Here is a 72089-nt window from a genome sequence, read left to right on the forward strand (position 1 = left end):
TTAAATTTAGACTTTAAATAACATGAACAGGAAGATTCCCTTCAAACTGACAGTAGTTGACTTAAATAGGAAGACTTGCTGTAAAAATTACATTTACACTAATTTCTGCATTAGCGCCCCCTTACTGCAATGCTGAGAAAGCAAAACAAACTACAAACAGAACAGAAACACCCTAAAATCATGATAGTGATAGTTTCCACATGCAAACGTGACTAAAATTCTCTTGAGAAAATATAAAAATCTATTTTTAACAACATTTTGTTGTCAATGCTTTGAGTAAGAGATGTATCTAATGCTGAAAGCCTGAATCTTGCCTATGTGTACTGTCAGATATCTGACTGGGGCAAACATTGCACAAGAGTGCATAAAAGTTCTAAGTTATTGGTGGTCTGGTTTAGTGGGAGGGGTTTGGGGATTTTTAGCTCTCTTGTGGTTGTTTGTGACATTTTGTGAGCGTCAGTCCTGCAGGAAGATGCTCCTTCCACTGCTGTTATGGGCTACTTTGCTCTCTCACATCTCCGCCGACCAGGCTTCCTCTCAAAGACAGTGCGTTTATTATTTTATTAATAATGTGTAAATGTTGTCCTTTTCTTGACGAATTTGATTTTGTGTTTATTTTGTCAATTGAACAGCAAGAGGACAGTTTGGGGACCTAATATGCGGATACCGTATGTATCTTTTTTTTGTGTCGTGTATTTTGTGCTTCTGAGAGAATTTTGTGAAAAATGTTCATTAATATGAAATTCCCTGTATAGATTTTTGTTGTTTGAAATAGGGTTCATCTGTAACAGTGTGTTCTGTGTTGACAGTGATCCGGTTATTGATCCGTCTCCGACGTAAGTAGCTGTTCTCTGACCTCTGCCCTTACAGTTGGTTAACACACACATATAATACACTTCTTTTTTTTATTTTTATTTTTTTATTATTATAATGATTTCTTTTAGAATGTCAGGCTGTTCATAATGTTACCCCATAGAAGTTATGTGTGCTTTGATGTGTATGTTTTGGTTTAGGTTTTCTATTCTAGCTCCAGCAAAGATAAGGCCTGGAACAAAACAGAAAATCCTGCTAGAGGGTGAGAATCTGTCCCAGATACTAAAAGTCAATATCATGGTCTATAACTATCCAGTCTCCCAAACTGTCCTGTTGCGGGACTCTGTTATCCTCAAGTCAGACAACAACTACAGCGTCCTCAAGACCATTGAGGTAAATTCATGAATGTATTTGTCAAACTTGGTTGGTTAAAGTTCTCACTGGTATGAGACATTACTCATGTTGCTTTCTGAATCTAAATGTAATAAAATACAATCTTTTGTCAGATTGATCCAAATATGCTTCGTCCAGATGGAAAGAAGAAATATGTGAAGCTGGTTGTTCAGTTTGGCCGCTTCCATCGTGCAGAAAGAATAATAAGAGTGTCGTTCCACACTGGATACATCTTCATTCAGACTGATAAACCTGTCTACAACCCTGGAGATGCAGGTCAGCTCTCACATGATGTTGAGCACATTAATAATATCTATTATTCATGCATTGTTCAGTCTTTTTTTCCTTGATCACTCCGAAATTTTCCAGTGCGTTGCAGGGCTTTTGTATCCGATTCAGAATTCCGTGCTTCAGAGACAACCATATCTTTTGAGATCCAGGTGATTGGCATTGACATAAGTGTCATTACATTTAGCAAGGCAACTGTTTATTTTATGCAACAATGTTTTATGGCTCAATTGACTCATGTTTCAGAATCCAGATGGTATTGCAGTACATGGTATTTCCAGAGCCAAAGCAATCGATGGGATACTATCTGATACCTACCCCCTCTCCAATGTAGTCAAGTATGCATACAGAACTGTTCATTTATGGTTTACACAATTAGTATAGTTTGTTTGCTTAAATGTAATTATCTCTAAAATATTTTAAATTGCTATATACACGCATATACACAGATCAGGCATAACATTAGGACCATTGACAGGTGAATCAGTAATAACTGATTATCTCTTCATCACGGCACCTGTTAGTGGGTGGGATATATTAGGCAGCAAGTTAACATTTTTTCCTCAAAGTTGATGTGTTAGAAGCAGGAAAAATTAGCAAGTGTAAAGATTTGAGTGAGTTTGAAAAGGGCCAAATTGTGACCGCTTGATACCTGGGTCAGAGCATTTCCAAAACTGCAGCTCTTGTGGGGTGTTCCCATTCTGCAGTGGACAGTATCTATCATAAGTGGTCCAAGGGAAGGAACAGTGGTGAACCAGCAACAGGGTCATGATCATGGGTGGCCAAGGCTCATTGATGCATGTGGGGAGCGAAGGCTGGCCCGTGTGTTCTAATCAGCAGGACAAAAGGACAAAAAACATGAACTTTAACTATTGGCTTTTCATCATCAAGTCAGCTGTCACTTTACTTTGTGCAAGGCCCTGGGAAGGCGCGAGACCCTGTGTGGTCGCACACTTGGCACAGTTGGAATGGGAGATGCTTGCGACGGTACTGCGTATTGGGGCTGCATAGCCGCAGACCAGTCAGGGTGTCCATGCTGACCCTTGTCTGAAACAACAAGTCTGATCCATGGAGGTCCCACCTCGCAATTTACAGGACTTAAAGGATCTGCTGCTAATATCTTAGTGCCAGATACCACAGCACACCTTTAGGGGTCTAGTGGAGTCCATGCCTTGACGGGTCAGGGTTGTTTTGGCAGCAAAAGTGGGACCAACACAATATTAGGAAGGTGATCATAATGTGCATCAGTGTAATATGCATATGGATCCGGTCGCAAATGCTAGAAACAAAACTGTACGGGGAGAAACAGCAGACATGAACATCAAAATGATCTGACAAAAAACAAGAGCAAACACACCACATTTATGTTACGTTTACACAACAACGATGTGCTAAAAACTGAAAAGTAGTTTCTTCGTATCGATGACAATGTTATCAAAACGAACCCGTTCACACAGATCCAAGGAAACAACCAATAACACTGTATTATGCATGTAGTTGGCGATATCACTTTGTAAATAAAGACTACGTGCCTGCTCAAGTATTCTTTTACTATGCATATGCCTATAGACACAAATTACTAAAACTATAATTTTTTTGGTCCGATTTTCATTCTAAGGATGTTACTCTTGATAATACTGTATTATTACTTTGTCTGGGTAAATTTCATCTTTACAAAGCCAGAACCAGACTGCCACTGGACTAAGAATTTTAGTGACATGGGCCAATAAATTTGGGAGCAAGATTATTGAAAACGGAGTAATGAGGAATACTCTTGGAAGAAAGTGACCCTACGATGTAGACGGAAGGCTACATCGTACCAGTGGCAATCATCCTGAGCCTGTCTGGCTTTCCCCCAGGTGCGCAGGCACCTCTGGACAAAAGCAGAGGGGACAGGGCAGAGGGGACTGTGACTTTGGATTCCAGACTTGGAAAAAGTGGTCTCTGGTGTCGTGACAAAATCTAGCACAATGTGGGACCAGGGTCTCGAAGGGACTGACTGGGGCTGAAGGAGTCCAGCAGGCACAAACAAATGACTCAGTGGGTAGTCGGATGGAGGCGTTTCCTCTTGTAAGGCAGTGCAAACCATCAAATTGATCTCCCAAGTTACCATTGAGACTATGAATTTCTCTGGCAAAATGGACTCGGGAAAATACGGGCGCTCGGAATGATAAAAAACACAAGACAAGGCATGTGGTTTGATGTTCTTGGAACCCGGATGGTTAGAAGTGGAAAAATCAAAACGACCAAAAAAAGAGCCCACTGCCTAGGCTTTAAACCTTTAGCAGTCCTGATGTACTCAAGTTTTTTGTGATCAGTCCAGATGATGAAAGGCACCCCAAGCCTTCCAACCAATGGCAGCACTCCTCCAGGCAAGCTTGACGGCCAGCAACTCTCTATTACCAATGTGGTCATTGTGTTCAGCGGGAGACAAACAATAAGAAAAAAAAAACACACGCACAGATGCATATTGTCGTCTGCAAAAGAACGCTGGGAAAGAACCGCACCAACCCCCACCTCTCACGCATCGACCTCCACCACAAACGGATGAGATGAATCAGGGGCAATAAGAATGGAAGCGGAAACAAAGTAGCTCTTGAGGTTGGAAAAAGCAGCATCGGCTGCTTTAGACCACTTTAATGTCATCTTGGTGGAGGTCAAGGCTAGCTGGCCGTAATTGTGTATAAAACCACGGTAAAAAAGCAGATTCTATATCATCCTCTGAAGCAAATATCAATATGTCATACAGGTAGATATAAATGAACTGATCAATCATATCTCTCAGCACGTCATTGACGAGTGCCTGAAAGACTGGGGGAGCATTGGATAGCCCAAACGGCATAATCAGAAATTTTAAGTGCCCACTGGGGGTATTGAAAGCAGTCTTCCACTCATCCCCTCCCTGACGCAGACTAAATGATGGTGTTGCATTGTGAAAAAGGTAGCTCTTTGCAACCGCTCGAAGGCTGAAGACATCAATGGCGAAGGACAAGTATTCTTAACTGTAATGCTGTTCAAACTTTGATAGTAAGGGTGCAGGGAGCCATATTTCTTTTCCTCAAAGAAAAACCCAGCACTTGCAGGGGTAAGAGGAAGGGTGGATGAGTTTGGCTGCCAGATAATTAGAAATATATTTCTCCATGGCCTCCCTTTCTGGAGCAGAAAATGAATATAACCAGATCAAGGTACTCCTTGGGCATGTTTGACAGGCTCATCCTGTATCATAGAACAAGACACAGAAGAACACGCAGGCACCAGAGGCATGATCACACCAAGACAAGACACTGCTTTGATGCCAGTTGATGTGTGAGTTATGAATCATAAGCCAGGCATGTCCAAGGACTACTGGCATGAGGGGGGAGTCAATTAACATGAAATGGATCTCTTCAATGTGATTGCGGGTAACAAGGATTTCTTGAAGGATATTGCGCTGCGATATGTCCTGCAGCTCCACAGTAAAGACATAATCCCAATGTACTTCGACGATCCTTCTCCTCCCAGGAAAGTGAGTTCTGCCCACCTGCATGGGTTCCGGATCGAAAGTGGGGCTGACCGTAGCTTTGGAGATAGTCGAAGAGCGAGCCTCCCTCTCAAGTTTTCAAAGCTTTGCAGAGCACATTGATCATGATGTTGCAATCGATCATCTACTCTGATGAAACTCAATGAAACCATCCAAGTCAGTGGGTAAATCCAGCACAAATATCTCCTTTTGAATACGGTCAGCCAACCCATGCAGGAACATATCACACTACACCTCCTTGTTCCATTTGCATTCAGCAGCCAGTGTGCGAAACTCGATAGAATAATCTGTAACTGAGGGTACTCTGTACTTGTATATCTGCTGATTTTTTTTCTTTTTTCTAGAGAGGGCAAGTGGAAAGTTGTTGCAAAGTTTGATCAAGGAAAAGAGAACATTTACAGCAGAGAGTTTGAAGTAAAGAAATATGGTAAGCAATTCATATTACCTTCATATTCCTTCATATTAACCCTCTCTTGGTGGTTTAATGCCATTTCTTCTTGTTCCCAAGTGCTCCCAGCGTTCAATGTCACTTTGAGTCCAAAGACATCCCATCTCGGTCTAGATGCAGATAAGCTGGAAGTAGAAATAACAGCCAGGTGTGTGAATCAAACTACTCTGAATGATCTGAATGTATTTGGACGCTGAAGTAACACTTATACTATTGTTAAAAAAAGTTGGGGTCAGTAAGATTTAGTTTTGAATCATAGTAATAATATATAATATTTTGAATACAATTATATAAATATATATATATAAAATATATTCAAATATAAAAGTTAGTATAAATTGTTATAATATTTCACAATGTTTTACCATATTGTTTGTCGAATAAATGCAGCCTTCGTGAAGAGACTTCAAAAGCATTAAAATCTTATTGACCCCAAATTTTTTAACAGTAGTGTATTGAATTCATGCATTCATAAATTGTCAATGACCTTAAGGTCACAATATATATTTCTTCCAGGTATCTTTATGGTGAACCAGTGCAAGGTGTTGCATATGTGCTGTTTGGTATTGAAATGAACGGTGAGAAGAAGAGACTCACATCGATGAAGCAACTAAATGATGTAAGTGGTTAAAAAAACCTTCACTTAAAGTATCTTAAACATTAAATCAGCTTTGTAGAAAGATACTATTGTTATGTTGTCTTATAAATTGCAGCTGAATGGAGGAATTGTTAGTTTGAGTATGGAGGAGATAAAGAGGGTCTATCCTGACACAAACAGCCTAGTGGGGTCTTATGTGTACGTCAAAGCGTCAGTGATGACCAGCTCAGGTGGGGAAATCATTAAATAGGTGTTTTCCTCTTTATTAAGTTTCTTTTTTGAAAACACTTTTACATCTCAAGATTTTCTTCTCAGGTAGCGACCTTGTGGAAGCAGAGAAATCCGGCATTAAAGTAGTAATATCTCCCTATATGCTCTCCATCAGGGACACACCAAAGTATTTCAAACATGGCCTGCCATTAGGCATGATGGTAATTTAATCTATCAATCCAGTCCTGCTGCTGGCCGTCTTGATGCCCTAAGCGTAATTACTTTAGGCTGATGGCAAAATGGCAATTTTTGGGTGAACTATTCCTTTAATCTGATTTTATGATGATGGTTGATTTTAGCTCATGACAGTACACCCTTAAAATAAAGGTGCCAGGAAGAACCAAAAGGGTGTTTTCACCAAGTAGGGCTCGCTGCAGCCTGCGGTGGATATTTAACTCCGCCCACATCCAAGTGTGATGTCAAAAATCCCGCCCTGCAGCTAATTTTATTGGTTACAGTGACGGGTAGGTTTAGGGATCAGTGTTTGGTGTAGGCAACCAGTACTTAATTCGTTACAGTGACAGGTAGGTTTAGGGATCAGTGTTTGGTGTTGAAGCAGTCTGTACTGTGATTGACATGACCAATACAATCTTGAAAATCGGCTGCAGGGCGGCATTGGCCTGGCCTGTGACTTCACACTTGGATGTGGGCCGGGTTGGACGTCCACCGCAGGCTGCAGCGAGCCCTTCTCGTTTTCACGCCGATGCCATAGAAGAACAATTTTTGGTTCCCTGAAGAACCATTTTGTGAAAGGTTCTTTAAAGCACCATTTTTAACCTTTTTTGTTGTTGCTTAGGTTACAGTGAGTAACCATGACGGCTCTCCAGCCCCTAATATTCCTGTTAAAATCAGCTTTGTTGAAAGCCCAATCAGTGTTCACAGCGGGACCATCAAAGTCTACATCAACATGCCTAACCTGGCCAGCACATTTGGTAAATCACAGATACTGAAAGTAAGTAACTCGAAGAAAAAACATACACGCACAATAGAAACAATCCAAAATTGTATTTAACTGTATGAATATATATATATATATATATTAGGGCTGTCAATCGATTACATTTTTTAATCGTGATTAATCACACAAAAGTGTGATTAATCGCCATTAAAAATAATAATAATCAGTTGACCCGGGTATGCTGGGTGACGCGTTATGAGTTAATACTTATAACATTTTATCATGTAAGCTTTATGGAACACATCAAACAAGTAATTTATAGTGTTAATACTAATCAGCGAGTCCACAGATGGCTTGGGTATGCAGAGCATTGGCAGCTTATATGGACCGCACGCCACTGATATACATAAGGTAAGGGTAAGGATTTGAGCGAGTTTGACAAGGGCCAAATTGTGATGCTAGATGACTGGATAAGAGCATGTTCTGCTGGGAAACCTTGAGTCCTGCCATCCATGTGGATGTTACTTTGACTTGTACCACCTACCTAAGCATTGTTGCAGACCATGTACACCCTTTCATGGAAAAGGTATGCCCTGGTGACTGGGGCCTCTTTCAGTAGGATAATGCAGGGGTTTTCAAACTTTATAAGGCCAAGGACCCCCAAATATGACAAAGCTTTATGAGGAACCCCCTTCCTAAAATCCATCTATTTTTATGTACGAAAAAAACCTTTAAACTGTTAGATAAATAGTAAGTGTGACATTATAAATACAACATATTGTTTCCCAACTTAAATGGGCTATTAAAGTTGAATGTATAAACCTGAAGAAGAACCTTTTCAATTAAAAATTATTAAAAGTGCATCTACCCATCATATAACTGCTCCACACAGCTCCGAGGGGTTAGGGTTAGGCCTTCTGAAGCGAAGTGATGCGTTTTTGTAAGAAAAATATACATATTTAAAAATTTATAGACCAAAATAACTAGCTTCCGACGGATTTCTCGCAGAAGCGCAGAGGATAGAGCAAAACAAACAACCAGTCATGAATTAGAGTCTAAAACGAGAATTTTTAAAGAGAAATGGCGGAAGATTTCAATATAAGAGAAGAGGGGCGAAGAGTTTGTTGCTCAGCACTATCCGCGAGAGACGTCAAAGCTTAAAAATTATTTGTATAAGCAACTTTAACAATAAATGTATGCAAGCAGCGTACGTACAGTGTCAAGAAAACTGCCTTACAACCCCAGTGAGCAAGATAAAGCGGACTATAGTGAGAAAAACAAACTAAAGATACAAAGCAAACATATACAATTCTGGAATGTATATGGCAAGAAAAGAGAGAAACATTTAGAAATTAAACTGTTAGAATATTAGGTCGACTTTATCCATTTTTGCTTTGTCTTTTTATTTTCTGAAATTTTCTGGGGACCCCTTAGAACCTTCTGGAGGACCCCTGGGGGTCCCCGGACCCCAGTTTGAAAACCCCTGGGATAATGCGCCCTGCCACAAAGCAAAAATGGTTCAGGAATGGTTTGCGGAGCACAACAACGAGTTTGTGTTGACTTGGCCTCCAAATTCCCCAGATCTCAATCCAATCGAGCATCTGTGGGATGTGCTGAACAAACAAGTCTAATCCATGGAGGCCCCACCTCGCAACTTACAGGACTTAAAGGATGTGCTGCTAATACCTTCAGGGGTCTAGTGGAGTCCATAGCTGCGTTTCCACCGCAGGAACTTTCCCCCGGAACCAGGAACTTTGGGGGTGGAACTCGGTGTGTTTCGACCGCAGGAACCAGGGTCTAAATGAAGTTCCGGGTAAATATTTCCCCCTCCAAACGGCCCTGCTTGCGAGGTGGTACTTTTAAAAAGGTCGGGAACTTTCGGGGGTGGGACTTGGGCGTTGAACATGCTGATTGGTTGAGCTCTCGCAGCATTTTCTTCCCCACCGCCATTTTTACAAGTTTTTTGCGAGGTGGGTTCTGCGTTCAGTAAATATTTTCTTTGCAACAATGGAGTTCAACAAAAAAATTCGACCGACGACGAGGTTCAGGCTTTATTGAGCATATATGCGGAGGAGGACATCCAGCGGGAACTGGAAAGGCGACCCGCAATGAAAAGGTATAACGTTACCTGAAGTTATCGACTCGATTCCAGTCACACTGGAAAACAGTGCAGAGAGAAGTTAAAGAAATTAAGACAAGATTACAAGAAATTAAAGGATCATAACAACCGGAGCGGTTCCGACAGCGTATCAACAAGTGGCATGACCGCCTGGACGCGTTGTTGGGACAGACCGTCCTTTTCTAGGGCAGTGGTAACGAAAGACTCGGCTATTGCGTTGTTGGAAACCATCCCGGAATCCGAGTGGGTTGAAGGTAAATATCTCATCTTGGTATCATCTATTAAACTCGTTGCAGTGTAACGTTGCAGTAACTTTTTTCAACGTGCTTTTCCAGACGTAACGAGTGGCCCCAATGAATTGCAGGCAACGGAGACCAGCGTGTTTTCCCCCGCGGTCACCAGTACGTTAACCCCGTGTCTCCTGCCGAAACACACACACGCAGAGGTATAAAGCTGACAAAAATGTGTATATATTTAAAAACTGATGTGTAATCCTTAATGGTTTTGAGTAGTTTTGTTGTTTTTAATTGTAAACTTAAATTGCCAATGATAGAAATTGCACACTGGGCATTGTTCAAGCTGGGCAAGCAATTGTTCATTATTTGTAGTGAAAACACTGAATAATTAATTGATGGTTTCTATTGTTTCATGGTTGCCTTGTGTATTAATTTCCATGTGTTTCTGTGCAATTTTTCTACTTAGGGAAAAGGAAAAGGGACTGACTTTTCTTGATGCACTGAGGGACATGGAGGATGCTAACCGGGCCGTCCTGCAGCATGATTATATACAGTTGTCCAGTTGTTCAAGAAGTAGCCACAATGACCAGCCGCTTGAATGAAGCATTTGCACTACCACATTTGTACTTTATATATTGTACGTGTTGGCACAGCTCTTGGACAGGTTACTGAAAAATACACTTTTTTATATTGTTGTTTTCACATTTTATAATTTCATTTTATTGTTCTAGTAATTTATTTGTCTTTGCACACTTTTATTTTAATTTTGTAAGAACTAATCTGTCTAAAATAAAGTCAAATGTGTAAAATGTCACTGTGTCTTTTTAATTTCCACATTCTAACTATATAACCACTTTCTAATTGTAGTGTTGGAAGTAAATAAAAGGGCTGCTGCTCGCAAGTCTTTCTGAATATGCACATAAACATATCTAGAAAACCCAAATATTATATTTTTAAATGTATAACTATGTGAATGTAGTATAATAACTTATAACCACAACTTAAGTGAAGCCATACGTGTGGTCCTGCTTCATTTCAAATTTGAGGAAGAAGTCTCTAAAATTATGCATTTAATGAAGCATATTGTAATACTAGTCATGTGATTTTTTTTTTTTTTTGTGAATGCTAAGAGATGTTATTGTGATAAATAAATACTTGCAGTCTAGTACCTAATCTTTCAACCGCTTAATTCAGTCTATTGTTTTCATTCAATTAACTTTTCACACATCTGTCATGACTGAAACCTCATTATCCTTTTATAGAAAATATTTTGGAATTGAGCTATTACAACACATTCAGATTTTGGATTGCCCATCATCCCATTTTGAATTAAAATGGTCAAACCAGGTGAAAGTGCACGTTTCAATAAGCAGTGTTGGTAATGTGTGTACATAATCAGCGCTGCTTGCATCTCCTCGACTTGTTATTGTTGCAGACAGTATCGCGCAAAAGTGATTACTGTCCGTCGGTGACTGGGAGGAGCAGTCGCGCGCATTGCCACGTCACCGGACTAATTTGCCTAATCTCCCCAGTACTGTAGACCGCGGTGGAAACGCAGAAAGTAGCAGGTCTGGGGGAGAAAAAGTTCCTGGGAAAAAAGTTCCTGGTACAAATAGTTCCGGGTAATTTCGGTGGAAACGCGGCACATGCATTGACGGGTCAGGGCTGTTTTGGCAGCAAAAAGGGGACCAACACAATATTAGGTCATAATGTTATGCCTGATTGGTGTATATATATCATGAAACTCTAGAGGGTGCAGGCCGATAAGTCTTTTTTAAAAGGGGGCCAGATTCGATGTTATGGACACACCCGGGGGCCGGTTCCTTTTCTATTATACAGTGGGGAGAACAAGTATTTGATACACTGCTGATTTTGCAGGTTTGCCCACTTACAAAGTAATTTTTATCATAGGTACACTTCAACTGTGAGAGACGGAATCTAAAACAAAAATCAAAAAAATCACATTGTATGATTTTTAAATAATTATTTAGCATTTTATTGCATGACATAATTTGATCACCTACCAACCAATAAGAATTCCGGAAAACACACTCAATCAAACAGACTCCAACCTTTTGCTGCATCATGAAATAAATCAGGTATCTGGTATTGAGTTAAATAAGTGTGAATAAACACATTTATTAAGTATTTATAACATGTGAGTTAAAAATGGCTCACTATTTGGCAGGCATTGCCTTAAAGTCACCCTTTTTATTCATGCAGTTATAACTGCTTATTAACGATTTACAATACATTTGTAAATGAGTTATTAGTCCTTAACAAACACCTTTATAAATCCTTTACAAAGGGAACCTTAATCTAAAGTGTTACCCAAATATCTTGTCATTTAACTTATCTAGTAAATGCATCTTGATTTAAGAATTTTTAGATATATTTAGACTAGAAACAAGACTACAATACTAAATAAGAGCATTTTTTGCAGTGCACACATGGCAAAAAGTAAAAAAATATTTCTATATCTAGAATGGCTTTATGGTACTTAGTATATAAACATATACAAATGCACAAAACTGCAAGTTTACAAGTTTATGACGAAAATAGTTTGTAATTTTGCCTTTATTACTCATTTAATACATGTCTACATTAAAACTGTAATAAAATGAGATATTAATCTACATTTCTGACAAATTACCATGGTTACAGTTAGTGTTGCCACAGTAAATCCATGATGTTGGTGTTTGAAAAGTATTTTAACTGAATCGGCTCAGTGTTTCTCCTGATTTTCATGTTAGTGTTGTTGATTAAGTCACCGCAGTTTCAACTGGCTTTAAACTGAATCACAGAGAGATTTGCAGCTCATTCCAGAGACCTCTGCGCCGAACTCGAACGCTTCTCACGGGCTGTTTAGTGGTCGCGTGATCGAGACACTCAGCAAGTAAACACATTTGTTCAGAGTCAGAGCTCACGAGTTGCGCTGCGCAGAAGTAGCACAATTGTGTTCCGCTTTTGGCGTGTCAATATTTACCTGGCCTAAAGTCTAGTGATATTGATATTGTGAAACTACACGATTTATAAATTGTGTGGCGGGCCACATAATATATTTTAATAGACACGCTGTGGGCCGTTTTAAATTCATCCCCGGGCTGCATTTGGCTCGTGGGCTGGACTTTGGACACCCCTGCTCTAGAGTTTCATGATATATAGGCCTACACCGCAATATATACATGCATATTTATGCAATCTGCAAGCAATCACATAATTTCTGCAGCGCACTATCAGAGTTCCTCTGGAATCCTCCACCTCCCCCAGCTCCACCTGCCTAGATCTGCTACAGGATTTAAGCATGATTATTTATGCAGCAACAGCATATCTTATATGCTCACAGCAATGTGTCTGTCCATACTTGCTCAACAGCAGCAGCGTAGCAGATCTAGTCCAGCAAGACCAAATACATTAAAGGGTTAGTTCACCCAAAAATGAAAATTCTGTTATTAATTACTCACCCTCATGTCGTTGGACACCCGTAAGACCTCTGTTCATATTCGGAACACAAATGAAGATATTTTAGTTGAAAGCTGATGGCTGAGAAAGGCTTCAGATAGGCCTCCATTGGCATTCAGTACATTGCCACTTCCAAGATCCATGAAAGGCACTTAAAACGTCGTTACAAATCTCACCACAGTGGCTCTACAATAATTTTACGATGCGACGACAATAGTTTTTGTGCGCAAAAAAAAAATCAAAATAACACCTTTAACCAACTTGTTCTCGACTTCCGTGTATGCCTCCACGACGCATGCGCGAGAATATGACGCAGATCCGGCGTTCGGACATATGACCCAGAAGCGATTTGTTTACGAGCAGAGGAAGACGCGCGTGTCTAAGCTGTTGGATTCTACATTGATCGTGCTTTAGGTCTCGGCGTAGTTCTCAAAATGGGGTTAAAGTGTGTATTTCATGGATTCCCGAACGCCGGCGCTTCATCATATTCTCGCGCATGCGTCGTGGAGGCACACACGGAAGTCGAGAACAAGTTGGTTAAAGGTGTTATTTTGATTTTTTTTTGCGCACAAAAACTATTGTCGTCGCATCGTAAACTTATTGTAGAGCCACTGTGGTGAGATAGACTTTGTAACAACGTTTTAAGTGCCTTTCATGGATCTTGGAAGTGTCAATGTACTGAATGCCAATGGAGGCCTGTCTGAAGCCTTTCTCAGCCATCAGCTTTCAACTAAAATATCTTAATTTGTGTTCCGAATATGAACGGAGGTCTTACGGGTGTCCAACGACATGAGGGTGAGTAATTAATGACAGAATTTTCATTTTTGGGTGAACTAACCCTTTAACATTGCCATATTCATTAAGCTGCCAAAGCTACCCAGAGAGTTGTCATGATTGACGTATGCATGTGTAGGTGGAGACAGCAGATCCTTCACTGAAACCAGAACAGCAAGCTGTTGAAGAACTGCATGTGCAGCCATATGCCCCTTTTACCGGCTACAGGAACTTCCTGCACCTCTCAGTGGGTGCCAATCGAGTGGTAGTGGGCGACATGCTCAACGTCCAAGCGCACATCAAATCCCCACCAAAGCAAAAAAAGCTTGTGGAGAAGCTGACATATGCCGTGAGTGACAATTGGGGTATTTTGGAATGAAAATGATTGTAATCTTGGTATTGATTACACTTACAATTGTTTCTACAGGTGTTAAACAAGGGAAAAATAACCCATGCTGCTAGGATGAATGTCAAAGACCTGGATGTCATAAACATTCCTCTGCTGGTTACCGCAGAAATGCTACCTGCCTTTCGGATTGTGGCCTACTATATTTTGCCATGGAAATATAGGGCGGAAGTGGTGGCAGACTCTGTGTTTGTTGATGTGGAGGACCGGTGTGTAGGTTCGGTGAGTTCACGTTACGTCCAAAAATTGCATTATTCTAGCACTCATGCCTGTTCTTCAGTAGTGCAAGTAATTCTGATTCTGGTTTTTAAACCTCTTAAGGGGTTTCAAAAAATAGTTACTTTGTCCCAAAAAAAGTCTATATAAGTTTTAATGGCCTATTAGTTGCTTGCATTTGTTTTATGAAGGTATTGTTTCATTTTATATTGTTTGTATTTGTATTGTGAATGTATTAGCTCAGTGTAGGACCAGTGGAGGCAGAAAAACTCAATTCCTACTCACCAGGCAGCAGCTTTAAATTTGAAGTGAAAGGTGACCCGGGAGCAAAGGTCAGCCTGGTTGCTGTGGATAATGCCGTCTTTCTGTTGGGTAAAAACCGCCTGACGCAGAAGAAGGTGAGTGATGATGTAATTTTCACTGTAAGCCTACTCTCCAGAACCTTCTCCTCATTGATACTCATGACTCTTTCATTCAGGTGTGGGAGGTGGTGGGACAGGGTGATATGGGCTGCACCTCCGGAGGTGGCAGGAATAATATGGGTGTTTTCAGTGATGCGGGACTGATGTTTTATTCCAGCACAGGAGGTTCCACTGACTACAAAAAAGGTCCTTCACACACACAACATTAACATCTAATTAATTGTACTAATAAATGTCATTCCAATACCATTCAAAGATTTTAACATATTTAATGTTTTTGAAAGAATTCTCTTATGCGCATCACAGCTGCATTTATTTGATAAAAAATACAGTAAAAACATTAATAGTGTGAAATATTATTACAATTTAAATAACAAATACAATTATTATTTACAATTAAATAATTATAATTAAATTTGAATATATATATGTGTGTGTGTAATTTATATATAATGTAATTTATTCCTGTGATGGTAAAGCTGAATTTTCAGCATCTTCAGTGTCACATGATTCTTCAGATCCTTCATGATCATCATTCTAATATAATGATTTGATGCTCAGGAAAAATGTCTTAATATTATCAGTGCTGATTAATGTTTTTATGGAAACAAAAACAAAACAGCATTTATTTGAAATAGAAGTCTTTTGTAGCATTTCAAATTTATTTAGTCACTTTTGAGCGATTCTATTTATAAGTCCAAAGCTTCAGAATTAGGCAAAGATAATGAGGATAGCAACAACATTGTAACATACGGTCCACTGGAGGCAAATGTTCAGAACCCATGTGCAGCATTTATTTATCCAAACATAAATCCTAACATAACTCAAAACAACAAACTAAACTTGGCTTGACAATAAACTTGGCTTGATTAAACATAACAGACTTGAGAACACTCACCACCAACGGGTACAACGTTAATATCAGACAAAGACACATGGCAAACATGAGGGCTTAAATACACAGACTAATGACAAGACAAGTGACACCTGTGAACAGTGATGAGACAATGAACCAATGACATGACAACACATGAGGGCATGGGAATCACATGACAAGACCAGGAAGTGCATGACAAGACTGTGAACATGACAAACTCAAACATAACCTGATAAACAAAAACATAACCAAGAACGATGAATATGAACCATCACCAAAACACCCTGTGACAGATCCCCCCCCTCTATGGGCGGCCCCTGACGCCCAAACAACACCAAAACACCACTGGCCTAACCGAGAGTCTTAACAAAAAGTCTTGGGGGGCGGTCTTGGGGGAGGGATGGTGGGCCAGGCCCGTGCAGGGGCACCGGACCCAGACATGACCTGGACGGGCCTGGGAGCATGGGCGGACCTGGACCCTGAGGCGTGGGCGGACCTGGACCCTGTGGCGTGGGCGGACCTGGACCCTGTGGCGTGGGCGGACCTGGACCCTGTGGCGTGGGCGGACCTGGACCCTGTGGCGTGGGAGGACCTGGACCCTGTGGCGTGGGAGGACCTGGACCCTGTGGCGTGGGAGGACCTGGACCCTGTGGCGTGGGAGGACCTGGACCCTGTGGCGTGGGAGGACCTGGACCCTGTGGCGTGGGAGGACCTGGACCCTGTGGCGTGGGAGGACCTGGACCCTGTGGCGTGGGAGGACCTGGACCCTCAGGCGTGGGAGGACCTGGACCCTCAGGCGTGGGTGGCCATGGCGGCAACGGCAGTTCATCAGGCCATGGCGGCAACGGCAGTTCATCAGGCCATGGCGGTAACGGGAGTTCATCAGGCCATGGCGGTAACGGGAGTTCATCAGGCCATGGCGGTAACGGGAGTTCATCAGGCCATGGCGGTAACGGCAGTTCAGGGGGCCACAGAGGCGTGGCCTTCATGGCCTCCATGTACCCCTTGCCCCCCCCCGAAAATTTTCTTGGGCGGGACAGCGGGGCCGTGGGCTGGAGCCTGGACGGGGCCGTGGGCTGGAGCCTGGACGGGGCCTTGGGCTGGAGCCTGGACGGGGCCTTGGGCTGGAGCCTGGACGGGGACTTGGGCTGGAGCCTGGACGGGGACTTGGGCTGGAGCCTGGACGGGGACTTGGGCTGGAGCCTGGACGGGGACTTGGGCTGGAGCCTGGACGGGGACTTGGGCTGGAGCCTGGACGGGGACTTGGGCTGGAGCCTGGACGGGGACTTGGGCTGGAGCCTGGACGGGGACTTGGGCTGGAGCCTGGACGGGGACTTGGGCTGGAGCCTGGCCTTGGGCTGGAGCCTGGACTTGGGCTAGGGTGGAGAGTACTGTGGGACAGTGGAGCTCCTCATCCACTGTTCCCACAGTAAAGGCCGAGCCGCCCAACAAAAGGGCCTGGTCTATATATTGGGCCAGGGTAAAATGGATCTTCCCCCCTGGCATCTGTGCTTGGATGGGTTCATTAAGCCCAAATCTAAAAATGTCCTTGAGGGCTACATCATTAAAATCTACCTCACTGGAGAGTCCACAAAATTCTACAACATAGTCCTCAATGGATCGATGGCCTTGGCGTAGGCGAAGGATGGCAACTGCTGGGTTCATAATTTTGGTCTGTTATTCTGTAACATACGGTCCACTGGAGGCAAATGTTCAGAACCCATGTGCAGCATTTATTTATCCAAACATAAATCCTAACATAACTCAAAACTTGGCAAAACAACAAACAAAACTTGGCTTGACAATAAACTTGGCTTGATTAAACATAACAGACTTGAGAACACTCACCACCAACGGGTACAACGTTAATATCAGACAAAGACACATGGCAAACATGAGGGCTTAAATACACAGACTAATGACAAGACAAGTGACACCTGTGAACAGTGATGAGACAATGAACCAATGACATGACAACACATGAGGGCATGGGAATCACATGACAAGACCAGGAAGTGCATGACAAGACTGTGAACATGACAAACTCAAACATAACCTGATAAACAAAAACATAACCAAGAACGATGAATATGAACCATCACCAAAACACCCTGTGACAAACATAAAATTACACAAAAATGGCACACTTTTAATTTCTGAGCAAAATGTATAATCAAAAATGCAGGACAAATATATCCATTTGAGCATCATCTTCAGGCAACCGTTGTTAGGCAACCTTTCAGAAATCTTGTAATCTACATTACTTACACAGTAATTTATTTCTGGTTTATTCCTGGACTGTGCCAAGGGAAAGACATGGGCTTGCCGACAGGGAAGCTGTACTGTGGAAGAATGCACATTTGGGATAACCATAGGAATCACAGCTTATGGGCACCTAGCCTACCACAGGGGTCAACCACTGGGCATACTTACGAGTGTTTGGCCTGGCATCGGACGTCTCTGCCACATCTGACTGCTGAGGGGGTTGGAGAACTCAAAACAGGGTTTGCCAGATGGGGAACTCACCTGAGAGCAAGATTAATGCACGTATCCGGTCCTTAGGAGGGGAATGGCACAGCAAGCGAGACACAGAGCTCTACATATATCTGCCAGCAAGGCACTCCTGGTAGAGTGAGCTCTCAACCCAAGGGGACACGGCTTAACGATGGCATCCACTAGTGGGCCAACTTCTGCTTGGAGACAGCTTTTCCCTTCTACTGGCCATGCAACAGACAAAGAGCTGGTCTGAGGTCCTAAAGCTCTGCGTTCAGTCCATGTGCAAAGGCACAAAGCACAAACGGGGCAGAGCAAATCAAGGGCTGGGTCTGGCTCCTCCAGGGGCAAGTTCGCCACCTGGTCCCTGAAAGGAGTGGATGAGAATACTGTTCTCTCAGGAGAACAAGGGTTGCCTCTGTGACTTTTGTGAAGACACAAGGTGACGGACAGCCCAAAGGGGAGGACTTTGTACTGATATGCCTGCCCCTCGAACTCAAAGTGTAGGAATGGTCAGTGTTTAGGGAATCGAAAGCATTTAATATTTGACATGTCCTTGCCGCATTCTAATATGATAGCGAGTGTTAACGAATGCATCCCTTCAGAACCTTTCTCTCTCTACTAAAGCCGCGTTTCCACCGCAGGAACTTTCCCCAGGAACTAGGAACTTTGGGGTGGTACTCGGTGTGTTTCGACCGCAGGAACCAGGGTCTAAATGAAGTTCCAGGTAAATATTTCCCCCTCCAAACGGCCCTGCTCGCGAGGTAGTACTTTTTCAAAGTTCCGGAACTTTCGGGGGTGGGACTTGGGCGCTGAACATGCTGATCGGTTGAGCTCACACAGCATTTTATTTCAACCGGCATTTTTAAAAGTCTTGCGAGGTTCGTTCTGCGTTCAGTAAATATCAAAAGAGAAAACTCTAGGTCCATCAACTTCTCTAGAGTTTCTAGGCATTTTATTAGATTCAGTCAAAATGCAAGCTTCTCTACATAATGAGAAACTTCTGAGAATCAGATTTCTTTCATGGAGTCTTTTATCTCTTCACATTCCGTCTCTAAACACGATATGCTCTCTCTTCTTGTACACAAATTTTGCTATTATTCTGTAGTATTATTCCCCAAGGTAGAACATTTATATCCTGTCTGCTTACTCTAGCTCACTCAGTGGTTAACTTAAGCGATACTGTCATCTCACATGGTGGTAGTTCCCTTATATATCATTAGGATTATGTTGAGATGTTGAGAGCTTTCTTGGGTAAACTTTACATTCAGCATCCACATCCCATTCGCCATTTTTATTTCACAGTGATGCCATAGGAGAACCATTTGTATTTTCCCAAAGAATCTTGCAGTGAAAATTTCTTAAAACTTTTGTGGAATGGAAAAGTTCCATGGATGTTTCTTCATGGAACCATCGATTCCTATAAAGAACCTTTATTTTTAAGAGTGTTTTTTATTTTATTTAATAGATTGCTCCAGTAGATCTAGAAGACGACGTTCTGCTTCCAAACTGCAGCTCAGAGAGCAGCTGGGTGAGTCAGTGTCATCAGTGCATCCAAAATCTTTTAATAGTTTGGAATGTTACAGTTTGTTAGAGAAGCGTAAATATGAAAGCATTAGCAAATGCACTAGCAAAAATTAGTAAGGTCACCCTGCTTAAACACATTGTTTTCTCTCAGAGAATGTATATTCTGATGAGCTCCTGCAGAGATGTTGTGTGGACGGCATGAGGGAGATTCCCATGCCCTATTCGTGCTACCGTCGCTCCCTCTACATCACAGAAGACTGGATCTGCGTGTTAGCTTTCCTCCGTTGTTGCGCAGAGTACAGAGGGGAGGAGCTTGGTGTCGTTACCAGGCCTCCGACGACCACCCTCCCACCCACCACCACCCCTCCGCCCACCACCACCCGCCTAATTTTACTTCAAGGTGGACATGCTAGGGATTCTTTTACTGGTTACCTTTTTTCAGATAGTATTCAGGTTGCCCCGTCTATCAGCCTTGGATCTGCCGTCATCCCATCTCAGGCGGCAGTAAGCAAGGACAGTCATGATGAAAGGATGAAAAAGGAGGAGGAGGACGATGAGGAGCAAGAGTTTGATGAAGATGATTTAGCTGATATAGAGGACATTTACGTGCGCACAAAGTTCTACGAGTCGTGGCTGTGGACTGACATTAGACTGCCCAGCGTGCCCAAGTCTGATGGGTAAGAGTTTGACTTTGACTCAGTGAAGTCCCACTTTTATCATATTCATTGATGGATGTGTCTCTCCCTGCTTTTATTCCAGGCTGGCTGTATTTCCAGTGGACACCGTTCTTCCTGACAGTATCACTCAGTGGGGGTTTTTAGCCATCAGTGCCTCACCTGAGACGGGTAAACAGCCCTGTTCTTGTCCGAACCATCTGTCTGTCTGGGCAGAGCTCTTTAAAGTGTTTAAAGCCACTGACACCAGAATAAAAGTCTCTTGTAGAAGGTTCTTCGGTTTTTAGTGAAGCCAATTATATAAGATCCCATATCTGTTTGTTATTTGTTATGTTTAAATGTCTAATAACTGACATACAGAATTGAATTTATATGGTTTTAAATCTGCCACAGTAATAACTAAATAATTACAATGAAAAGATATGAATTCATTTTTTTTATCATTTAGCTTTTAATGCTACATGTTCAGAATTTCTGCACATTCATTTGGAATATATTAATAATTAATATTTAGCTTTCAATGCTACATATCAATTGTTTCTGCATATGAATTTGCTATTTTAATAATTGCTTAACTATTAATGGTCAAGTGTTTTTGCATATGAACTATGAATATAATTGTTTAGTTTTTAATGCTACATGCCAAGCATTTCTTTATATCAATTCAGAATTAAAAGGATAGTTCACCCAAAAATTTAAATTACCCCTGATTTACTCACCCTAAAGTCATCCTAGGTGTATATGACTTTATTCTTTCAGACGAATACAATCAGAGTTATATTAAAATATGTCCTGGCTCTTTCAAGCTTTATAATGGCAGTAAATAGTTTATGTTTTGAAGTCCATAAAAGTGCATCTATCCATCATAAAACTTTGAAAACTAAAATAACTAGCTTCAGGCAGACGGCCTACACAAATTGACTAACGGCAAGATGTACTTTTATGAACTTTAAAACAGAAACTGCCTTTTACTGCCATTATAAAGCTTGGAAGAGCCAGGACATCTTTTATATAACTCCAATTGTGGAAACATTTCCTACTTCCTATTTCCTACATTGAAACATTTATGCATTTAAATTATGAATATTTTAATAATTACTATTTAACTTTTAATGCTTCATGTCAGATATTTCTGAGAATGAATGTGAACATGTCCCTGAGAATGAGATCATTCCTGTTTTTTGAACTTCTTGCAGGTTTCTGTGTGGCTGAACCTTATAACGTGCGGGTGTCAAAACCGTTCTTCATAGACCTGCGGTTGCCTCACTCAGTGTCCAGAAATGAACATGTGCAATTTAAAGCTGTGGTCCACAACTACAGGAACTCAGCATTGACGGTTAGATTCACACCATCATCAAACAATTACCACACTACCACTGTAACGTCTGTGACTGACCTGAACAATGTGTCTGTTTGCAGGTAATGGTCATCCTGGATAAGACAGATGACATGTGTAGTGTGGCATTTAGCGGACCCCACAGACAGCAGGTTTCAGTGCAGGCCAGCTCCTCCAAGCTCATTACATACACTATCATCCCCCTTAAAACAGGAGAGCTCCCCCTACAGGTCACAGCCATTGCAGCCTCCTTCATGGGGCAAGATGCAGTGAGGAAGAATCTACGTGTGGTAGTAAGTGTGCTACTAAAACCTGTCTTGAGTTTTGAGTTTCACACACATTATATTAAACATATTTTATACTAGATATGTTAAATTTTTCCAGACTTGGACGTCACTTGCAATAGGTGTTCTCTGGCTCCTGCTGATCATACCCACATGTTTTTTTCCTGTCCAAAGCTGGAAGATTTTTGGCATTCCTTTTCAGATAGATTTTCTAACATTCTCGAACCATGCCCTCTGATTGCTATCTTTGGTGTCACAGCGGCTCAGGATGAATATACAAAAAAGAATGCTAATGTTCTTGCCTTTACTTCACTGATAGCTCGCAGACAATTTTTACTGCACTGGAAGTCCTCTAAAGCTCCAACCACTTTTTGCACACAGCAAAAATGACGTCATCACAGAGTGGGTGCACGGCAAATTTTGTAGCTTTGCGCGCAGCTCCGCATTTGAAGATGCAGGAGATCGAAGTGAATCTACACCGGCACCCAGTTTGGACATCTAAATTAGTTGCTTATGTTTACAAAATGAGCCTTAATGAAATAAGCCCTTTTAATGAAAATAAAGATCCATGTTTAATAAAAATGTTCACAAAACTAAATGAAAATGTTTAGTGAAATTAGAAAATATTTAAGAAATCGTTAATTTAGTTGTATACATGTTCTCCTACCATATTTTGTTTTGTGAAGTGAAAGTGACGTACGGCCAAGTATGGTCGTGTGACCCATTCTTGGATGGGTTAAATCTCTGAATTTAACCCATCCAAGTGCACACACACACACAAACCTTGAACACACACCCAGAGCAGTGGGCAGCCATATTGCTGCGGGGCCCAGGGAGCAGTTGGGGGTTCGGTGCCTTGCTCAAGGGTCTCACCACAGTTGTGGTATTGAGGGTGGAGGAGAGTGCTGGTTATTCACTCCCCCCACTGACAATTCCTGCCGGACCTGAGACTCGAACCCGCAACCTTCGGGTTACAAGTCCGACTCTCTAACCATTAGGCCACAACTGCCCCACATTTAAACTTCTGTGTCAGACCTGCGGCATAGCCGCTACACCGTGGGCTACGCGTACATTTTCATTTATACTTATGCGTCCTTGTCTGCGTTGACATGCAGTTACACATGCAGTGGGAGCATGTGTACCCCTGAGGGATGGGTTCTGGCAGACCAATCACAGCGATTGCGGTCCGCGTAGAATTGACACGTTGTTACATTATTGAAGAGGTGCACGTCAGGGCCAACACACAACCTGCGGCGTATACTCGACGCATAAGTATAAATTGGGCTTAAACGCCTCGTCCATTTGGGAAGGAGCGTGCGCAGTCAGTGGAGGCTCGTGCTGTGGAGCCAGGCTAAAGTATTAACAAGGCTTTAGTAGTTGTTTTTTTATTAAAAAGGAATGTATAAATGCATTAATATTGCTGTACCCTTTGTATATTCCAATAAAATGTTTTACATGTTCATACATGTTTTTAGTAACTGTGTGGCATATGATTTTATATATCTTGTGTTTTAGGTAGAAGGCATCCAGACAATTAAAGTGAGGAGTTTTGTGTTGAACCCCACTGAGAAAGGAGACAGTGGTAAGACTGGTTAGAAATCATGAGATTATTCTCTTTATATAAATGATTTTCCATCTGTGTGTGCTAATGATAAAATGATCATGTATCCTGATGACACTGTGGTGTATATTCATGGTAAAACTGTTAAGGATGTTGCCCGAAAGTTAACTAAGGAAATGAAAAAGATTTCCAATTGGCTGAAAAACTCTCACTTAACGTTGAATGTTGATAGAACGGTTTCTGTGTTCTTTACAAATCAACGTAAGTTTTCGCCATGCAACACTGAATCAAAAATTATAATTGAAGGTCAAGAAATATCAATGGTTGACCAAATTAAATATTTAGGAGTTACTCTTGACCCAAAATTAAATTTTAAAAAACATATTAAAAAGATAACTAATACGTTGAAAATTAACATTGCACAATTTAGATATATTAGGAACTCTTTGACCATAGATGCATCTAATTTATATCTAAATGCTTTTATATTCTCGCACTTTCGTTACTGCATGACGAGTTGGTCACAGGCCTGTAAAACAACATTGAGGCCTCTGGAATCATTGTACAAAAGCTCTCTTAAGGTTCTTGATAAGAAATATCGGTTATTTCATCATTGTCATATTCTCAAAAAACGTAGCTTATTAAGTTTTGAAAATATAATCATATATTCACATCTCTGTCTTTTGTTTAAGATAATAAATGGTACTGCAGCTCCTCCCTTAAAAATTGTTTTCTTACTGAGCTCAGAAAATCAATTTCGAGCCACTCGGTCGGCTGTTCGGGGCGAGTGTAGGATTCCACTACGTAAAACAGCACTTGGTGGCTCAGCTTTTTCAAGCGTAGCCGTCAGACAGTGGAATAAGTTGCCAACAGAGTTAATCACATGTGTGAATTTTAACACTTTTTCACATCGGGTCAAAAATGGCTTCTTTCACAACAAACATGTTCACATAATGTTTAGTAGTTGATGTGTAGGTGAGAGTGTATTTGTAAATGTATGTTGTAGAATGAATGTGGGGTTTGATTATTTTAATGTTGTTCTGGGATAAATGTTTTATTAACTTGATTTGTTTACATCAGCCTGTCCAGGGACTGCAGGTGTAAATTAGCACAAGTGCTACAACCTGGTAAAATGCATCTCTCCTTTTTAAGGTTTAATGTATATTTTACACTGTCCCTGTTTAAATAAATAAATAAATGAAAAAAAAGGGAAAAAAAATCATGATCAATGCAATGATAACACAAAAAACATTCATTTAACTTAATTCTTACATTCTTTTTAAATATTTTTTTTTTAAATAAAATTATAACAGTAGCAGTATTACACAGTATAAATGGGCCATTTTGAATGGAATATATTTACACTACATGGACAAAAGTTTTGGGACACCTGATTATTATACCGGCAGGGACTGTAATGACATTACATACACATTAATATGGAGACTGCCAAGCAAAGAAGTGTGATATGACATTTACACTGCTCCAGAGTCTGGTGCCAACGTGCTTTACACCACTCCATCTGAAGCTTGCCATTGCATTATGTGATGTGAGGCTTGCATGCTTACTCTGCCTTGGAAACCCATTCACATTTTTGTGCTGATATTAATGCCAGTGGGAGTCTCTTCAGCTATGGAATCAGCAGAGCGTTGGCGACTTTTACGCACCATGTGCCTCAGTACTTGGTGACCCCACTCTGTGACTTTATGTGGTCTTCCATTTCATGGCTTAGTTTCTGCTGTTCCTAAACTCTTCCATTTTTCAGTAATTCTACTTACAGTTGACTGTGGAATATCTGGCATGTATGAAATTCCACAAACTGACTGGCATCTTATCACAGTACCACGCTTGAATTCACTGCTGAGCTCTTCAGGATGACCAATTTGTATGGGACATGTGAATGTTTGGGTATAATAATAGGATGCTTCACATGCTCAGGCATTGCAGATCTACCAAGACGACCTCCAACTCTCAGCAATCCATCCTGAAGTATTGGATCCAGTTTAGAAAGGCAACTGTTCTTTTTATCAGATGGATTACCTTTTGGAAATTTCTTCTTTGAATCCTTTTCTTTGAGTGAACTTGATGATTTCATTTTCAGCCCTTGTTAAGTCTTGCATTGTTAGAGCTTTGCAGTTTTTTGCTGTGGATTTTGCCTCACAACTCTGAACTTTTTTGTCTTTTTTGGCTGTTTTTTGATTGCTGCGCTGTATAACTATGTCCTTGAGACAGCTCTCTTTAATTTGTACCAATCGGAGTAATTATTGATCAAATTGTTCAGCATCTTTGCTATCCACTGCACACAAGATTCACTGAAGTGTTTAACCTCACTGTCATCCAATTTTATTGACAGGTCATGATTTGTCTCAGACCACTTGTTCTCTGGTTCTTTGAGAAAAGAAGGACTGTGGATCCAACTCAGGTTTTTCATGAACTTTTCACAAGTAAGTCCCCTGGATGCACAATCAGCCGGGTTCATTGAGGTATTGACATACCTTCACTGCTGTGGTCTGGTCAACTCTCATAATGGCAATCCTGTTGGCAACAAACGTTTTGAAACGAAGACCTTCATTGTCAATATTTCTCAAAACAGTGGTGCTATCAGTCCAAAATACAGATTCTTGTATTTTTCAGTATTTTGTCTGTGTTAACAGCAACAACTGCAGCAGTCAATTCCATACGTGGAACGGTGGTCTGCTTCAACGGAGCCACACATGACTTCCCCATCATAAAGACACAATGTGCAATTTCATCAGTGTTTAACAATCTGAGGTATGAGACAACTCCATATCCCACTTCACTAGCGTCTGAGAAGGGATGTAGTTGCGCGGAAATTGAAAATCAAAAGTCAACAGGTTTTATGTATCTTGGCACACTGAAGTCAGTCAGTTGATTTAGCTCTCAATCCACTTTTCTGCACACTGTTCTGGAATATCAGTGTCCCATGCAAGTTTTTCTTTGCACAACTGCTGCATTAGAATATTTGATGGCAATATGACAGGTGCGAGAAAGCCCAAGGGGTCGTAGATGGAGCTTGTGACTAACAGGATTCCTTTTCTGGTTACAGGTCTTTCTTTCAAACTAATCTTTAATTTGAACACATCTGAATTGACACACCATAACACCCCTAATGCTCTCTCTGCAGGAAATGCATCTTGGCTCAAATCCAAATCTTCAACTCTCTCACCTTCCGGAACAGAGGCTAACAATGCACGACTGTTGCTTGCCCATTTTGTAAGATGAAATCTTCCACTCGCACAAAGTTTTGTGAGATCGTTATACGAGGCAATTGCTTGAGCATGGCTTGAAACAGACTTTAAGCAGTTGACTACGTAAAAAGTTATGTGTTGACTGCTTCAACAGATGACTTGCTGCAATTTTCTTCTGCTGTCTTCCTAAGAGCGAAATGAGTTACACTTGGAGATGACTTTGCTCCAAAGAGATGGACAACCATCTTGTACTCATGCAAGTTCTGGAGAATGTCTTTTTCAGGAACTCTCAGCTGGTTGTACATAGCTACAATATCTACCATCATGGCAACTGACTCTTGTCTGAAGCGAGTGAGCACTCCAATGAGTGAATGTGTCAAGCCTGGACCCAGTTGGAGCTCATTATTCAAAGATATTCCTTGGAAACTTGCAGCACAGTCAAACACCAACATCAGTTTCTTCTTCTGAAGATGGTACACCCCATGGTGAGGTTTATACCAAACTTGACCATTGATGACTTAAGAGTGATGTAGGCACCTTGACTGCGTAAATTTGCCTAGCATGTCATTTATGAAGTTTGTGTACTCTTCATGAAAAGAGCAATGTTTTTTTTTTTTTTGGAATTTCCTTTTAAGATTTAGTTCTCGCTGGATAGCTGTAATTCGATTGTTCGCATTTGGACAACCGTTTTCTTGATTGGAAGGTCAATGTAGTAGTGACCATCAGATAATTGCACTGACTTAGATACAGACTCTAAAAACTGGGGGTCCATCTGTGACAATTCAGCTTTGTCATCACAATTTCTCTCAGGAAAATCATGGTTGTATTGTTCAGCATCTGTTCCACACACTCAAGGGAGATTCTGTTGACTGTATCGCTTGTTTGAGCATAGCCAGGCATGCTGTCTTCAAAATCCATCCAAGGGCAGTCTTTACTGCATATGGTCCATTGTGCTTACTATTTATTACTCTCCATGGTTCCAGAAGTTTGAACTCCTTGTTCCCTATGAGGATCTCCACTCCAGTGGCAATGTGAGGCAACTTCACTTCCCTGCCATCTGTCAACTTTGTGGTGTTGTGGAATGTTTTCCATTGACAGATGGAGATCTATGTGGGAGATGGTGGTCTATTCAACCGTCTTGCTAGTGCTTAAGTACAAAAGGTTGTTCATAAAGGCCTACATCTTCCACGCACTTTTTACTCTTTTTGGAATTTAACTTGATAGGTACTATGGCAAGAACACATTTGTCTTCGGCCCAAGTGCAAACACTTGTCTCATGACTCAGTGTGGCAGGTAAAGTGGTAACTTCAGTTTTTTCAACTCTTTTTGTGTGGTTAAGTATAACATGCTAGAATGTTTCTTTTAGCACAGCTGACATGTGCTTCTTCTGTTACAGTCTTTGCTTAAGTGTCCTTTCACTAAGCATCCAAAGCTAAATCTATTCTTTCTTAGAAAGTCTAATTTGTCTTTATATGACTTAGCCCCAAACTGATAACATTGCTCCAAGGTATGGCCTTTCTCACAGAATGCACAAGGTCTAGTAAAAGCATTGAGAACTGGTGCACTGTTTTCATCATTGTCAAGTCTTTTTGAGTTTCACCAAACTGTTTGAAGTCAGTTGCAAAACTGCTACTTCCTTTCCTTTCTCTTTTCAGCTTGGTTCCTTGAAAATACTTGTTGGTGTGTTTTTTATCACCTGCCAAAGCATCCAGATCTCCAAAAAGTGGGTTTGATATTGCCTTTGCTTGGTGATCAACAAACTCCACCAACTGAATGAACTTGGCTCTTATTCTGTTGTGCTCCTCATATTCGTAAGCATGGGCTCGCCATCTTTCACGTAACTTGTAGGGCACCTTTAAGATAATAATCCTCATTTTGGTAGGATTATCCAACTCATCCATGTATTCAATGTCCTACATTACATTGCGACCAGAAACAATGAAAATGCACTTAATTTTCCATCCTCTGACTTTATTTCAGGCCATTTAAATGCCTTTTGCATTAAGGCTATCGCAAGATTCAGCTCATTTCCAAACTTCTGATGCAAGAGTCTCATTGCTTCTGCATAACCACGATCATTTGGCATGTGCTGGCAGCTTTTAGGTCTCTGGGCTCACCTCTAGTATACTAATCCAGAAAGTACAACTTGTCACCACTACTGTCAGCTCTGGAGTCAACAGCATGTTCAAACGCCTTCATAAAAGATCTGAACTCAAGTGGATCTCCATGAAACAAAGAAACATCACGTTGAGGTAGACAAGACATCTGTTGGTTCTTCACAAGCATTGCTGTGATATCTGTCTGTCGTTGCATTACTCTTTTAAGTTCTGATGTATCAGTATTACAGCACAATGTTTCATTGACTGATTTTGGCCATCCTTTTGCCGTGTTTGTTTTTTAAGGTCTGACACTTGCAGGTATACTTGAGTGAACTGCTTCAGGACATGATAATATTCATTTGGCCATGCTTTGATCTTACACTGTATTCATCATATTCATAATGCTCCTGTTTTGGAATGTCCATGTCAGCTGCTTGGATAGCCACATTTTGACCTACGTGCTGTAGTTGTTCTTCACAATCTTGATACACTTTAATTTTAGCATTAGACATTGCAAGAGCCGTTTTCATCTCCAACTTTTCCATTTCAGCCTTTAAATTCGCTTCTTTCATCTCCAATGCCTGCCTTTCTTTCAAAGCAGCTGCTTTTGCCTACAAAGCTGCTCTGTTAGCTTCTTCCCTAAGGTGAGCTGAGCATGCTGAGGATATTGAGGATTTTTTGGAAACAAACATTGCTCCACTTCCTGACTTATTAGAAGCGATCATCTTGGATGACACCATTGACACACTGTCCATTGGTGAGACTTCATTGTCACAAATTAGAGACATTTTAACGCACTGTTTAGTTTCCTCAATCCATGACTGCACTTTTTCCATGACATTTTTGCAGCATATGTGAGATGGTGGTCCAGTGGCTTAAACCATGGAACTAATACGCAGAAGGTTGCTGGTTTGATCCCAGTGGTCATCACCAGTGTGTCCTTGAGCAAGGCACTTTACTCCATGTTGCTCCAGGGGGATTGTCCCTGTAATAAGGGCACTGTAAGTCGCTTTGGATAAAAGCGTCTGCCAAATGCATAAATGTAAATGTAAATGCATAATAATTTAGGCTGAAACCAGAAATCCAGATCAGCATCATGCTCTTCATCTTTTAAATACAGCAACACTGATGCATTACACTCAACAGATTCTTCAAACAGCCATTTGTAGAATTTAAGCTGCTTGTTTTCAACATCATTCAAGTTGGAAACATTCTCCATAAGCAATTCAATCTATTTAGATTTTGCGGTTAATTGTCTCAACTTTCCTCTTCTGGCGCTTATCTTGTTGTGAAGCTTCTCTTCCAAACCCTTGTCAGTAGGCGACCTTGTGCCGCGTAATAGCATCGTCGTTGTCGTCTTTGTTGTCCGCCATTTGTTAAACTTCAAAGCGTGCAAGTTCACTTCAGAACTTGATCAGAGTTGCTCTATTAACACTTCTTGCATGCGGTCGGATGATCGATCTTTCGGCATTCGTAACTCCATTGAACACAATCATGCACAGCGCTGTTAGTCCACAACAAGTGAGCCCTTCTGACGTTGCAAGCACGGTCTTCCATTAATGTGCAGTAAAGTGCGCACTTGTAATAACTCCTCTTAATTTAAAAAAGGAGAAAGCTTTTGACTTGCATGTATGGGACATGTTAATGTATTTTAGTTATTCCACAAGTTTTGATGCAAATCTTCTTGTCTTGTATTCACAAATGGAAGTCCATAGTTCCTTTATCACTGTTTATTCTTCCAAGTCGATAAAGAATCACATTTCTTACATTCAGCATAATACTCTTGCACAGCTTTGTCTTCTCAACAACTTATTTAAAGAGCTACTTTACTTGTGAGCCAATTTATGCTATATTATAATAAACGATCAAAAGCTTTGTGTTCTCCCACTGTGCCTCTGCATTTATTGCATGTGTGTCAAACTTTTACATGCGCTACAAAATAGACGTCACTGAACACGCATGGTAAGAACAAATATAAACCAAAGAAATATATTCAACAGTAAATGACTAATTAAGAAAAATAATTATTATATCAAATTTACATAATAAAAATATGAAAATATAAATAAAATGCAGACTGCATGGCTAGGTACTTGATTTTACACCGAGCAGGCATAACAGGGACAGTGAATAACATTGATAATCTCTTCATCACGGCACCTGTCAAGGGCCAAATTGTGATGACTGGGTTGTTACTTTGACACGTACCACCTACCTAAGCATTGTTGCAGACCATGTACACCATTACATGGAAACGGTTTTCCCTGGTGGCTGTGGCCTCTTTCAACAGGATAATGTGCCCTGCCACAAAGCAAAAATGGTTCAGGAATGGTGTTGACTTGGCCTCCAAATTTCCCAGATCTCAATCCAATCGAGCATCTGTGGGATGTGCTGAACAAACAAGTCCCATCCATGGAGGCCCCACCTTGCAACTTACATGACTTAAAGGATCTAAGGATCCAACATAATATTAGGACGGTGGTCATAATGATATGCCTGGTCTGTGTATATACACATTGTATAATTACACCGATCAGGCATAACATTATGACATTATGGATATTCCTAATATTGTGTTTGGTCTTATATAATGCACTTATTTTATTATTTCAGATGCCTTTTTAAAAGACTACAATTGAAAAATGTATATATTAGATTTAATGTCAAATGTTAATGTCAAGCCATGGTTATATTACTAAAGTTTATATTTTAATTTTAATAATGTATTACCTATATGCTTTTATTTTTTTTTCTAATAAATGATTAAATATTTCCTTCATCTCAGCTGAGAGACAGATGATAGAAGTGGAGAAGATGCAGCTGGACGCCGTTGTACCCAGATCTCTGCCGGAGACATTTGTTAATGTCAGAGGTTTGACATTTTATTAAGCAATATTCATAATATTATGAAATAGTATTAACACTCAATTACATTATAGACATGTATGTGAATGAACAAAACAGATTTGTACTTCATCCATTCTTCAGGTGATTTGCTGGCAGACAGCATTGATAACTCCATCAAGGAGGACTCGCTGGCAGCACTGATCCGCATGCCCGGCGGGTGTGTGGAGCAGAACCTGGCCAGAATCACACTGCCCCTCATTGCAGCCCATTACTTGGACCGCAGTGCAAACTGGGAGGCTGTGGGAATAAATCGCAGGGAAGAGGCCATCAAATACATACAAAAAGGTGCGATGAGACACAAATAGCGATGAACTGCATTCTTTCACATTTGATTAAGATAAATTATTTATATTATTTATTTTATTTATAGGTTATGAAAATCAACTTAATTATCAGAAAACAGATGACTCGTACCCACCCTATGCCAAAGAAGGCACCAGCACATGGTATTCATGCCAGCATATCGCTCAAACTACAGCACTATATCAAACATTTCCCAGTAGAGTTCATGTGTCTTTATGGTCTGTCTGTCTCAGGATCACTGCATATGTGGTGAAGGTGTTCTCCATGGCACACTTGTTTATCAGTGTCAATGAGAAGCATCTGTGTGGTCCTCTTCTGTACCTACTCAAGAATAAACAGCATCCAGATGGATCCTTTCAGGAGAACAATCCTGTCTATGACACCAGTATGACGGTGAGAATTAATAACTGCACTAGTTTTATAATAATCTATAAAAGGGGACCACTGTTGAATGCTTTCTCACAGTTCTAACTAACACATGTTTTGTGATGCAGGGAGGCCTGCAGGGCTCTGAATCCAGAGTGTCTCTGACCGCATTCGTGCTCATTGCTTTGGCAGAAGCACAAAATGCTGTCACCTGCCAAGAGCCAGACCTCGACATACAGGTAACTTCACTCTAAGCTAAAAACATCTGAATTAAGTGAAGTTATTAAACGTAATTTCGGGAGTACGCCCATCTAATCCACCAATTAATACCAAGGTATAAAACCAGCAGCTTACCTCTTCCCATTTTTAGTTCCTGCAGTATCCCTCCTCCTCCCCTGCTCCTCCTTTTGTACAATTTTGCCTGTTATAGGGGGGCAATCGGAGCTTGGGTAGAATATCCTCTCCGAGCCCCTCTATAGCAGACAGCAAGCCAAATCTGTTTACCACTTTCACTAAGATTATATGGGCACACAAACTCGTGAAGCAGTAGTTAAAGGGATAGTTCACCCAAAAATTCCCTGTCATTATTGGTCTCATGTCTATCCAAAAAGATGTTTTTGGAATACAAATAAAGAGATTTTAATTAAATCTGAGTTTTCTGTCCCTCCATTGACAGCTACGCTACTACCAGTTTGGTATAAATAAAAGCCTAATTCAATCTGTTCATCATATAAACCGATTGAGTCTCTTCAGAAAATTTGGATTGGGATTTGGATTGAAATTTTAACGCGTCAATGTAGTAGTTGCATAGCTGTCAGTGGAGAGACAGAAATGTCTCAGATTTTATCAAAAAGATCTTAATTTGTGTACGAAAAATAACCAAAAATCTTAAGGGTTTTAGACAAAATGAGGGTGAGTAATTAATTTTTATTTTAGGATGAATTATCCCTTTAACTACTGTTTACAGATGTTTTAGCCATTTGAAAGAAAATGTAAATTTTTCGAGGGGAACCTATCCCTTTTTTATCCCTTAATTAAATTATTGAAACAATAGCTACATTAAACAGTTTTGGGGCAATAGCTAAATGTAAAAATTGGGACAAAAGCTAAATTAAATAATTAGAAAAATATATATAAAGTTAATAATTAGGATAAAAGCTAAATTAAATTATATTTATGATATAATAATAATTAATACATAGCTAATAATTTAGTAATAGCTACTTTAAATAATTGCAAGATTATTTCAATACATGCAATAAATATAAAATATTATTGTATGAATAGAAAATTAATTAAATATGAATATATGATAGGTTAAGAATATTTGGACATTTACAGGAAAATATTTGCCAGCTTTATACAGATAAAAAAAAGAAAAAAAGGAGTATGCCATTAAATGTACAGAAACAGTGACCGCTCACTTATTTAGCAACTTGCAACCCTTTCACAGCGGTCACTGGACAAGTCCAGATACTCAGAATCATAAAACATGGGACGTGATGTTGAACTGTCCATTGTGCCAATAGATGGTATGCACATGAGGCTGCCTTGATGTTGAGAGTGACGTGAGAGCTGTATCTCAGAAGTGGGAAAGATGTTAATTTTGGGACACATCATCAGTAGTGTACCTTTGAATCAGGGGGTGTTTCGGCCTTTCAACACTAGACACCCTCATCAAAGGTGGCCAGCTACAGGGTGATCAAACCTGAGCTGAAGGGGACCAGAGTACCAAGTCTGGTCTAAGGGTGGTGGCTGCTATCTCAGGTGGGAAGATTAGTTGCTGGCCAATATCGACTAGCATCTTCCAGTCCCGGGCCATGGCTAGCGCTCCAGCTTCTGCTTTGTTAGGGGGATGGTTATTCATGTGAGCACTGTTGTTTTGTTTTTAACCATTGTTTAAGTGCTTTGTAAAAAGCATTGCCGTTAGTCTCTAGTTTTACATTTTAGGTAAAACATTCCAGAGTTTTGGCCCCTTTGCCGAAAAAGACTGACCAAAAGATGTTTTATACTTTGGGACAATATAGTCACCGCTGATAGTGGCTTGTGTGTTTTCCCTTTGTGAACTCTGACGCCTACTGACCAGTTCAGAAAACAGAGATGACACATGATTTATCAGATATTTAAAAACCAGTTTGAGATAATTAAAATCGGCAAAACTGTCAAAGCTAAGAAGGTTATGCTTTCTTAAAACATCACAGTGATGCCATCACGTTGGTTTTTGGTCCATAACTTTTATTGCCTGTTTGCATATTGAAATAACAGGCTTTAATTTAGTTTTGGAGGCTTGTGACCATGATGTAATGCAATATGATAAATGTGAAAATATCATTGCATAAATGTATAGTTTTGCAGTTTGACATGACAAATCCCTTCTAATAACACATAAACAATTTGGGTTAGCTTTAACATTCCTGCAGATGCACAGACTGTCAAACTTGTAATTCTTGTCCAGAATGATGCCAAGATACTTGACTTAATTCACTGATTTAATTACTTAATTCTGGATTCACACCTCAAATACATCCCTTGCAGGCCTATTTCGTATGGATAAGCACATAGAAACTGTTGTCTGCACATTAAGAGTTAAATGAGACAATTCGAGCCATTTAGAAATATTCTGTAATGCCTGTGTCAGGTGCTCAGCTGCCAGGCTGGGTTTTGCAGTGGACACATGAACGACAATGTCATCTGCATACATCTGACAGCTAACACCAGGGGCCTATACCATGAAGCCGGTTTAGCTGGCTAGCCAGATATGTTTAAGCTTAGTTTGTGCTAATCCTGGGTTTTAGGTACCATTAAAGTGGTTTGGCTTTTAGCAGTGTTCATCTCCATAGTAACTTACGCTCCACGGCTAACCTGCTCCAGGGCAGGTTATGTTCTGGATAAGAGATCAAACTGAAATTGGACCAATCAGCTGTGAGCAAAGTGACACACCTCTGATGCAATTAAGTCACTCCCCCTGTTTCTACTCCAAATTAAAGGTCACTACATAGCAAATGGCTATTAAAGACTAAAGTGTCTGGCTTTTAACAATGCTTATTTATAATAATAATAATCATTTTTAATGATTTAGATATCATTTATGTAATTATTATACCCGTATTCAATTACACATGTATCATTTTAGTTAATCAATCATCAATAGGTACTTAGTTGAAATTAATATAAATAGCCTATACAACGGTCATACAAATAAGCTTTAAAATCAATAAATAAAGCTATAAAAATTACTACATTACTCAATTCTCTTTATATCAACTAAACTAACTTCATAACTTTTACTTGCATTGATGTAGTGAATATTTTCTTTAAGTTGTACTCTTTTATAGACAGCTCTTTTCTTCTTGCTGTGTACATTTGTTTAAATTCTTAATATTTTTCAATCATGTAATATTCTGCAGAAGAGAGAAATTAATCTCGCTGCTTCTCTCGCGAGAAGTGAATCTCAGTTTCACTGATCCACAGCATGTGATTGGCTGTTCACTACTGATGTCACAGCTAAACTCCTAAACTCAGGATCAAAGCCTAAGTTGACAGAGAAAGCTGATAATTAGCATCATGGGACCAACAAAGCCTGAATAGATTGGTTTGGTTTTGTCAACTCTAAACTAATCCTGTAACCCTGAGTTTGTTAAACTACTCTCATGGTACAGGTCCCTGGACAGCAATTTGGTAGGCCATTTATGTACATTGTAAACAACAATGGGCCAAGTACAAAGCCTTGCGGTACTCCCATGCTGTTGGCATACAGAGGTGATTTCACCCCATTGACCCTAACACATTGCTGTCTCCCGCCCAAATAAGACCTAAACCACTGCAAAGCTTCTGATGACATTTTAAACTGATTTAATTTATTTAGTAAAATACTGTGATTAACAGTGTCAACAGCCTTTTTTAGGTCCAGGAACACTGCCCCGACAACATTTCCTTTATTTTTTAGAGCAAAAAGCAGTTAGCTGTTTTTGTATATTTGTCTCTAAATCCAAACTGCAATGGATAAAGCAACTGGTTTTACTCTAAATGTTCCTGTAATGTACCTCAGCGACGATCTTCTCCAGAATCTTTGAGACTACAGGACGAATAGCAATAGGCCTATAGTTACTTGCTATTGTAGTGGACAGCACATTCCAGGGCCCAGTTTATGGCTGGGCCCCTCTCTGCCCGTAACAGTGGACAAAGGTTATTTTGATTGGATCTTGGTGGACTAACACAAATAAACTGTTCAACGCCATCAAATAAAGATGCTAGAACAACAGCCAGACACCTCTTATAGGCCAAGAAGACCACCTCTGGTAGAAAGCCCAGGAAGGACAGGACTTCTCATTGGTCCACATGCAGTTCCTGCCCTTCACCCCAACCTGAGACTAATCCCTAATGTCCTGGTCTGTGACTGCCATATAAATTCCACAGGACCTTAGCAATAGTGGGTGAAAGAAAGACCACAATGATCCATCCAAATCCATTCATAACTATGTTTGGAAACCTTAAGACTGATGTAAACTACACGCACCCATTTCATACTTATTCAGAGAAATAAGTATTCTCATTGACAGCTATTTGTAATGCAACATCTTACACAAATTCAGCTGATAATGAACAAATGAATGAACGCATGACAGTTCAATCTTTTCCCAATCTCCTCTTATTCTGAAAAGGAGAAAGGTACCCTTTCAACACTCCTTGTTCTGAGTCTGAGTCCTGCAAGGATGAATCTGAGCCTCTGGTTAATCCAGAGAGACAACAAAAGATCCGAGGATCTGAGTCTACAGCTTGTGAAGCAGCAACAGATACGACCACGTTCTGATTCAGCCTGCGAGAAAAGAGACATTAACAAATGCTACGTTCAGAGTTTTAGTCCAGCGAGACGACTACAGCACGTCCCGAGTCTCCATGCCAGAGAGACAAAAGCTGATTGTCTGACCCACAGAGTCAGAAGACATTTGCAACGAGGTTAAGCTCAGGAGAGCAAACCTTCACTTCAAGGTTCCTATGTCTGCATATTCCAGATTAAGGACCTTCTGCCCCTACTTCAGGGCCTCATCTACTGGTTCCAGATTTTAGGACCCTTTGGTGCTCCAGGAGATCAGCATCCCACAGATCTTCGGGTTCAAGACTGTTGAAACGGATTCCAGCTCCTTTCCCCACTGCATTGTCACCCAGCACAAGCAGTGGAAGAAGTCACCGCCATCAAACTGCTTACTCAACCAAGTGGAACATAAATATCACTTAACCAAATGTGGCGAGCAGCGAGGCTGAGGGACCATGAGAGCGGGACGAGGCCACGGTTATTATGTTTGATGAGTGCCAGCTGTGTGCCGCATTGGCCTCGTGTCTCACGGAGGAGTGATGGGAGTATAAAGGAGGAGCGACAACAGTGAAGGACGAGAGAGGACCAGGATTTTAAGTTGTGTTTTGTTATGTGTGTGCGTGCGTGGCAGTCGTCCTGGGGCCCCATCTTGTTCAGCGGCAGGTGGGTGGTCATACTCAGGATCGCTGGGACCTCTGTCCGAACCTCCCGGTCCATCCAGCTCCGGAACCTCTCGCGCTCCTCCTGCTGGGCCTGCACGATTGTCTGGAAGCGGCGCTCTTGGTTGCTCCTTATATCGTGCAGAGCCTGGTGTTGATCCTGATGCAGGACCGCGAGGAACGAGATGAACTCCGCAAATGGCGATGATGAAGGCGGAACTTGCATGGCAGCGGCCGCTTCTTCCTTCCCGGGTTTCGGCACCAATGTAGTAAAGTTAGTTAGTGTGGGAAGAAGGAGGTGGGAACCGGCGAACATTCAACAACTTTTAATCAAAATAAATGAACAGAAAATCAAAGTAAAAGCGGCAGCCCCTCACGGACGACTGCCACGCACACACATAACAAAACGTAAACAAAACACAACTTAAAATCCGGGCCTGGTCCTCTCTCATCCGTCCCCGTCATCGCTCCTCCTTTATACTCCCGTCACTCCTCCGTGAGAGACGAGGCCGTTGCGGCACGCAGCTGGCGCTCATCAAACATAATGACCATGGCCTCATCCCGCTCTCACGGTCTCTCAGCCTCGCTGCTCGCCACACCAAACCTCTTTCTAGAGACCTTGGCATTGTTGTATATTATCAGTATATGATTTTCTAATTTACATTAGAGGTAATATAACTGATGCTAGTTAATAACAAATAATCTTTTGTTTATTTGTTTGATGCATAATAAGGTTCTTCACCTTAGTTTCAGATAAACAACAGTTAATCTTTCCATAAGATAACGCAACTCAACATAATCACATGTATTTTATGCATCTTATGCACTTTATTCCTTTATCATTCATTGTATTCATTTAGAAGTTGTGTTAATTATTCTTGTTTATCTTTGTTAATAAAATGTATTTTATTACAATTGTGTCTTCATTGTGCTGATAATACAGAAGAGGCTCTACAACTTAGAAATCTCACCAATCTTTCGGATAAATCAGCTGACCAACTCTCTCCACTTTACATTCAATCTAAATGATTGAACTGCCTCCTATTTGGAGTATTCTCATACAGCCACGGTAAAAGACCTTGACTAGTGTCCCAAACTAAGAGAGGGGGAAGGTGGTCCATCTGATGTACTCATAACCACACCTTAAGTGATGTGTGATCCAAAAATCACAATGTCAGCGGTGACGTGAGTACCAATCACTACCTTACTTAGCGTCCTTGGATGGACGAAAGTAAAATCACTACACTATATCCTTATCTCCTGATTAATAGACCGGTGTAATTATTGCTGTTTTCCAGCAATCTGGAAATCTTTTTGTTTGTATTGACAGACAGCTTTCATATCTCTTGATTAACGCAGTATGAATGTTGTGAATGTAAAAACTGCTGTTCACTCTTTTATATTTCTGGTTCGGAGTAATTGAACAGCTACAGGATGTCCGGTCAGAACATTATGTCTCACACCAGTCTGTACTTCAAGATTATTTATTCGGGTTTGTCATGGGAGTGTGTGTGGTTCTGTAAACAAGCAATATTCAAATATAAATAAACATAAATGCACAATCACAGATCTATAAACAATACTTAACTATAAAGAAGCACTTCACTATTAGTTTTAAGCAGCATATTAAATTGCACATTAAAGAAATAGCTATAAACCCAAAAATATGCATTACAGACTCAATACAATGTTTATGTTATCGCACCGCCAGCCTATTGCACGTAGTGTTGACAGCGCATGCGTCTAACTTGTATGAATAATATGTTCGTACAAGCGCAGCATCAAATACTTTACTGATAAAGAACACAGTGAGATTATATGGCATTAATACAAGGTATTTACGCAACAACATAATGTGCAACCCCAATTATTACTGTAAACATTTACGCTGAATGCCGCGGTAGCGCTCTTTCCTGTCTCTTAGCAATAATCACTAATGACGCGAAATACTTACAATCAGTGTCACGCACACACAATCCACAAAACTGTTAATGGCACTTCTGACTAATTTAAATGTTAATAACTATATACAATCACATCTCTGCAGCCTCCCTCACTGATATCTTGTTTACAACTCTGCGGAAAGTTTTTGGAACAGTCCAAGTCACGAACAGAGGTGGGGGAGATTGGAAGAGTCCATTTGGGAAGGGTGGACTTTTTTACAGCCACCCCCAAATTCGCAATGTGAATTTGAACAATTAAAAGGCCTTACTAAGTATTGGAATGTCACTCAGGCAAGGGAGGTAGGCTGATAATTTTGGTCGCTGGCCTCAAGAAAGTTCTGTCCTTCACTTTGATTTCAGCTGATCTGACCCGATTATCCTTTCCTGGGTAGACCTGTGTAATCCTTCCCACAGGCCAAAGTGCGCGAGGTAGCTGTTGGTCCACAATCATAACAGTTTCACCTACTCATAGATTTTCCTTTTCTGACATCCATTTCTGTCTGGTTTGAAGGCTAGGTAGGTAGTTACGAATGAATTGCCTCCAAAAGTGATCAGCTAGCAGCTGACTATGCCTCCATCTCCTTCTGCTAAGGAGTTCAGAATCCTGATATGTCACTTGTGGAAGTGAGGCATCCCGCCACCCCATCAACAGGATGTTGGGTGTAACTGGATCTGGGTCGGCGATATCTGAAGATGTGTAGCCAATTGGTTTGGCATTCAGTATACCCTCGATTTCAATGAGCACAGTCCGCAACACTTCTTCAGTGATTGTCTGTGCTCCGAGGGTTACTTGCAGGGCTGTTTTCAGGGATCGAATTTCCCACTCCCAGCATACACCGAAATGTGGTGCACTGGGTGGATTTAAAAGGAACTTAATCTGCTGGCTTGCAAGTTGAGCCTGGAGCTCAGGCTGAAGAGCTGCAAAGGCATCCCTAAGTTCCTTTTCCCCACCTTTGAAATTCGTTCCTTGATCTGAAAGGATTTCAGAGGGTTTGCCTCGCCGTGTAATGAAGCGACGAAGGGCCATCAGGAATGAATCACTGTCCATACTTGTGAGGAGATCAATATGCACTGCGCGTGAGGTCATACACTTGAAAATGATCCCCCAGCGTTTCTCATTTCTGTGTCCCACCTTTATAAGATAGGGACCAAAGCAATCTATCCCCGTAGAATAGAAAACTGGCTGGTGAATTCTCAACCTGGCTGGTGGGAGGTCTGCCAATCTGGGGGGATGCGGGTTGGCCCGCCATTTCTGGCATTCAATGCATTGGCGTTGATGATGGTTGACTGCTGCTCGTCCCCTTAATACCCAGTATTTCCTCCTGAGTTCTGAAAACACCCTTTCTGGTCCAGGGTGATGCAGACGATCATCATAGTCTTTGATCGAGTGGGTGATATGGATCAATGACGATGGGTTGGATGTTATCCTCTTCTAGCGGACTGATCTGTCTGAGACGACCACCAACATAAATGAGATTGGTGCTGTTATCCAGTTCAGGGGCTAGACACACCAGTCGACTACTGCTTGGCAGTGGTTTACCAGATTTCAAGTGCGACACCTCATATGGGAATGATTCCTCCTGAATCTGACGGAGGGCTGTGAGCTCGGCTTCTTTATAGTCCTCTGCAGTAGGAATTGAAGGAGAGCTCTCATTCGATGGTTGTATGAGGGCCTTTAGGTTGTCCGTGAAGGTGCGCAATTGGTGAGGATCTGGTAATGACAGAGCAGAAGTTACCAGTCCACAGAAGGTTGACCTTTTCAGCTCACTGTCTTGTGTTACGTGAGCAAATGGTGGCATTTTTGGCCAGCTGGCTGGTGTCTGTCTGAGGAATGCTGGACCTTGATTCCATCTGCTGTCTTTGGTGAGATCAGAGGGAGATTTTGCTCTTGTAATGGCATCCGCTGGGTTGTCATTCGACTGTACATAACGCCAAGTATCAGATTCAGTTAAGTCCTGGATCTCTGCCACTCTGGTCCCCACAAAAACCTTAAAGCGGCAAGAATCTGATAAAAGCCAGGTCAGTATTGTAGTGGAGTCAGATCACAAAGTGACGCTGCTGAGTGGTAATGTTAGCTCTGTTTTGAGGACTTTAGCCAGTTGCGCCCCTGTGAGTGCTGCACACAGCTCAAGACGTGGAATGCTTTGTTGTTTCTTGGGGGCAACACGGGACCTGGCTGTTACAAAGGCAACCTCCACTCTACCTTGAGGGTTCTCTGTTCTTAAGTACGCCACAGAGCCATAGGTCTTCTCTGAGGCATCACAAAAGATGTGAAGCTGCCTATTACTAGTGGAACAGTCCAGTTCCTTGCTGCAATAACATCTGGGCAAAGTGATGTGCTGTAGGTCTTCCAACTCGCTCTCCCAATGTTTCCAAAAGTCGAGTAGGTTCTCTGGTAGTCGTGGGTCATCCCACTCTCTCTTTTTGTCCCACAACCTTAGTGAAAGGGACAATGTAGCCAAGGGTATCATATTGGCTAGCAAGTATTTGGTAGATACTTCGCATTGTGGGCACTTGACAGTCAGGTTTGCGTCGTTTGTAGGAGAGTTTATCTGATTGACAATTCCAATGTAGGCCAAGAGTTGATTCCTGGCATCTTGGTGACCTTCACAGAGCCAAAGGATGCTGTTCTGATACGGAATATCGACTGGCAGATGGCTGATAACTGAAGGATCATTGCTAGCCCACTAGCTCAAAGCCACCAGACGCTAGGAGGCTGTAAAGTTTGTCGACTAGATTCTTAGCTGTTTTAGGAGAAGCAAAGCTCTGAAGGCAATTGTCAACATAGAATGACTTCTCCACAGAAACCTGTGTGTCCTCTCCAGGCTGGCTGTGATCTATAACATGCTTCTGTAAAGCAAACGAAGCACAACATGGACTGCAAGTTGTCCTGAACGGCAGCACCTGCCATTCATAGACATCAGGGAGTCTGTCTCTTTGTATATCTCTCCAGACGTATCTCAGCAGTGGCTTATCCTTTGGCAAAAGGCGTACCTGATGGAACATGCCACGGATGTCACTACTGATGTCACTACTGATGGCAGTGTTCCCGGAAACGCAGATGGACTGCCAGAAGTGATGGACCAGGTAATAAGAGCTCATTCAGATTGTGCCCTTGGTATGAGAATGAACAGTTAAAGGGTTAGTTCACCCAAAAATGAAAATTCTGTCATTAATTACTCACCCTCATGTCGTTCGAGACCCGTAAGACCTCCGTTCATATTTGGAACACAAATTAAGATATTTTTGTTGAAAGCTGATGGCTGAGAAAGGCTTCAGATAGGCCTCCATTGGCATTCAGTACATTTATACTCCCAAGACCGATAAAAGGCACTTAAAACGTCGTTACAAAGTCCATCTCACCACAGTGACTCTACAATAATCTTAAGATGGGACGACAATAGTTTTTGTGAGCAAAAAAAATCAAAATAACACCTTTATCCAACTTGTTACTGCCTTCCGCGTGTGCCTCCACGACGTACGCGCGAGAATATGACGCAGATCCGGCATTCGGACAGATGACCCAGAAGCGATTTGTTTACAATCAGAGGAAGACGCGTGTGTCTAAGCTGTTGGATTCTACATTTATCGTGCTTTAGGTCTCGGCGTAGTGCTCAAAATGGGGCTTAAGTGTGCATTTCATGGATTCCCGAACCCCGGCGCTACGTCATATTCTCGTGCATGCGTCGTGGAGGCACACGCGGAAGGCAATAACAAGCTGGATAAAGCTTTTTTTGCGCACAAAAACTATTGTCGTCGCATCGTAAGATTATTGTAGAGTCACTGTGGTGAGATGGACTTTAAAACGACGTTTTTAGTGCCTTTTATCGGTCTTGGGAGTATAAGTGTACTGAATGCCAATGGAGGCCTATCTGAAGCCTTTCTCAGCCATCAGCTTTCAACAAAAATATCTTCATTTGTGTTCCGAATATGAACGGAGGTCTTACGGGTGTCGAACGACATAAGGTTGAGTAATTAATGACAGAATTTTCTTTTTTGGGTGAACTAACCTTTTAAAGACTACCCTGTTCTTCCCATTATGCTGCACTATGTGGTGCGGGATGTACCAGGCTTCTTTTGTTCTGTCCACCTGCTCCTGACTAAGTTTGACAACATACCCAGCCTGCACTAGCTTGGCCAGCTCCTCTTGGTATGTTGCAGCCAGATCAGAGTCTTTTTCAAGCCGCTTCTCAGTTCCCCTCAGCTGTGGTAAGACAGCTTCCTTACGTGCATATAGACGAGGCATGTTCTTGATGCGAAGCAGAGGAGTAGCATATCGCTGGACACCATCAATATCCACTCTTGCAGTGTTCTCATGCAGAAGCTGAACTGATTCTTTGTCTTGGCGTGACCTGGTGATCACCTTTTCACTCTGATAGGGCAGAACATCCATTTGCCACAGTCTCTCCACATTTGCATAAAGGTCATTGATGGGCTGCAGCGAGGTGAAAAAGCATTGCTCAGGGGAAAGATGGCTGCTCAATTCTCAAGTTGGACCCTGCAGGGTCCATCCCAGACGTGTTCTCACTGCTGCCGGACCACCAGGGGGACCCAGTCTAACTGGCTGTATAGATGTGATAAGATGGGGGCAGTCAGAGCCAATGAGAAGTACAGGATGTACCTTGTCCAGCTGTTGTAGTGGTAACCCAGCAAGATGTTTGAACTTCCTTTGCAGGGCACTGACTGGGTGAGTATGTTCTGCTAGACCAAATGCTTTAGCTGTGAATGCGTTTCGGATCTTGTAGGCTTTACTGGGTTTAACAGTTGGGGACACAGTAAAAGTCACAGCCGCTCGTGAATTACCTGGGTATCTTGAGGTCCTCTGGCTCCCCCACAAGTCCCAATTTCTCCACTGCATCCTGCAGAATGATGATCCGCTCTGAACCATCGTCCAACCCTGCATAAGCCTCCATCGCCCTGTTACCATTCCTGATCAGAACCTTGGTCACTTTGAGTAGCACTTTACTGCCTGATGTTGGACGGTCAACATACAAAACAGCACTAGAAGGAACATGCTCTTCCACTAATGACGCGAAATACTTACAATCAGTTGCACGCACACACAATCCACAAAACTGTAAATGGCACTTCTGACTAATTTAATGTTAATAACTATATACAATCGCATCTCTGCAGCCTCCCTCACTGATATCTTGTTTACAACTCCGTGGAAAGTTTTTGGAACAGTCCAAGTCACGAACAGAGGTGGGGGAGTTTGGAAGAGTCCATTTGGGAAGGGTGGACTTTTTTACAGTGAATGTCCTTAGATCTGGAGTTTCTCATGTTTTCAATAACTTTTTTAACTTTGTCACAAGACACCTCTTTAATATAGAAGGAGCCTGTGTAAGCATAGTCAAATTCTTCAGGAGATGACTCAATATATTTAAAATTACTTGTCAATTCTTGAACAGACACTATTAAAAACATTTGCAATATCTTCATAACTATGAATCAAATTGTTACAAACGTTAAGACATTTCATTTTGAGATGTTTTTGCCTACTTGAGCAGTTGCCTAGTAAAGTAAATAGACAAAGTTACAACACTACAACACTTATTCATGTTGTACTTCTGGATAAACCAAAAAACTGAAACTCAATAGCATATGTCTCTACATGTTCAAAGGTGCTAATTGCATTTTTTACATTTGATCGCTCATTGCAGGCCAAGTCCAGAAAAGCAGCAATGTATATAAGAGAGCATTTCCCCCGGCTGACGAGGCCGTACACAGTGGCTATAGCATGCTATGCCTTAGCAGTTTCCAACCACGGCTGCATGAAGAGCATGTTGCTAAGATTAGCCTCTCCTGGTACTTAGCTTTTTAAAAAAAAATTTTTTAAATATTTTGCTTTGTGTGGTCTTGTCTTTCTCATCTTTCTTTATTTTCTGACTACAGATCGTACCCACTGGCCAGACTCTGCTAATTATTTCTTCTCACTGGAAGCTACAGGCTACGCATTGTTAGCGCTTATCAAAAGTGGCCACATGGAAGAAGCAGCCGCTCCCTTTCAATGGCTGAGCGAGAAGCGTGGCATTGGTGGAGGGTATGGCTCTACTCAGGTAAAAACCATGTGTAAACCTTCACTAATTGTTTTATATTTGTATTTAAGGTAGGCCTACAATGTTATTCATATAATGACTGTTTTTCTCCCATCAGTCTACTATGGTAGTGCTACAGGCCCTTTCTGAGTACCTTGTGAAGAGACCTCCTAATACTGACCTTAATTTGATGGTTCAGCTCAGTGTTCTCGGTCGCAGTGACGTACGCTGGACCTTCAATCCCAAATTTGCTTATGTGGCCCGATCTTCACGGGTATATCTTTCAAACTCCCCTTTATGTTTTTATAGATATACGTAGTGTTGTTATACTGCCAAATGTTGAAAGCACATTATTGTAGCGTTAAAATACTATCATGTAACATGCAAGTGCAAATCCCTCTGTTCGCACACAGATTCCCTTCACTCTCGCACAAATATACAGTGCCCTCCCTGTCCCAGTCACCCAAATACTAAGTTCTGTTCATCAAGATAATATTCACAATTGAACACAACTTTTATTAATTTTGAAGCCTGAATTTAGTTGAATTTTAATTTAAAGGTCCTGTTTGCACTTGGTATTAAGATGTGTTTTGGTCGATCGGATCAATTAGACGAGGCAGACACATACCAGTTTACACCTGCTGTTTAAACACAATTGGCCACGTGAGCGTCTACATTATAAAAGCAAAAAGTTTTCGACTACCTCTGGAAATGGTTTAAAATGGACATGGTCAAAGCATTTTAGACCCCGTTTACACCTGTATTTAGCATCACCCACTTGTGATCCGATCGGCCAAAACGCATCTTAATACCAGGTGTAAACAGGCCTTAAAGGGGTGGTAAACCACGATTTCACTATTCTTACTTTAGCTAGCATGTAATGTTGCTGCTTGAGCATAAACAACATCTGCAAAGTTACAACGTTCAAAGTTTAAAGCAAAGGGAGATATTTGCTTTTAAAGAAATCAGTTTCTAAGGACTACAGCAAACGGCCAGTAGGCGACTACAGACATTCCTCCAGGGTTGGTGACATCACCAGCCTCAATATTTACATAAACCCCTCCTCCGAGAATATTAAATAAGGGGGGGGTGAGGCCATTTTGTATCGCTGTTGTTGTGGTATAGTTAGGCTGGAGTGGTGTTGCTGCAATGCCTACGAAACGCTGTTATTTTCATCCGGATTGCAGGTCTGGGGTACTTGCTTTGTTCAGCCTTCATAGGGACGGGGGTGCGTTGCAGTGCGTTTAACATACAGCATGTTATATGCATATGTGTATGAGACAGAGCGGCCCATCATAAAGCACTCCACAGACAGGGTCGGAGGAAAAGACTGGAAAATGTGACATAATGGACAATATTCGTCCATTGCAATTCATGAGCAGTGGTTAGGCGAGACAAACACTGCCAGAGTGAATCATGCACGACGGGCGCGCCTCCAGCTGCACATTTCACGGAGGAAAACATCAATAATCTTCGCGAGTTCAATGCAGGATTCGCACAACGCCAGCTGCGCGAGACAAACACGGCCAGTGTGTGGATGCACGACGCGTGCGGGGCTCCCGCTGCACATTTCACGGAGGAAAACTTCCACAATCTTCGCGAGTTCAATATAGGATTCGCACAACGGCTTGTTCTGAAAGCTGGATTTACAAACAGAATCTGTTTACGGGCCACAACCTGTAAGTCTGATTTATTTTTCATCAATGTGTTTTCCTGTAATAGGTTAATTGTACGTTGTAGCAAGGAAGTAAACAGATGACAACGCTGTTCTGCAAACCAGTCTGTTAAATGCTCATTCATACTTAACATTATCCGACGAACACCTAACGCTACAAACACTAACGTTAAAATCTTAACAGCGAACTTGGCATTAGTGTAAATGATTCTTTGATTAGAGCTTTTATGTATTATTTATCTACAGGCATGCTAAACATGGTTCTGTGTGTGATTTGGCTACCAGTAAAGCCAGTGTTTAGTGTTCGTTTTGGGTTAATAGTTCTTGCGACAGATATTTGGCTATAATCGTTCTAAAAATACAAAAGTGCCATTCAGTAGCGATCACTATAGATCCGCAGTCTTTACTCGTGAGGACTGAACAGGTTCTGCTCGATCATCTTCACTAAAATGTTCTGGGTCTGATTCGGGCTCAGATTGGTATGGTTTTATTGACGCCATTGTTTCTAATACTGACCAAAGCACAGTCTACGGGTAAAGGTAAGGGGCGTGGCGTTTCCGACAAACGTGCACTAGGCGGTTAGCGAATCACAACACACTGGGCCAGCTAACCAATCTGAGCCCATCGCGTATTTTTGAGGGACTGGCTTCATACAACCCGGAAACCATCAGACCGTTTTACAAGGAGGGACAGAGCAGTGTAGAATAAAGGTCAAATATATGAAAAATAATGCAATTTTTTTAAAAACGAAGCATGAACACATGTTACAGTGCACCCCACAAACACAATCAAGCCTTCAAAAGAATGTGTTTTACCACCCCTTTAACTTGGAGAGATTCGCACAAGCACTTCACATTCAGTATTCTCGCATTACAAAAATGCTTTTTTGACACTTGCCAGTTTAATAACTTCATAGATAAAGGAAAAGAATGCAGGGATGAAATACAATAACTTCGTTACTCACCTTCATAATCTCTTCCAGGTACCTCTTGACCAGAAATTCACAGTGGTGGCTTCTGGGAAGGGCAAGGGAATTTTAGAGGTGCTACATGCCAATATGTACACCAAAATATTGAATTATTAAAAAATAAAACCAAGAAGTAATTTAGTTACAATCTTTTCTCTGTTGCATTTTATGTGTCCCAGGTAGTGACTGTGTACCACCAGCTTCCTAATGTGTACGAGAACAGCACGTGTAACGGCTTTCAGCTGGACGTCTCCATTGCTGAGACTAATGGTACGTTCTCTACTTGTTTCCGCCAGAGAATAAAAAATAAAAAAGATAATTGTAACATTTTATCTCAAAATTATTTTTATTTTATTTTTACTCAAGTTGCTGGATTATATCTTTCAATTCTGACTTTTCTTCTCAAACCTCTGAGATATAAACTCGAAATTGAGTTATAAAGTCAGAATTGTGGGATGTAAACTCTTGCATGCGTACAGGTTACATGCATAACCTGAGACGTTCCCTTTCGAAAGGGAACTCGTGCTGCATCCCCTAGAGGGCGCTTTGGGGAATGAAATACCTACGCTGCCATCCTGAAGGGATGAGTGCCCTATTGGCTGAGCTAAGTCAAATGATTCAAAGGAGTCCTCATCCCTAAGGTGCACACCGGCAATGTGATTATAGACCAGAGCTTCTCAAGAACGGAGGCCTCAACAGGATGACTCTAAAGAGAAGAAGCCAATGTTCTTATTCAGGCCAGCATCCAAGGAGGCTCACAGAGAGCCTAACACTCAAAAATTCTGTTCAGGCAGCCCTGACGAGTGGAGGCCTCAAACAAGAGGCCTAGCAACACCCCAAGGGCAGTACCGAGAAAGCTCAGAAAGAGAGCACAAACTAACTGACACCTCTGCGGAGTGGAGTCCTCAGTATAACGACTCTCACAATGAGAACAACGTTCCACCCTCTGGACAGCTTCCAAGGAGTCTTACAGAGAGCTGCTATTTAAGCGTAGCTCTAAAGGCAGTAGCGAAACAGGCTCAGGACAGCCTAACAATTTAACAATTCTGCCAAGTTGAGCTCTAAGGACAGAGGACAGCTCTGAGAAGAAGGACTCTTTATAATGTGAGGAGGCCTAAAAACACTCCAGTACTGTAAAAACAGTAGCTGTGGAGGCTCACAGAGAGACTAACAACCTAGCATACTGCCTAGCTGAGCCCACGAGAATGGAGGCCTCAGCATAACTCTAAAGCGAGAGGTGGCCTAACAACATCCTACACTCAGGACAGTTTAATAAGGAGGCTTAAAGAAAGCCTAGCGACTCGTGGACTGCTATCCAGGTGGAGATCTATTATCCACAAGAGCAGGGCAGTTATGTTCAGACAGAGTCGGTCTCATGCCGCCAAACCAGATCTAATCTGGAGCAGGCATAACTTTCCATAACTCCAAATTGTTTACAATTACAAACAATTACTACACTCGTTTGTCTCTAATTCCTCAGAATTAGATGCATTGAAGAATAGAATTATTTGAGCCGACAACAGGAGCCAAAAAAATTAATTTTCAAGTTTTCATTAAGATCACTCTTTGGTCCATTTTAGAAAAAACCCCACCGGATGTAGAAAAGTCCTACAGACTCAATATCCGTGTGAGGTGAGTACTTATATATAGGTAGATATATTATTTTTTGCCTGGCTAGATTATTGCAGTACCCACAATTCTCTGCTTTGCACCCCAAAGAGCTCTGGAGGGACGGCAAGTGAGGATGGTAATTCTGGACATTGGCCTTCCCACCGGCTTTGAGCCTGAAGACTCAGATTTAGAGTTGGTAAGACCAAACTCATGACATAACGTGGCATTAAATTAGTGAGCTATTTCTGTAGCTAGCTGTGTTGTAGTCTACATCAGGGGTTTTCAAACTTTATCATGGCAAGGACCCCCAAATATGATGAACCTTTTATAAGGGACCCCCTTTCTAAAAATCCATCTATATATTTGTATGTATGAAAAAACATAGAGATAAATAGTAAGTGTGACATTATAAATATTAAGAAATGAGGTCGCTCATTAAAACATTAAGTTTCCAAACTTAAATTGGCTAAACGTAATATCGGATATATAAACCCGAAGAAGAACATTTTTCAATTAAAACTTATTTTTATAAGCAACTTTCACTTTTCAACTTTTCACAACTTTGGCCACATTTAGCAGCATTGCATGTATATATCATGGAGAATGCAATCCCATAATGCAGATGGCTGAAAAAAATCATGAAAAAAAGTTGATTTTCAATATAGAATTCACATCAGTGGGCTTTTCTACCCAACATTTTTGTGTGCTTTGTATTGCATGCCAAAAGTATTGTGCTTTTTGCTTAGCAACATGCTAATGCTGAATTCTATTGGAATCAATTGTGAGTTGAGTCTATTTGTGTTGCGCACAGAGTTTCTGACTATAAAGAGCGCTTCACATATGTCACCTTGACAGTTAGGATGCTAACTATGTAGGCATCTACCTAAGTAGACAGTATGCAGCAAGGCAAATCATTAGGCTATAGATATGATAATGTCAGGATTGATTTTTCAGCTTAAAAATTCAGTGGACCGCTACATTAACAACTTCCAAGTGGTGGACAACCTGAGTGACAGAGGATCCCTCATAATTCACTTGTTTAAGGTGATCTAACAACCACTCTAAAAGTTCATACTTGTTTAACATGATGTAAATGAAGGTAACATTGAATATCTGTCTTTGTACGATTGACCCGGACAGGTGTCCAGTACTGAGACAGATATGATCTCATTCAGACTGCATCAGAAATTTAAAGTGGGGCTCCTTCAGCCTTCCACTGTCACAGTTTACCAGTACTACAACAAAGGTTCGTACACACAAAGGTTTTTTGAAGTTATGCTGCTAATCTACACCGATAAGTATTTAACTTTGCCACTTAACTCATCTCACATTGTATCTGAGACATGACATGAGTACATACATGAGTAACTCAAACTGTGCAGAGACCCAGAGAGGCATCTTGTTACTTTTCTGAGCATCCGAATATGCTAATAATTCCATAGCAATACGCTAGCAACACATTAGGAAAACATTAGGAACACCTTCCTATTCACACAGAAGGCATTTTTTTGCGGGTAAAATCAAGTAGTGGATTGAAAAATAAAAGAGACAAGTTTTTGTTAAAAGTCAAACTTCTTTTGAGCACCACATTTTTAGAACAAAATGATTAATTTGATAATTTTTTTCCCTTTGCATGTCATGCCCAAGGCTCCATACAATGCTAACTAATGTTGTGATAATGATTACGGTCTTTATTCTGTCAGATAAGCGTTGTAGCAGATTCTACTCGCCTCCTGAAGACCAACAGCAGCTCGATCAAATCTGCAAAGACGGCGTGTGCCGCTGCTCACAGGGTCAGTTCAGCAGGACTTTCTTTTTTTTTCAATCAACTTCATACCTTTCACCAGTTATAACATAAATTATAAAACTTTATTTCATAGGTGACTGTTGTGTAATGAAAGAAGACTCCTTGTCTTTTGGGGAAGAACAGAGAAAGACTGCTGTGTGCAATGGATTACATCATGGTGAATGTTTCTTCTTTCTTTTTGGGGGGAACACATCATGATGTCACCATCTTCTCAATAAATGTGTCTTTTCTTCAGCCTACAGAGTCAAACTGATCAGCGCCAGCCAGAGTCACTATGACCAGTACGAGATGGAGATTGTGCAGGTTATCAAAGAGGGTACGTCTACTACACTTTTAAAGGGGACCAATTATGCTATTTTTCTACTAGAATAGGTTTTCATGCTTGAATGTTCAATTTATTGTTTATTATTTTTTACAATCTAGGCATTTTGAGGGAGTTCAGAAACAGTGCAGACCGATATCGAGAATAACTCTCTCTGGAGTGACTTTGTAACTTTGCAGACCTTTTTTGTGCTCAAACAGGAACATTACACACTAAAGAAGGTTGAAAATGTTAAAAAGGATAATAGACCCAAAAGGGTCTTTTTTGGCCATAAAATAACCATTTTTGTTTCCCCAAAGAAACTTTTGGTGAACAGTTCTTAATAGAACCATTTTTTCTTAGTGTGAAGATTTTAAGAACATTTAAAAAATCGTATAGAACCCTTTTCTTCTATAAAGAACCTTTTGCACAATAGAAAGATTCCATGGATGTTAAAGGGATAGTTCACCCAAAAATACAAGTTCTGTCTTCAATTTCTTTGGTTTCTGTCCAAACCTGTATAAATGTCTTTGTTCTGCTATACACAAAGGAAGAATGTTTGTAACCAAGCAGATCTTGGGCCTGAGATCTGTTTGGTTACCATCATTCTTCCAAATATCTTCCTTTGTGTTCAGCAGAACAGAGAAAGGTGTACAGGTTTACAACTTGAGGGTGAGTAAATTATGACATTTTTTTTTTTTTTTTTTGATGAACTAGGTTCTTCACAGAATCATAAATGCCAATAAAGAACCTTTATTTTTTAAGAGCTGTGTTATCTAACCTGCCACCTGGCTCATGTACCTCCATACATTTCTGTTTGTGTAGGGACAGAGGAAGGTCTGAACGAGAAGGAAAGAAGAATGTTCCTCTCTCATGCGAGCTGTAGGACAGGGCTTGGTTTGAGAGAGGGTCAGGACTATCTGATCTTTGGGCCGATTGCTGATGTCTGGAAAGCAGGAAGCACAACCAACAGGTGAGTAGCATTATAGGGCTGGAAATTTACATGTTAGGGTCTGTATTCCACCATTTGCTCATGTTTTCCCTCTCAGGTATGTGTATACACTGGGTAAAGACACGTGGGTCGAGCGCTGGCCGGCCGAGTCTGAATGCGGTGCTGGATCTGCTCTGCAGCTGAAATGTGACAAACTGAAGAGCTTCGCAACAGCACTCACAGAAAGCGGCTGTCAGTCTTGAGACAAAAGCTATTCTTTGAACATACTAATGAATTTTGTCATGTCAATTTATTGGTTTCAGTCCACAAAATTTGGCATAGAAACTATTTTCACAGTTATTGCTAGTAAATTTCACAATTAGTCATGAAGAAACTGCAAGTAAAAATAGAGAGACTGAAATAGTCATTTAATGCTTAATCTGTACCAGAATATTGGCAAAAATAAACTAATGCCCTGAGGTTATATCACACTGTATCTAATTTATGTGGAAGGTTTTTTGTGTGTGTGTAAAGAAACACTATATTACGCACCTATAGACTGAACACATAATACACATGTCACGGTTTTCACAAATCCGTGTTTTTGTAGTCGTAGTCTACACTGAGACGATAACGGTATCGTTTTCAAAAACATTTCCATTTTGAAACCCATTTTTGAAAGTTTTCATTTTCAGGCCCCCAAGATGCATAAAAAGTTTTCCGTTTTTTGTTGAAAACGGCTGGCGTAAATGGCCCCTAAATTAAATCAAAGGAACAAATTAGGGGCTGTTTTCACATATATCATGTTCCGTCTAAAGGCAGAAATTCTTTCTTTACAAAGTGACATCGCCATCTACTGGCCTGGAATAAATAATACAGTGTTTGTATTTGTTTTCATGGCTTTGCAACATTGACGTTTGCAAGCAAAAAACACAAAGAAAAAAGAGGTTGTGTAAACGTATGAGGTGGCCATGATTAAACTTAATTAAAACGAGGGAATGAATTAAGACAACGTGGCCAAGATCTAGGGAATTAATTAATATGACATGGCCAAAATTTATGGACTGAATTAGTATGACATGGCCACTATTGAACTAAAATAAGGGATCAAATTAATAAAACGTGGCTATGAATGAGTCAATGTATAATGGCCATTATATAATTGCGGTAATTCATAATATGGCGATAGCATTTTTGATCAGGCATTACAAATGGCTAAATCATGCAGTCTATTGCATCACCACCAGAGGGTGCAATTGAACAAGTATTAGATGACATATTCAAGTGAGATCCTTTCCAGCATATTGTTAAATGAGTCATGCATCAATTTTTTAATATAAACTATCTTAAATAGGCATAATTCATTTTAAATCACATTTTCGAAGACATGTTCATGGGTTCCTTACATATTCACACATGCAACCAAAAGAGATTGTGTCTAAAACAAATGTGTGTGAAAGACCCTGAGAGCGTAATGTCTAGTCATAACACAGAGGAAGCAAGAAACAATGCCCTCCCCGCCAGCTCAGACTGAAGGGCACTGCGAGAGAGGCCTCCTGTTTACATCGTCTGCTTTGTTTTATTATATTTACAGTAACAGTATGTCCTCATTCACCGGCTCAACCTGCTGCAGTGCCATTTAAAAGAACCAGCCTTTACAAACCAGGCACGAGGCCAAAGGGACAGTTACTGCCAGCATTACACACACATTCCCCTTCCTTCTCTGGCTCGTCTCAGGCGCCCCTTCATCTCCACTCACCTGCCAGCTTTTTAAAGTACCAACAGGTGTGCAGTTCAAAGATAACCTGTGCGGTTAAGCCAAACTCTAAGATAGACCATGACTGAGTTTATCTAGGATAGACCATGACTGAGTTATGCATGACTGTACTGATAAAACGAAAAAAGATGTAATAAATATATATATTAGTGATTTGGGGGAGAGAGTGTTTCATATTACATATAGGACTAGTTCTTGACTGGTATTAAAAGTCAGACCTAATTTAGTGTGGTCTTTCAACCACATTTGTACCTAACATGAATAGTTACCATTAGAATCCCTCCACTCTTCTCCAGAGTGATGGAGAGACACTTAATAGTGTTTTCCTACTATTGAAACAAGCTGTTACTGTAATCCATTCCATCTGACACTCACAAGCACAGGCATGCACTCTCAGCGCTCACACTTGACATAAACACACTCATACCATCATTACTGCACTTAAGCTCTTGTGGATTCTCTGATCTTAGAGATCTGAGAGGTACATACGTGCTCAGAGTCCACAGCTTCTCATGTACAAAAATCTCACCAGATACACTTTTACTGCACTGCCCAGCAAACAAAAAAGTCATTGTCCAGGATGACAATGTCAAGATTCATCAGGCTCAAATTGTGAAAAAATGGTTGGGAGGGAGCATGAAGAATCATTTTCACACATAAAGCATTTTCACACATCCTTGAATTCATTGAAAGTCTTTGGGATTTGCTGGAGGAGACTTTACAAAGTGCTGGACTCTTGCATTGTCAATACAAGATCTTGACCGAAATTGTATGAACATCTTGATGGAAATAAATGTTATGATGTTGAGCCTGATGAATCTTGACATTGTCATCCTGGAATATGACCAGGATGTGTCTTCTTGTATGGTTGTTCAAGAAAAGAAAAGCTACACACTCCATCAATTAAGGTTAGAAGAACTGTTCCCAAACATATAACGTGCTAGAAACATAATAATCACTGCAATAATGATCCAATCATTGACTCTTAAGCATTTGCCTCATTAAATCCAAACTTCAAACAAACAACTCTTTTAACCTATATAGGCCTAATAAATAAAGGTGACCTTGACCTATATATATATATATATATATATATATATATATAAATGGTCAAGGTGTAGTGAATAACACTGATTATCTCTTCATCACGGCACCTGTTAGTGGGTGGGATATATTAGGCAACAAGTGAACATTTTGTCCTCAAAGTTGATGTGTTAGAGGCAGGAAAAATGGGCAAGCGTAAGGATTTGAGCGAGTTTGACAAGGGCCAATATTAAAATATAATAATATAATAATCAAAATTGTATAGAATATTTCAGAAATTATCAATAAATCACCCACCGTACTGTGAGAAAGGTCATTTTCATGTGTATTCTCATCAGTGCACCTGTCTTTAGAATGCAATGTTTGTGCTGCCGTCATAAAGACTTCTTTTTCACACATACTCACTGTATTTTTAAACAGCCTCATAAAAGCTTGGGATAGGCAGCAAGATCTTTTTGATCTATTATTGTGGTTAGAACGGGCAGATCTGACCAGGCTTCAAATGAAGCAACTCCAAAAGCCCACCTGCACAGGTGTGTGTGGGCATGTGCGTGTGTTTGTCTGTGTATTTAAGTGCTGAAAAGCTGAAAAGCTCATCGTCATCCTCTGACCGCGAGTACCTTTTCCTTTGGGCCCCACGTGCTGGATTTTTGAAATGCTACTAACAAGATGAATCGCTCCCTAATGAGGGGGTTTCTCTGCGCTGATGATGTCACCTGTAGTTGTAGCACTGTCTCCCACACACACACCGTTATCACTAAAGTGAGAACAATACTGTAGTTTCCCGCCAAAAGAGCTGCAGGAAAGACTGCAAGCTTTGTGTGATCGGATAAAAATGACCTCATTATTCCAGTGAGTAACACTGCGCTTTCACGCCTTTCTCTTTCCTCTCTGTAAAAGACAATGCGGATAAGCGATGCAACTCAGACAATATTCGCAAATCCTCTGCGCACATGACCGCATTGCTAATTGCACTAATCTTGCGTGTAAAAAAAGTACAACAACCCATACAGATCATGAATTCGTTGCATTGCACTGGTGTGTGCTGTTTGGCTTATTGTTTGAGAACATTCTTTGAGAACAATGTCATTCATCCTTATGAGAGCATAAAATGGGTGTGGCTTAAAAACACATGTGAAAGATCAAACGCGGGCTTGTCAGTTTTATTTGTCAATTATTTGCAGGGGTGTAAATTTCATCTAAAAATTGAGGGGGACAATAAACATTAAATTTCTCAAGAGTCATTTTTGAAGGGGACACAAATAATACAGCCAAAATCGTACTTGTAAGGATATGTGTACCACAAAAACATTTTGTACTTATTTGGCGTTTTGGTGCACTGAAAAATTATATAATGTCAGAGAATCTTTTCTCTGTCATTTTATCTGACCAACAACACAAAGCGATAGTTGTTTAAATAAGAGTAAGGTTCACCACGTTGTTATTAAATTATCTTGCGTCCTCAACATAGTATTTTATACTATGATATTCAGATATTTAGATATTGAACTGCAGCAAGCTCTCTGATCTGCCACTTATTATCATATTGAGCAAAACCCAACACAGATCTGACAGGGTCTTGCGTTCGTGCGCATATACTTTAGGTTTAGAATTAACGCCAATTCGGAGGCGGGTTGCTTGAATTTTGGGCTCATTTGCCTATTATTCTTAATGAAAAACACAGCAAGAAAACAGTACAATGACACACTCCCTTAAATAGGCGTTTTTACTTTTCGTTTTGAAATCAAATCTTCCGCGATCATCTTGTCTTTCAGCTCCTCACTCTCTGATGAATGAGATCTGATTTCTGCTGCGGGTCTGTGCGGCGACTCTCATTCGGCTCGTTCTGTATTGAGAAGACACGTTCAGTTTTTAATTGCAGTTAATTAATTTTAACTGAACTAAATTATTTTATTACTATAAAAATGAAAACGATGGTGGCCCGGGGCGGTGCTGCGGTGGGCAAGTGATGTTACCGGTGTTTTGCCTGAACACCGGTGTATCGACTATCGCAGAAAGCCTAATCTGTATTAAAGAGAAAATAATCACTTCATCTGATGTTTTAAGTGAATAAAATAGCATTGACAGCTACTTACTGGTGTTTCACAACTGCTGTCTGAAGAGCTTTGTTCTCTCCCCAAACTTGTGTGGTAGTTTTTTATGGTCTATATGTAGTTGAGGTGCATGGTGGATCAACCACTGTGGGGCATGGGGCATGGGGGGTGGGGGGAAGGGGGAGGGGACTCAAAATGTTTCTAAACTTAAAATGCATTTTTTTTGTCCCGTTTGCGTTTGTATTGTTTTACTAGTTATACATTTATTATATCATTATATTATTTACAATACTCAGCATGGTTTCTAGGGGGGGAGCCCTCATATATTAAGAATGTTCAATCTGAAAAAAAATTTTGTTTATAAAATGTTTTTTGCATTACATTAGATTTATATTGTACATATACATTACATTATAAATATTTCAAAGTAAATGCTCTTCTTTTTAACTTCCTATTCATCAAAAAATCCTGAAAAAAGCAACTGTTTTCAAAAATGTTTTTATTAATAATAATAATAAATGTTTCTCGAGCAGCAAATCATCATATTCAATTTTTTTCTGAATGATTTCTGAAGGATCATGTGACACTGAAGTATGGAAGCTTGTTTCCACCACAGAATAAAACATTTTAAAAGATAATTGTGACTTTTTATCTCACAATTGTGAGTTATAAAGTCAGAATTGCATGAAATAAAATTTATATCTTGCAATTCTGACTTTTTTTCCTCACAATTGCGAGCTTATAACTCGCAATTCTGACTTTCCATCATGCAATTCTGACTTTATAACTTGCAATTATTCTTTTCTCAGAATTGTGAGATATAAACTTGTAATTGCGAGTTATAAAGTCAAGTTATTCTGAATTGCAAGTTATTCTGAGGGGAAAAAATACTTTTTTCTCAGAATTGCTATATCTCACAATTCTGACGTTATATCTACCAATTGCAAATTGCATGTATAAACTTGTAATTGTGAGGAAAAAAAGTCAGAATTGCGAGATATAAACTTTATATCATGCAATTCAGATTTTATAACTCACAAAAAACAATACTGACTTTATAACTTACAATTGAGACTTTATATTAAAAAAATCTGAATTAATGTTAATGTTATTATTATTATTATATAATGTAATTAATGTTTTATTCTGTGGGGGAAACTAACATACTGAAGACTAGACCATGATGCTGAAAATTCAGCTTTGACATCACAGTAATAAAATACATTTTAACATATAAAAAAGAAAACAGTTCTTTGAAATTTTGATATTATGTAACAATATTATTGTTTTTACTGTATTTTGATCAAATAAATGCAGCCTTGGTGAACATAAAAATAATTCAACAAAATCCTAACAACCCCAAATGTTTGAACTTTCTATATATATTCTGATATCAATATTTTTTTCTTTTTTATTTAACATTTTAAATAACAGTCCTTGGTGACTGTAAGCTTTAAAGGGGTCATGAATTGAGAAATCAACTTTCCCTTGAGATGTTGATATATAAAAGGTCATGGTAATATAAGAATATCCTGTAAATTTCAGAGCTGAAAACTTCCTTGTTAGTCAAAGAAAAGCTTTTATTGACCGCTGGCTCAGCAAACGATTGATCTGCGAACGTGCGTCCCTGTGACGTCAGTGTCAGGGTTCTGTTTGTGTTTTGGACTTTTTGTTTGTGTTTTGATTTCATCCCTGTGTTCCTTTGTTAATTTTCCCGCCAATTCTTAGTTCCGATGCTTACCCTTGTTAGTTCACGGTCACCAGGTAGTCACTACCTCATCACTACATTTCCCATCATCCTCCCTGGCCCTCACCTGCATGCAATAAAATCACACACACCTGTACCTCATCTGCACCCTCATCAACCTTCTTAAGCACACACCCCACACAGTCACATTGGCTGTGTCCGAAAACCTAGGCAGTGATTCGTTGCCTCTCAGCCATATCAGACAATGGCTTGTAAGGCAGCGTTTGTGCGTGAGGCACCTCACGAAACTAATTTTGGACAGACTTCTTAGGTGTAACCGTTTAATGATCTACAGCAAAATAGAGAGAGCATTAGCGAGAACTAAACAAATACTTAATTACTACATTAGTAATTTCTCGCTAGAAATGACATAAGAAGTGGAAAAGTTGTTAAAAAACGTACGTTTACACACAAACTGACCAGCAAACGCAACTTTCAGACTCAATCTTTTTTTCCAGCTCAATCGTCACAGAATGGAAAGCACAGGATTGGGGGATATCAAAGGCAGCGAAGGATACAAATATGCTGCCTTCAAAAATCGATCAGATGAAGGTCTCTCAGGAGACAGGAAGTGAAGCTAACATTAATTTTGGATGTACCTTGATGCCTTCCTGCCTTATAATGTGTCCTCCGAAGGCAGCATTTTCCAGGTTTTGGACGCAGCCATTGTCTGGTCTTGTTGTAAAAGTAAGGACTCACCTTTCTGTGATCACCTACCTGTTTACCACCTAGAAGATTACCTACCTCCTTTGTATCATCTGGTCCTCCGTGTCCGTTCCTCGTTTCCTTCTCCATTCCCGGGATTCCTTCCCTCCATCGAGGTGTGTGCACTGGATTCTAGAGGGGTTGCATGCACCATCATCGCCATCCACGACCTCCTCACCCATCTACAACAACAGAGACTGTCAGTATTCCCATTCTCCATTCATCATCTCTGAAATACTTACCTTATCATCTCCATACCCTTCTGCTTTCAATAAACTTTTATATTACCGTTATTCCTGGTTGTGAGTCTCTTTTTCATAACAGTCAGAGTTGAAACAGTTGAAACACAGATGAATGCCTAATACTGTAGCCCCACCCACAGACTCATGCATGTCATGACATGTTAGATAAATAACGTCTTGGTTACTTAACGTTAGTGACTAACGAATGGGGGTTTCGCTTAGAAGCCAATCATCTTCGAGAATTTAACAACGGCCAATGGCAGTGCCAATGCCATGGGCATGCGGAATTTGCAAGCGTAACTCCGCCCCACCGTGTGGGTATATAAGGAAGTACGCTGGCAACATCGCATTATGTTCTCTTCTGCGGAGCCAAGACTGAACTCCCGGCCGTTCCAGCAGTACAGCGAATGTGGCAAAGGGACGTTACGTCTCCCTTCCCTCCTCAGGGAACGAGGGTTACACACGTAACCAAGACGTTCCCTTTCGTTCAGTCACTACGACGTAACGTTAGTGACTAACGAATGGGGGTCCCAATACAACGACGCCACTCGGCTGTCATCCAGTGCCCTGCGTAAGTGCGAGTACCCTGTCGTAAGACTAGTACGGATGAAGGACTCCCACTTATCACAGGAATACCAAGGTACACTGCGAAGCATATTCCAGGAGGAGATATGCCAAAATGCCTACCCGTAGGGAGGACTTAGAAAGTACACATATGACCCTCTAAGGGCTGCATATGGAGAACTCTGGGGTACCAGCCAGAGGGTGGATTTTTAACCCCAGGGGTGGCAGGGACTTGCCAAGGGAAAGACACCTGCTCACTGAGGAGGCTTACGGTGGAAATACTCTTGTGGGGGTCGCCGGAGGGGAACCATGCACACGGGGCACCTGGCCGGACACGAGGGTCTGGGCTCGAGAGGGCAGACTTACTGGTGTCGGCGTCGACAGTGCTGGAGGAACTCAGGGCTTTCGGGAAGCTCACCTGAGGAAAATATCACACGTATCAAGTCCGTGGAGTGGAATGGCGAGCAAGCGAAAACACCTGAGCCTAGTCCATTACCGGCCACTAGTAGAGGCGAGTACATAGTCGGACACAGGCTCCACTCGGAGATTGTAGAATCTGGCGAATGTGTTAGGTGTTGCCCAGCCTGCAGCTCTGCAGATGTCTGTAGCGAGGTGCCATGCGCTAGAGCCCAAGAGGAGGCCACACTCCGGGTGGAGTGAGCCCTAACCCCAAGGGGACATGGTCGACCTTGCTGCTGGTAAGCCAAAACAATGGTGTCCACTATCCAGTGAGACAACATCTGTTTCGAGAGAGCTCTTCCCTTCCGCTCTCCACCATAACAGACAAAGAGCTGGTCTGAGGTCCTGAAACACTGCGTCCTGTCTAAGTGTGGAGAGCGCGTACTGGACAGAGCAATGCCAAGGCTGGGTCTGCCCCCTCCACGGGCAGCGCTTGCAGGTTCACCACCTGGCCTCTGACGGAGTGGTGGGAACCTTGGGCACATATCCGGGCCGGGGTCTCAGGATCACGTGAGAGTTGGCCGGCCCGAACTCCAGGCACGCTTCGTCAACCGAAAATGCCTGCAGGTCCCCTACCCTCTTGATGGAGGCCAATGCGGTCGGGATCGCTGTCTTTACAGACAGGAGCTTAAGATCGACTGACCACAAAGGCTCAAAGGGAAGCCTCTGCAGAGCATCTAAGGCTACTGAGAGGTCCCAAGAGGGTACGAGGGGAGGTGAGAAGGATTCAGTCTCCTCGCTCCCCTCAGGAACCTGATGACCAGGTCGTGCTGACTTACCTGTTTGTTCTCAACAAGGTCGTGGTAGGCTTGTATAGCGGCCACGTACACCTTGAGGGTGGAAGGAGACAGCATTCGTTCCAACCCTACTTGGAGAAACGAGAGCACGGACCCGATTGGGCATTTCCAGGGGTCTTCTTGGCGGGAAGAACACCAGGTGATGAAGAGATTCCACTTCAAAGCATAGGCATAGAGAGTGGACTCTGCCCTAGCGGAAGTGATGGTAGCTACCACCGGAGGGGGTAGGGTACTCAAACCTGCCGCGTCCCGTCCAGGAGCCACACGTGGAGGTTCCAGAGTTCGGGACACGGGTGCCAGAGGGTGCCCCGTCTCTGAGTGAGGAGGTCCTTCCTCAGAGGGATAGGTCAGGGAGGGGCTGTCGCAACCAGGTCTGGCCGTGCCAATATGGGGCGACCAACATGACCAGCTCCTTGTCCTCCCTGATCTTGCACAGTACTCGTGCGAGAAGGCTCACTGTGGGGGGCGGGGGGGGGGGGGGGGACGACGCAAATTTATGTAGGCCCCGCGGCCAGCTGTGCGCCGGTGCATCCGTGCCAAGCGTGCCCTCGGTCAGGGAATAAAACAAGCTGCAATGGGAAGAGTCTTAGGAGGCAAACAGATCTACCTGTGCGTCGCCGAACTGTTCCCAATCAGCTGGACCGTCTGGGGATGGAGTCTCCATTCTCCAGGAAGTGGCTGAGACCGTGAGAGCTCGTCGGCTGCACGGTTCAGTTCTCCCAGGATATGGACAGAAAGAAGGGACCTCAGTTGCTTCTGACTCCACAGAACGAGATGGCGGGCGAGTTGAGACATACGGCGGGAGCGTAGACCGCCCTGGTGGTTGATGTACGCTACTGGCCGTGTTGTCTGACCAGACTAGTATGTGTTGACCCTTCAGCAACGCTCGGAAGCGGTGCAGGGCGAACTGTACTGCCAGCAACTCGAGGCAATTGACATGCAGGCGGCGCTGGGGTCCTGTCCAGGAGCCCGCGGCAGCATGTCCCTCGCACATGGCACCTCAACCCGTGGCGGAGGCATCCGTTGATACAACAACATGCCTGGAAACTCGTTCTAAGGGCACACCAGCCCGTAGAAAGCTGAGGTTCGACCACGGGGTGAGCGTCTGAAGGCAGGCCCGAGTTACTAGGACCCGGAGCGTGCCAGACCGCCATGCCCATCTCGGGACTCGATTGCGAAGCCAATGCTGAAGCGGTCTCATATGTAGCAATCCGAGCGGCGTGACCGCGGCTGCAGATGTTATATGTGCCAGGAGCCTATAAATAGTATCAGTAGAACTGCACTCTTGCTCTTGATTTGACGGAGGCAAGCCAGCAGAGACTGCGCGCGCTCGCTCGTAAGCTGCGCGCACATGGCGACCGAGTCGATATCCATACCGAGATAAGAGATCCTCTGCACAGGGCAAAGTTTGCTCTTCTCCCAGTTGACCCGAAGGCCCAGACGGGCTAAGTGCTGGAGCACTAGGTTTCTGTGTTCGCAAACCTGCGCTCGAGAGTGACTCATTATGAGCCAGTCGTTGAGGTAGTTCAGGATGCAAACCCTGTGCTGCCGGAGAGGCGCAAGGGCTGCCTCAACAATCTTCATGAAGATGCGAGGGGACAGAGCTAGCCCGGATGGGAGGACCGCGTACTGATATGCCCGCCCCTCGAAAGCAAACCATAGGAACGGTCTGTGTCGAGGTAGGATGGAGATATTGGAGTAGGCGTCCTTCAGGTCAATCGCTGCAAACCAATCGGCTGGACGAACGCATTCGAGAAGGCGTTCGCCGCCAACATCCTGAATGGAAGCCTGTGAAGGGATCGATTCAAGACGGGCAGATCCAGGATTGGCCGTAACTCACCGGTTTTCTAGGGTACAATGAAGTAAGGGCTGAGGTAGCCGGACTTCATTTTGGCTGGAAGGACAGGCTCGATCGCACCCTTCGCCAGTAGGGTGGCAACCTCAGGCATTAGGCCCCCTCATGGTGGGCGGACTCCCCAGAAGTTAGCCGAGCCTGACGGTCTTCGCAACCCAGCGGACAGTCCCGGAAGCTGTAGCCAGGCTCCCAGGAACTGACCAGCGGGGTCACTCGAACCACAGACAAACCCCGGGTGGAGCAGCGAGGCAGCGTGATTGGCCCAGACGTGGGAGGCGTAGTGTCCCGGTGTGGGGGCACAGTCAGCAGCTGCGTCCTGACAGAGGAGACCAGGGAAGGACGCACGTTCCACTGGGGTCTGCTCTGAGAGGAGGCTGGCGAGAGAGAGGGACGAGAGCGGCGCGGCCCGGAGGCGGAGCACACTGCCATCACCAGTCTCTGGGTCCTCAGATACAGGGACATGAGTTCTTCGCAAGCGCTGCTGGCCCTCCACCGGGGGAAGGAGAGGCCCTGCTACCATCCCCTGGGAAGAACTGGAACCCATCTCTGAGTTGTCCACCTCCAGCCTGGCATTTAGTCAGGCTGTGGAGCGGACTGGGTGTCATCCTGCAACCACCTCCACGGCGCGGCCCAGGTGAAGGCTGCTGCTGGGGCCGGGCGGGAGGGGGGATCCAGCACTCGTGGGAAGTGATGTGCGAGAGGGGGGCGTGGCCCAAGGAATGATCGTCGGGGTTCTTAATACCACGGCACCGCCCTCAGGTCACCCTGGCCACCAGCCAAAGTACCACCTCTCTCGGAGACGGTAGATTGGGGTGTGGCAGAGGGGACTCTCTCTCCTCATGGAGATCACTGAGTCTCGACCTCGACATCACGATGGTCACATTCCGTCGCAGTGGGAACATGACACATCCACAAACACTGCCCGAACGTGCTGAAGCCCAAACACATCGAGCAGTGAATGTGCCCATAGACAGCAACGGAGATCGATCGCACCCGGAAGTCCTCAAGTCTTGCGAAATGTTGGAGAGGCTGCTTCACGAGAGGTGGCTACGCATCACTCGCTTATAATTAGCGCACGTTTAGTTGGAAGATGATGGCCGAAGCAGAGGAAGATGTGTGTGAGTTACGGGAGGTAGATCACCCGTGGCATCAAGTTCAGTCTATGTTTTCACTCCAGGATGTCAAAGAATAGTTTCATAATGCGATGCATGCTGTGTGCACCAAAACGAACTGACAGCATACAAGAATTCCATCTTCAACCTGAAAAAAACATGTAAATGGACTGCATTTATATAGCGTATATTAACAGACCTACGGCCATCCAAAGCGCTTTACATTTTTGCCTCACATTCACCCATTCATACACTCATTCATACACAGACGGCGGTGTCAGCCATGCAAGGCGCCATCCAGACACCTGGACACTTGGTCAGGTGGAACCGGGGATCGAACCACCAACCTTCCAGTTTGTAGACAACCTACATGAACCACTGAGCCACTGCCGCCCTAATGTAGTGGTAAGTGTCACAATGATGCTTATATTTGAACACTATTAATGGTAATTTGGTAACTATGGGCACTTTTCCCTTATTGTAATACTAGTTCACACACTGTCCGAGTGTTTTCCTCATATGCGCTCTTGTGCAAGCAATGACAAATCGTTTGAATCCTCCAAACAACACACGTCCACGAACAAGCGTTCACATCTGCACATTTACATATCCTTTTTTTCACAAAATGAAACAAATTGAATAGCTTAATTAATGAGACGTCTTGCATTTATTCACAAATCCGGAAGTGTAGAAAATACATACAAATAAAAACGGGATTGTATTTTATTCGTACCTAAACACACAGACACACATATATTTTTTGGAGAGGTCAACCTTTCAAGGAGAGGTGTGTGAAAGCTCTCCAAGTAATCTCCAAGTAATTTCAATAAAATGAAATTCAGGGTTTTCGCTTCTTATCAATCAAATCGAAATAACTAACTAACTACTTGAGTATTTTTTTCATCGAAAACTATTATGATTGTTACTTTTACTTGAGTAAATATTTCCGTAAGTACTTGTACTTTTACTTGAGTACAGATTTTGGCTACTCTACCCACCTCTGGTAAAGACATTGCATTTGTTCGCTTCATTTCACTGTGGATTTGTTTGTAAACAAAAGACTGGATCTGCAGACAGGATGAGATTTTAAAAAAAACTATGCTGTGGCTTCTGGATCTGACAAGAATGATGCAACACAATTATGTGTGTAGAAAATGTTTTTTTGATATGTAATAGTATTGCATTATACGTTTGATATCTACTGATTATGTACGTGTCTAACTAAACATAATTTACCACACTGTCACAGGCTGGAATATCCTTTGTATTTGAGGTGTTGTTGGTTCATTGTGCTGCGATTTGAGATCAGACTCGGACATGTATGGGCCAGGGCTTGCACCATCCTAAATAGTGAAATAAAATGCTTTCCTTGATGTGCGTTGTTCACTCTCTTGACTGGTAATATAAGGAAAAATACAATCGTGAAAGTTTTGAACATGCTGATTTGTCTGAGGTGAAGTTTTGCTGATGCGCGTACTGGTTTGTAGGTGTGCGTGCACTAGTGTGTGTGTGTGTTATATCCACGATTATAAAAAATAACATTCCAATTAATTGTGGGTGAATGAGAGCTAAATCATTGTGTTTGTTTGTTTGATAAAGACATTTTTGCGAGCCCTGTGGGCGAATCACTCCGGTTGCCGTTTCTCCACATTGGAAGTTTTCAAAACAATTCCTCACATGTAAGGGAGCCGAAGCTCATTATAATATGCAAAACTGTTATCCAATCACAGCAGTGGGCATTTACTTCCAAGTCTTCAATGCACCACACCCATAAAAACCGAGAGTTTCAAGAGCTAGGCTGAAAACCAGGGTAGAAAATAGCCTATTACTTATTCATTATGATGTTTTTGAATGTAAAAACCACGCAAACGTCATAAGTTGACCTCAGACAACAGTATATATTTCTTTTAAAAGCCAGTTCATGACGCCTTTAAATATATGGAAAAGAACAGCATGGATATTCTTGAAAGTATCTCTTTTTGTGTTCCACAGAAGAAAATAGGATTTGAAATTAGTAAATGTTTGTAGATTTTCTCTTTAAACAAAGCTCTAAATATAGATGAATGAACAAGTGTTTCCTCTGAGTCTTTTGCAGGTGCTTGTTAAACGGCCGCCGCTGATCTCACACACCAGATGCTTACTGACCCATCCATCATCACAGAGTCCTGTTTACACAAATACCTTCATAACTGTCACTCAGAGGAAGAGGGGAGAGGAAGGAGAGAGGAAGATGTGGGCCACTCAGCAGTGCTCAGCACATCTGCTCAGTGAAAAACAGAACAATGCCACGGTGACCACTAATCTTACACACAAGATCAAGGACACAGGAAAAAAAATTACAACAGCAGACAGAAAGCAGGGGGAAGCAATGAAAGAAAGAGCCTTTGTTTTAGTGTATGAAGACGATTACTAGTGCAGGAGATAAGGAATGAAAATGGAAAACAGGAAAGCACTTATCTATTTTCATGCTTCGACTTTATCTATAAAACTCAGATATGAAAGATCCTTCAGATCTGGGGTCTGCTGTATAAAGTTGCATAAGCACAAACTGGAATTTGAAATGTGCATATCAGGATTTATTGGCTTATTTATAGTATTATTTTCAGTGTCTTGTAGGCTAATGTTAAACACAGGAGTATCACATGGGTGGTAATATGCATAGGGAAATTATATGAGGGAGGAGACGGGGTGGGGTTGCATGTACGTAGAATCTTCTGCTGATTGGAATTCAGGGTATTTTGTGCAGGTTCTGGGGTAGATTCGGTTTTACAAAACGACAAAATGAAATTAACACAAATTTTGGTCCCAATTTATATTAGGTGGCCTTAACTACTATGTACTTACATCAAAATAAGTACAATGTACTTACTGTGCACATATTGTTTTGCAAAACACCTTTGCTGATATTGAGGTGGGATACGGGTAAAGTTAGGGACAGGTGTGGTGGTATGGGTAAGTTTAAGGGTAGGGTTAGGTGTAAGGGAAGTGTCAACTGTGTCATTATAAATGTAACTACAGAGCGCTCAATTTAAGCGCGAGATAATGGCAAATTTTTGGTTCAAAACTATTTGAAAGAAATGTTAATAGCGCTTAGCCATGCAAAACTAGCCGTTAGCATGCTAAATTATAATGGGCAGTTGCCAGTTGGTTTTTAGAGTGTTCTAGTTCCCTTTCAGTCGGTCATGTTCGACGTCCGACGTACGTCTCCGTTCCCTCCTTCAGCCTTCAGGGAAAGAGGGTTACCATACGTAACCGAGACAATAGTTTCTATCCCACCTAGAGGTATAGTTTATGGACGTAGCAAATTATGGGAGACGAGATGTGCAGCAAATTTGAACACTTAGTATACTTTTGGGCTCTAAATACATAGTCTTGGTACCTTTGTAATTTTGTCCAATTTTCAAATAATTTTTTTGCCTCATGTCAAAGTTTTTAATGTTATGATTCACCTCATAGCTGGTTGGCTTGGATAACGCTCGTCCTTCCCTCGGGTCATTTTGAACCGAAACACATTTTTAAAAAATATGTAAAAAATTGAGTGCTCATCGGAGTGGTTCAACACCATAGGACTTTTGTACCCACAAAAGTCCCCACTTTTTGTACCCACTTGAACCACGAATACACGCGCTCAAAAAAAAGAACTGGATACGAGGAGTTTATGCTGTTGCAATAAAAAAAGTAACAAACCCTTCCCTCGCGGGTCAATTTGACACCCTTAGTAATGAATGGGATGCGAGGAATGCTGTAGTAAACATAGAAAAACTGAAAAAAAAAAAAAAACTAAATTATTTTATAAAGTCATATGTGTGTATCTGAATGCATACCAAAGAGATAAACTCAAGAACTTACTTTAGGACCCAGCAGAAGAGTGCATTTGCTCCATTTAGAGCAATAAGGCCATTTAGTGGCAAGAGTCATGAAAGATCATGATATATTACCCAAAATTGATCCAATGTGAGATATTTTGAGCTGCTTTTAGCTGGGTTATGAATTTAGTGGCATTATTTTGAATTTAAGTTTGAAGAATGTGCTTAAATTATATTATTTATTGATCTAATAATTTAAAGGTAAATACACAAAATATTATACAAATTTAAATTATATAAGCTTTCTGGACCAAAAAAAACAAAAAATGTTAGGGCTTAGGGTCATTTTGACCCTCAAGGGAATGATTTGTTACAGGTCACGAGAGAAGGATGAGGGTTTTAACGTTTTTAATTTTTTTAAATTTTTTTTATCCCTATGGAAGAAATTAATGGAAAAAAATACTTCCGGAAGCAACGCCGCTGAAACCGTGGGCGGACACTTTTGTAATCTATTCAGTTGAAGTTTTGTTCTGATCCAATACTGCAGTGCAGTCAAATCAAAGTGTCCCATTAGCAAGCCAAAGGCAACAGTGGCAAGGAACCCAAACTCCATCAGGTGACAGAAATGGAGAAAAAAAAACTTGGGAGAAACCAGGCTCAGTTCTCCTCTGGCCAGGCGAAATAGCATAAGCCGCGTTTCCACCGAAATTACCCGGAACTATTTGTACCAGGAACTTTTTTCCCAGGAACTTTTTCTCCCCCAGACCTGCTACAATCTGCGTTTCCACCGCGGTCTAAAGTACCGGGGAGATTAGGCAAATTAGTCCGGTGACGTGGGAATGCGCGCGACTGCTTCTCCCAGTTACCGACGGACAGTAATCACTTTTGCGCGACACTGTCTGCAACAATAACAAGTGTAGGAGATGCAAGCAGCGCTGCTTTTGCTGATTATGTACACACATTACCAACACTGTTTATTTAAACGTGCAATTTCATCTGGTTTGACCATTTTAATGCAAAATGGGATGATGGGCAATCCAAAATCTGAATGTGTTGTAATAGCTCAATTCCAAAACAAAACATTTTCTATAAAAGGATAATGAGGTTTCAGTCATGACAGATGTGTGAAAAGTTAATTGAATGAAAACAATAGACTGAATTAAGCAGTTGAAAGATTAGGTACTAGACTGCAAGTATTTTATTTTTTATCACAATAACATCTCTTAACATTCACAAAAAAAAAAATTCACATGACTAGTATGTCCTGGATGGTTTCCAACAACGCACTAGCCGAGTCTTTCGTTACCGCTGCCCTAGAAAAGGACGGTCTGTGTCCCAGCAACGCGTCCAGGCGGTCTTACCACTTGTTGATACGCCGGTCAGAACCGCTCCGGTTGTTATGATCCTTTAATTTCTTGTAATCTTGTCTTAATTTCTTCAATTTCTCTCTGCACTGTTTTCCAGTGTGACTGGAACCGAGTCGATATCTTCAGGTAACGTTATACCTTTTCATTACAGGTCGCCGTTTCCAGTTCCCGCTGGATGTCCTCCTCCGCATATATGCTCAATAAAGCCTGAACCTCGTCGTCGGTCCATCGGTCGAATTTATTGTTGAACTCCATTGTTGCAAAAAAAATATTTACTGAACGCAAAACCCACAGAACTCACCTCGCAAAAGACTTGTAAATATGGCGGTGGAAAAAAAAAATAGCTGCGAGAGCTCAACCAATCAGCATGTTCAGCGCCCAAGTCCCACCCCCGAAAGTTCGCGAACCTTTCAAAAGTCCCACCTCGCAAGCAGGGCCGTTTGGAGGGGGAAATATTTACCCGGAACTTCATTTAGACCCTGGTTCCTGCGGTCGAAACACACAGAGTTCCCCCCCAAAGTTCCTGGTTCCGGGGTAAAGTTCCTGCGGTGGAAACGCGGCTATAGTGTGGTTATGATTCTAGGCTGCATGACAAGATTGTGCATTGATATCATTCAGAATATTTCATCCAGCTCCTTCTGATGCATCATGCCGGCATTTGGTGGGAGGAGGAGTTGGAATGGGGAGTTTTTTTTTTTCAATTCACTAAACCTAAGTACACACCCTTAGCAGGCACCAGTAATGATATAACATACTTCGGTCACTGTGCATGTGCAAACGCTGTAAGATAGAGACTTGGCCTTGCTCAATGCAGATAAGGTTGTACCATGCTGTTCCTAGAAGTAAGAGCATTCCAAACTGCGACACACACATGTACTGTAAGCATGTTCCTGCATGAGTGTCAGATCGTAGATATCAAAACAAAGCTTTATTCTCATGCTGATTACAGCAGGGCTCGTACTCAAACACGGTAGCTGTGTCCCATCATCGGTCTTGACCTCTTCAGCTGCGCTCACACGCAAGCTCCTGTCCCCACTGTGCAAATGTTGTTTGACGTATGACAGTAGTGTCTATGAGTAAACTTAAGCATATTCATGCATTATCTAGGATAAGCCTTTGGTTGGCCACCACCCAAATGCTCCTGCAATGATGCACAATAGGTTTTGGTTAGCAGCCAAACAAGACTTACCCCGAGTATAGGCTTTGATGTCGTCTCTGACCTACAAACTGATGCAGACCAGGGTTAAGGAAGCTCCTTTTGAAACTCAAGCTTGCCAAGCCACAAGATAGTTCAAGTTAGGTCAAGTTTATGTTGC

The 72089-nt window shown here is 41.7% G+C and overlaps 1 protein-coding gene and 1 long non-coding RNA gene across 2 annotated transcripts; both read left to right on the forward strand.

Moving 5' to 3' along the window:
• Positions 1–450: 450 nt before the first annotated feature.
• LOC307121081 (complement C3-like) lies at positions 451–53739 on the forward strand. The gene is made up of 42 exons (XM_079808492.1): positions 451–546; positions 633–668; positions 810–836; positions 1014–1206; positions 1320–1482; positions 1576–1646; positions 1741–1832; positions 5359–5441; positions 5523–5610; positions 5979–6081; positions 6176–6290; positions 6376–6491; positions 7127–7282; positions 13959–14168; positions 14247–14447; positions 14681–14839; positions 14920–15049; positions 19702–19764; positions 19912–20437; positions 20520–20605; positions 21631–21770; positions 21854–22063; positions 23570–23636; positions 31709–31795; positions 31912–32115; positions 32201–32276; positions 32367–32526; positions 32628–32738; positions 45578–45722; positions 45810–45973; positions 46071–46226; positions 48610–48669; positions 48774–48864; positions 50175–50226; positions 50314–50401; positions 51160–51249; positions 51346–51451; positions 51909–51998; positions 52086–52169; positions 52248–52328; positions 53139–53286; positions 53363–53739. The coding sequence occupies exons 1-42, from the start codon at positions 473–475 to the stop codon at positions 53505–53507; spliced, it is 5247 nt and encodes a 1748-aa protein (XP_079664618.1). The 5' UTR covers positions 451–472; the 3' UTR covers positions 53508–53739.
• On the forward strand, positions 8244–10396 carry LOC307121097. The gene is made up of 3 exons (XR_013815927.1): positions 8244–9601; positions 9683–9792; positions 10050–10396. It is a non-coding gene; the product is annotated as an uncharacterized lncRNA (long non-coding RNA).
• Positions 53740–72089: the final 18350 nt, after the last annotated feature.

Source organism: Gobio gobio, assembly GCF_949357685.1.
Source record: "Gobio gobio genome assembly, chromosome: 24".
NCBI classification, from domain to species: domain Eukaryota; kingdom Metazoa; phylum Chordata; class Actinopteri; order Cypriniformes; family Gobionidae; genus Gobio; species Gobio gobio.

Excerpts from the sequence above, each read along its gene's own strand:
- LOC307121081 (XM_079808492.1), top strand. The coding sequence starts at position 473 with ATGCTCCTTCCACTGCTGTTATGGGCTACTTTGCTCTCTCACATCTCC. Across the intron at positions 1,647-1,740 it reads CCATATCTTTTGAGATCCAG|AATCCAGATGGTATTGCAGT; the intron begins GTGATTGGCATT and ends CTCATGTTTCAG. Across the intron at positions 14,169-14,246 it reads TGGAGAAGCTGACATATGCC|GTGTTAAACAAGGGAAAAAT; the intron begins GTGAGTGACAAT and ends TTGTTTCTACAG.